Below are 72,089 nucleotides of genomic sequence, written 5' to 3'. Positions count from 1 at the left end.
AAATTGAATTTTTCAAACGTCTAACGGTATATCGACCTGGGGCTGGCATTGTAAACGCCTATCTTTCTTACAGCATTCTCCCAAACCAAAGTTTCTTAAAAGTCTTTAAGTAATAGCGCATGGCACTCAATTGGTTTCATTCGTACTGTTGGTGGTGGTGGTGTGTGTGTGTGTGTGTGTGTGTGTTTGTGTGTGTGTGAGAGAGAGAGAGAGAGAGAGAGAGAGAGAGAGAGAGAGAGAGAGAGAGAGAGAGAGAGAGAGAGAGAGAGAGAGTGTGTGTGTGTGTGTGTGTGTGTGTGTGTTAACGCAGAAAGGGTAAGTGTCTACCGCAGTAATCATATATACTTTCAATGTCACCCCCCTGTATGGGACAAATACTATTAGTCGTATAACAACACATTTATGATTTGACAGTCCAGAAGTGTAGTCCTCCACACTAGCACCTGTGCTATGGAGACTGTTGTTGACTAGTCACCATTAATCTATCTTTGTTTAGTTGTACATTTTTATGTTGATATTGTGCCAAGTTCATGGTAAGTCCTGGTGGTATATGTGTTATGCAAGTACCTGTTAATTTTGACTTGCACATCTAATTGCAATTCGAAACAGGTTTAAACATGTTTAATTTCTTAACATGTTTAGATAATGGGGATGTTGTGTTTAGGTGATGCTTACGTTATGAGACGATATCAATTTTCCTGTGCTTAGACCCTTAACGTGTTTAGATAGAGTGAGTGAGTTGGGTTTAACGCCGCTTTTAACAGTATTCCAGTCAAATCACGGCGTGTCAGTGTGAGTGAGTGAGTATGGTTTTACGCCGCTTTTAGCAATATTCCAGCAACATCACAGCGGGGGACACCAGAAATGGGCTTCACACATATTACCCATGTCGGGAATCGAACCCGGGTCTTCAGCGTGACGAGCGAACGCTTTAACCACTAGGCTACCCGACCGCCCCACGGCGTGTCAGCTCAATGTGGGAGGAAAGCCCCAAGTGATGCAGGTCTTTGACGTTTACCACTTCGGTGAAACCCATGAGCACGGGTATGGTGCTGACAAACCTAGAAACATAATCGGGGCGAACCGGGATTCGAACCCACAATTATAGGTTTCTGGCATGCCCAAGGGACGCAACTCTGCACAGCGAATTGAGGCGCCTGTGACGACTGGGCCACCCGTGCCCCCCTGTTTAGATAGAACTCATCAAATGTGTATTCCGTTTAGGATTTAAACACATCCCTAAACATACTTAGATCTAAACATGTCTTGAATGTGTTAACATTCTAAACACATTTGTTACAGTGTACCACCTGATATGGTTGTACACGTCCTTGGCCGGACAGCTTTCATTTGTTTCTTTTTTTTGTTATCGCACTGTTCAAGCTATATGATGGCAGCCTGTAATAATCGAGTCTGGACAAGACAATCCAAAGATTGATATTTGCATCTTACGACTAGTATAGCTCTATTCTAAACCGGCATAAGAAGGTGCATTACTAAATTGGTTAATTAAAATAATTCGACAAGCATTTTTCTCATTTCCTTTGTGTCATAGTAGTTAACAACTGATACTGTCCATTTTAATTGAACTTAATTTTCTTAATTCACATGAAAGAGATGCAAATCCCAAAGGGATTTGAAATTTAATGTTATTTTTCCGATATAATTGTTTTCAGTTAGCGCGCCAAGACATGCGTTTTTTTCTCAGCAAAGAGGAAGAAAAGATTTTTCAGGGACCCATATATTTCGTTTGTGTCGCAGTTACTGTGACTCCATAATAATTAAAATTAAAAAGTGAGTTGTTTTTGACGCAGTATTTTAGTAATCCCCTGCAATATGAAGGTGCGAGACACAATAATACGTCTCACACATTCTCCTCAAGTGGAGAATCGAACCAGGTGTTCGACGAGATGAGCAAACACTTTAACCACTGTGCTACCTTTCTGATGCTGTTCCACATATACCCTGTGGGAGTGTTGTCTGATTAGAGACGTGTGTATTCAGAGTCACGGCGGTGATGCTGGAGTTGCCTTCATCTCATTACCCGCTGGATGCACCAGGGAGGTCGGAAGATTCAATATCACCTTCTCAAACAAACGTATATTTGAAGTATCGGAGATAACTATCGAGCGATAATGAAACTCGTGACAGTAAATGTGTAAACTCCTACTTAGAACCTTGGTCTCATCGACTCCTGGCGAGTCAATAAATATATATATATATCAATTATGAATTTTCGTGACAATACATGCTACTCGCCGTCTAAGAACTTTTGTCTCATCGTTTCTTAGCGAGGAGATTAAAAACCCTTGATAATATCAATTTATACATGTTTACAATAACAACATCGGTGTTCATTGGCAATGTATTGATAGGAATCTGGAATTCTGTACTAAAAAAGATGTTGTTGCGAAATGTCGTGTTATTAAGAGAGAAAAACCCATTGTGTTTTCAATGTAGACCTTTGGTTACCTGTCGATTTATCTGCGCAAAATTGAAATTGAAATCGAACTCCAAATCTACCATGACAAACCAATTCATCACACTCTTTGGTAATATTGACTGAAGCGGTGTTTTGAGTTGGTTGTCGATATTAAATATGGAAACATTGATAATATACTAAAGTAAGAAGGTTTTTTTGTTTTTGTTTGTTTGTTGTTTAACGCCGCACTCGGTAATATTCCAGCTACGTGACAGCGGACTGTAATTAATCGAGTCTGGATCAGACAATCCAGTGATTGACATCATGAGCATCGATGCACACAATTGGGATACGATGAGATGCATCAACCAAGTCAGCGAGCCTGACCATCCATGACGTCTTTCTGACTGATACACAGCTGCAAGATCAATTAATAATTCATTTTCACTTTGTGTGAGTTTATTGGAGTGTGAACCTTCATACGAGTGAGGGCAAAACTGTATGAACGTCGGAGCTGTTGAAATTACTCAAACAAATAACTTTCAAATGAGGTGTCCAAATCAATGAATTTGAAAAAAAGGTCTAAACACTTAGGACTGCCTCACAGCTACAACCTGTCATTTTATTAGTCAGTGGGTGAGTGAGTATGGTTTTACACCGCTTGTAGCAATATTCCAGCAATATCACGGCGGGACACAAGAAATGAGCTTCACATTGTCCCCATGTTGGTAATCGAACCCGGGCCTTCGTCGTGCCGCGCTAACGCTTTAACCTCTAGGCTACCCCACCACCACTCATCATTTTAAAATATAAGAATTTATCAGCAAACGTTTCAATGTAGCTCGAATAAAACTGTCATGCAATCGTTAGGAATAAAGCGACAAAATGACTCATCGTTCAAATTATTAATACTCATTTTCTATCAATCCGTGTAGCTGTGTGAGGAGAATGTATCATACTGTTGGTGGACTTTTGAGATTTGAGCATATCCAGTCAGATATACGCGATAGGCAAAAGCCCCCTTGTTAGGCGATGGTCGTGACGGCAAGATTAGAGCCCTACCATGTTCTGTGGTCAATATAGGTCAGTGAAATTGTACTGATTCACCGTTTACTGAGAAAAAATAGCGAAGTGACTGAATATTTCCAAGTTTGATAGCGACAAATTAGCTCTTACCCCTTCAATACTAGTTAAAATAACTTTAAAGTGGCTCTTGGATTGCCCTACTTGATATGCCTAGTGTTTTTGAGGTGAGGTGAGGTGAAATGGAGTTTATAGTCGCGCGTCCAAAATTATTGCATTTATATAGCGACGCGTGCGTGCGTGCGTGCGTGCGTGCGTGTGTGTGTGTGTGTGTGTGTGTGTGTGTGTGTGTGTGTGTGTGTGTGTGTTAAGCAAAGGACAATAGATTTATATACTCAAATGTGGCGAACCAGGTGATGTTTCTCAGTAAAACTAGATTATATTTGAATATTAAACATTTCCTTACTATTAAAATATTTAACATTAATTGATGTCTCCAAAGAAACTCGGTTCAGAATGGTTCTCATTATTTAATGTTTGAAAAGCGTAGATGGGCAAATTCTCAGTTAGTTTTCTGTATTAATGAATTGGAAGATGAGGTGAGGTGAAATGGGGTTTAACGTCGCGTCCAAGATTATTGCACTTATATAGCGACGCGCATGCACGTACGTGTCTTTGTATGGCTGCTTGTACTAGCCCGGACTGATGCCGATTTATAGTGCTAGCTCACTAAAATACCATGCCGCGGTTTAACAAGAATACCCCACTCAGACACAGTATACTGACTCCGAGCCGACCAGTCCTTGTTTTAGCCCATTAATGCCGAGCGCCATACAGGGTAACAACAAGTTCCATCTTTTAACGTCTTTTGGTATGACGTGGCCGGGAATCGAACACCGGACCTTCCGCTCTCACGGAGGCGGTCCAGTGTTTTGGATGAATAAACTATTAATATAATAATAAATAATTAAACTATAATGTGGACAATCTATGGGATTATCTTTGAGACACAAACACACAGAGAATTAAGTTAATTTTTCATTTGAAATACAAACAAACACGGGAGTCAAAACGGGGAATTGCATTGGACATCATTTTGGGCACTGATGCGTCCAATTTGGAAATATATCTTCGATTTTGTAAATCTTTATCTAAGGCTTTTGAATGTTGTTACCTTGTCCAAACAACTTCTTGGCAGGAGTCGTATGACGCTCTTTCAAATCTTGGTAGATAGAGCATGCTCGATTGTACCTCAGAATTGTGAAAGGTAAGGCTGGAGCTGCTGGAATATTGCTCGACATAAAGGGTAAGTTGATTATTGGAAAGTTGAAGTCATCCCTCTTGCCATACAGTCTTTTGGAGAGTGGTTTGTCACCAGAAGACATTCATACACTTTACTCCAATATGTGAAAATGTTTAAGTGGCGCCGTAGTTTCTCCGATCTTCATAAGATTCGGCTAAAACTTAGCATGAATATTTGACCCTTACACTCCTGATCACACATCAGCGATCAGCCTGCCTAATCGAACATCTCCCACCAAACATGATGTAGACTACACTGACCCTCACAGGAATATCAACAGTGAAATTGCCAGCTTAAAATGTGATAAGATTCTCTCACATCATCTGTCTGTCGTCTTTGAAGCTGGAACAGAATCTATGTGCGGTCATGATGCTGGGTCCCTGGTGGTTTCCAGCTTACACCGAGGACTTGTCAAACTAGATTTCTATCTAAACCGCGCACTTGATCTTAAAGTTGTCTCCAAGCCACTGACGCGGCAAACTTGGTCTCAGACACTGAAGTGCTTCAGAGAAAACTATTTCCTGTACTCGGGCGGTCGTATAATGTTCTTCAACTCAAAGTCACCTGACCTTCACTCACAACGTGTGTTGATTGTAGGAAGGACATGCGCACCCGTCTCCTGAACACATGGTGACGTCACTGTAGGTTAACAATGATATGGTTGCTGTGGTATTGTTGGTTCCATTTTTATTCTTAACTCACGTGAAAGAGATGAATATCCAAAGGCATTTGGAATTGATCATTTTTTAGATATAATATTATTGAGCAGTCAGCACTCCAAGACATACGATTTTTTCTCAGCAAAGAGCAACCAAACAATCTTCAGGGACCCATAATGTCCCCCCGACCACCCACATAACCCTATATACTATGGAATTGTTGCTTCCAGTTTTATTCTTAACTCATGTTCAAGAGATGAATATAGAGATTTGAAATTTATTGTTATTCTTTAGATATAAAATTAGTCAGTCAGAGCTCCAAAACATACGATTTTTTCTCAGCAAAGAGGAATCAAACAATCTTCAGGGACCCATAATGATAATGCCCCCCACCCCTACCCCCCACCCACACACACACGCCACTAGAACGTCCATAACGCTTAGGAAAACTCGAAAAATGCCTCTCTCCTGCTTGCGCATTCATATTACAAGAACTCAAAGATTATGATTTTACATATCTTGATTTCCAAAATGTCGAGACATGGAATCCAAGCTGTGGAACTGTTTTAAGAGGGTTTGTTCTTCCTATCCAATGTAAGTCTAGATGTCCTGAAAAGAGCCTTGTCAGAGCTTGGGACATATAATGTTCATTTTACGATGATAAACACCCTGGACCACCATAGCCTCGTTTAGAGTCCGATTCGAATAGCACGATGCTAAATATAACCGCCCAATGAAATTCTTGTCACGAGCGAAATGTTAAGAGTCAGGAGCGATGGAGGTGGTGACGTCATTTTGGAAAGAAAGCTCTGGTGCACATGGGTCCAGTATGGAATACTGTAAGGGACATTCTCGCGATCTCGACCTTTGGAAACGAGCTAAATATGGCCAAAAAACGAGAATGCGAGATCGCGAGAATGTCCCTTATAGTATTCCATAGTCCAGACTATGTATCATAATAAAATGGAGATATAATACCCTGGATAATCAAGCATTAAGCAAAATTTACTTATTTTCAGGCTGACGTCAATTTGGAAGCGTTTAGCCTAATAAGCCAAAGGCGATATAACCTTCTAATGCCACTCGATAGCCTGGAGCCATAAACATATTCATGAAGCTGGTCATTGATGAAGTAAATGAAATTGGGATTTTTTTTATCACGATGTCAGTAGATCTAATTCACTGACGGCAGCGTCTAGTTTTGACGTTTTTGGCCTGACGCACGCGTTGGGAGCGACAACACTATTGTAATGTTCCCCTAACAACACACAACTAATGTTCTTTAGACAACATAAATCTAATAAATCTAACATACCCGATTCGATACTGGTACGTCATGTTCTTAAAAGGGAGCTGACAAAGGATGGTTATTCATACACATTGAACGTATACGGTGTCATTTCTACGTGTAGTTGACGTCGCCCACTCATTCTGGCTGATTACAGAGGGGTCGATAGGTGGGGAGAGGTTTGAAGGGGAGGTGTGTGTGTGTGTTGCCGAGCGTCACCGATTAAGGACGTTATTATGCATATATATATAAAAAAGTATGACAGCATATAAAATTGTATTTTTCAAACGTCTAACGGTATATCGACCTGGGGCTGGCATTGTAAACGCCTATCTTTCTTACAACATTCTCCCAAACCAAAGTTCTTATAAGTCTTCAAGTAATAGCGCATGGCACTCAATGGGTTTCATTCGTACTGAAAAAACTTCCACTGGGCTTTGCAGGTTATTTACCACTCAGGACTTCATTTAAAACCAATCTGAAAATGAAACGAGAAAGAAGCTGTGCAACTCACCATATTTCGTGTAGAGGAGTGAGGCTAGGGCGTAACGGTACATGGGCACACGTGGAGGATGTGGAAGGGGTGGTCTTGCGTTGACGTCCCGAGACAACCGTAACATATAAGAAATGGTTTTACAGAAAAAGGGGAATTAAATACGTTTCATAGTGGCGTTAAGCACAGTCCGCGAACACATCGGGTAATTTAAAAAAGGGGCGCTTTCTATGTTTTTTTTGCGTTTAATAGGGATACAGAATTGTGCCGATGTTGTTGATGTTGTTGTTGGTGGTGGTGTGTGTGTGTGTGTGTGTGTGTGTTTTCGTGTGTGTGTGTGTGTGTTTTCGTGTGTGTGTGTGTGTTTTCGTGTGTGTGTGTGTGTGTGTGTGTGTGTGTGTTTTCGTGTGTGTTTTCGTGTGTGTGTGTTTTCGTGTGTGTGTTTTCGTGTGTGTGTGTGTGTGTGTGTGTGTGTGTGTGTGTGTGTGTGTGTGTGTGTGTGTGTGTGTGTTAACGCAGAAAGGGTAAGTGTCTACCGCAGAAATCTTATATACTTTCAATGTGTGTGTGTGTGTGTGTGTTTTCGTGTGTGTGTGTGTGTGTGTTTTCGTGTGTGTGTGTGTGTGTTTTCGTGTGTGTGTGTGTGTGTTTTCGTGTGTGTTTTCGTGTGTGTGTGTGTGTGTGTGTGTGTGTGTGTGTGTGTGTGTGTGTGTGTGTGTGTGTGTGTGTGTGTGTGTGTGTGTGTGTGTGTGTGTGTAATCTAGCTTTGTTTAGTTGTACATTTTTATGTTGATATTGTACCAAGTTCATGGTAAGTCCTGGTGGTATTTGTGTTATGCAAGTACCTGTGAATTTTGACTTGCAAGTCTTAATGCAATTCGCAACAGGTTTAAACATGTTTAATTTCTAAACATGTTTAGATAATGGGGATGTTGTGTTTAGGTGATGCTTACGTTATGAGACGATATCAATTTTCCTGTGCTTACACCCTAAACGTGTTTAGATAGAACACATCAAATTTGTATTCCGTTTAGGATTTAAACACATCCCTAAACATGCTTAGATCTAAACATGTCTTGAATGTTTTTACATTCTAAACACATTTGTTACAGTGTACCACCTGATATGGTTGTACACGTCCTTGGCCGGACAGCTTTCATTTGTTTCTTTTGTTTGTTATCGCACTGTTCAAGCTATGTGATGGCAGCCTGTAATAATCGAATCTGGACAAGACAATCCAATGATTGATATTTGCATCTTACGACTAATATAGCCCTATTGTAACCCGGCATAATCAAGTGCATTACTAGATTGGTGAATTAAAATAATTCGTCAAGCATTTTTCTCATTTCTTTTGTGTCATAGTAGGTTCTACTACACCAAATCAGAACCAGTTGGGACTGTGCGGTTTTCGTAGGGATATCTGCAGGCTGTGATTGGAGGATATTCTGTAAGATTTTTATGTCTTTTAAATATACATCCATCCAGTTATTAAAACTGAACATTTTGTTTTTCTATATTTAGTACTGTCTTTTTTAACATGATGACTTATGCTGAATGTGACCACAGCTATTTTCATGTAGGTGACATTTAGTGCGAAACTGGGGGTGGTGTGTTTAGCGTCCTATACTCGGAAAAGGAGCTGGCTAAGCTAGTCATTTTTTAAGTTTTTATTGCTGCTCTAAGGCCAAACTGTGCACACATGTACAGGTCATAGCTGTTGAATGCTTAGTTATTTAAAAAATATATATAACGTTACTATAGAAATCTATGGGAAAACATTTGGTTGTGTGTAACCTGTAGTTAACAACTTATACTATCCATTTTAATTGGACTTAATTTTCTTAATTAACATGAAAGAGATGAATATCCCAAAGGGATTTGAAATTTAATGTTATTTTTCAGACATAATTCTTTCAGTTAGCGCGCCAAGACATACGATTTTTTCTCAGCAAAGAGGAACCAAACAATCTTCAGGGACCCATAAATTTCGTTTGTGTCGCAGTTACTGTGACTACATAATAATTCAAATTAAAAAGTGTGTTGTTTTTTTACGCAGTATTTTAGTAATCCCCTGCAATATGAAGGTGCGAGACACAATAATACGTCCCACACATTCTCCTCAAGTGGAGAATCGAACCAGGTGTTCGACGAGATGAGCAAACACTTTAACCACTGTGCTACCTTTCTGATGCTGTTCCACATATACCCTGTGGGAGTGTTGTCTGATTAGAGACGTGTGGATTCAGAGTCACGGCGGTGATGCTGGAGTTGCCTTCATCTCATTACCCGCTGGATGCACCAGGGAGGTCGGAAGATTCAATATCACCTTCTCAAACAAACGTATATTTGAAGTATCGGAGATAACTATCGAGCGATAATGAAACTCGTGACAGTAAATGTGTAAACTCCCCCTTAGAACCTTGGTCTCATCGACTCCTCGCGAGTTAATAAATATATATATATCAATTTATGAATTTTCGTGACAATACATGCTACTCGCCGTCTAAGAACTTTTGTCTCATCGTTTCTGGGCGAGGAGATTAAAAAAACCTTGATAATATCAATTTATACATGTTTACAATAACAACATCGGTGTTCATTGACAATGTATTGATAGGAATCTGGAATTCTGTACTAAAAAAGATGTTGTTGCGAAATGTCGTGTTATTAAGAGAGAAAAAACCTATGTGTTTTCAATGTAGACCTTTGGTTACCTGTCGATTTATCTGCAAAAAATTGAAATTGAAATCGAACTCCAAATCTACCATGACAAACCAATTCATCACACTCTTTGGTAATATTGACTGAAGCGGTGTTTTGAGTTGGTTGTCGATATTAGATATGGAAACTTTGATAATATACTAAAGTAAGAAGGTTTTTTTTGTTTTTGTTTGTTTGTTGTTTAACGCCGCACTCGGTAATATTCCAGCTACGTGACAGCGGACTGTAATTAATCGAGTCTGGATCAGACAATCCAGTGATTGACATCATGAGCATCGATGCACACAATTGGGATACGATGAGATGCATCAACCAAGTAGGCGAGCCTGACCATCCATGACGTCTTTCTGACTGATACACAGCTGCAAGATCAATTAATAATTCATTTTCACTTTGTGTGAGTTTATTGGAGTGTGAACCTTCATACGAGTGAGGGCAAAACTGTATGAACGTCGGAGCTGTTGAAATTACTCAAACAAATAACTTTCAAATGAGGTGTCCAAATCAATGAATTTGAAAAAAGGTCTAAACACTTAGGACTGCTTCATAGCTACAACCTGTCATTTTATTAGTGAGTGAGTGAGTATGGTTTTACACCGCTTGTAGCAATATTCCAGCAATATCACGGCGGGACACAAGAAATGAGCTTTACATTGTCCCCATGTGGGGAATCGAACCCGGGCCTTCGTCGTGCCGCCCTAACGCTTTAACCACTAGGCTACCCCACCGCAACTCATCATTTTAAAATATAAGAATTTATCAGCAAACGTTTCAATGTAGCTCGAAAAAAACTGTCATGCAATCGTAAGGTATAAAGCGACAAAATGACTCATCGTTCAAATTATTAAAACTCATTTTCTATAATACCGTGTAGCTGTGTGAGGAGAATGTATCATACTGTTGGTGGCCTTTGAGATGTGAGCATATCCAGTCAGATATACGCGATAGGCAAAAGCCCCCTTGTTAGGTGATTGTCGTGACGGCAAGATTAGAGCCCCTACCATGTTCTGTGGTCAATATAGGTCAGTGAAATTGTACTGATTCCCCGTTTAATGAGAAATATATCTCTTAGGGAAAAAATAGCGAAGTGACTGCAGTAGATTTCCAAGCTTGATAGCAACAAATTAGCTCTTACCCCGTCAATACTAGTTAAAATAACCTTCAAGTGGGTCTTGGATCGGGCTACTTGGTATGCCCAGTGTTTTGGAGGTGAGGTGAGGTAAGGTGAGGTGAGGTGAGGTGAGGTGAAATGGGGTTTAACGTCGCGTCCAAGATTATTGCACTTATATAGCGAGGTGCATGCACGTGCGTGTGTGTGTGTGGCTGCTTGTACTTGTCCGGACTGATGCCGATTTATAGTACTAGCTCACTGAGATACCATGCCGCAGTTTAACATGAATACCCCACTCAGACACAGTATGCTGACTCCGAACCGACAAGTCCTTGTTTTAGCCCCTTAATGCCGAGCGCAAGACAGGGTAACAACAAGTACCATTTTGTAACGTCTTTTGGTATGACGCGGCCGCGGATCGAACCCCGGACCTTCCGCTCTCTGGGCGGACGCTCTACCACTAGACCATGGAGGAGGTCCAGTGTTTTGGATGATTAAACTATTTAAAAATGTGGACAATGTATGGGATTATCTTTGAGACAGGATATTTGTCGGCCACTGCTTTAAAGTTTCAATTATAGATATATTTTTAAAAACTCATAAAAACCTGAGGTACTATTATTTATCCTTGAATAAACTACTGGGTGTGTGGGTGATGCGGTAAATGAGTCAAAACTTGTGTATTTTACAATATCCACAAATACTATGTGTTTTGAGGATTGTGGTTCTTATTGAGTATTCGATGCCCGGAAATTGTGTACAATGCAGTGGCTTAAAAATGAAATTTCCGGTCTTCAAATACCCAATAACACCCGCAGATTAGAAAACACACACTGTTTAACTCCTAACTGCCACAGTCATGACAATCTTGCACGTCAAACAATCATGTACTGTCCTGTCCATCCGTTCATGTCACACAGCATGCTCATGACCAATAACCATGGTCAAAGCTAACACTGTGTGGTCAGTGAAGGGGCCATGATTCAATCCCGCCATGTTGGGCGAGGATGGCCGCCCACAGAGTTTAGCTTGTTACCGTAATGAACCAGATAAACACATTCGTCTGGGGATACCAGTAGTGACGAGGCAATTGTCATGACACAGCCGCGGCTTAAGGCGCCGCATCGGGTCTATAAGACGTTATTAGTGTTGGGAGGTCAAAAGTACAACGTCTGATACAGTATAAAATCTTCATATCAGAAAGTTTACCCAAAGTATTTATTCTCACGAGATGGACATGTTGACTTTTTTAATATTATCGATCAACTGGTTTTTAACAACCATATTCCATATATCCGTCAAGTTTCCATAACGAAAATCTATATTTAATAAATAATTAAAGGACAAGGACGATGGAATAGCCCAGTGGTTAAAGCGGCCGCTTATCACGCAGAAGGCTTGGGTTCGATTCCACTATGGGAAGAAGCCTATTTCTGGTGTCACTCGCTGTTATGTCACTGGAATATATTGCTAAAAGTGGCGTAAAACTAAAAGCACTCTCACTAGATAAATAAGTGAGTGTCACTCACTCACTCCTTTATTGAGCAACAGTGATTTGGTTTTAACGCCGCTTTGAACATTTTTCCAGTTATATCACGGCGTGTCAGATTAATGTGGGAGGAAAGCCCGAAGTGATGCATGTTTCAGACGTTCTCAGCTTGTGGAAACCCACAAGCACGGGTACGGTGCCTAGTAACATGATCGGGTTGAATCGGGATTCGAACCCACAGCCATAGATTTCAGACGTGCCTAAGAGACGCAACTATGCACAGCGAACTGCGGAGCCTTAGACGACTGGGCCACCCGTGCCCCTACTAAAAAAATATCTGAAAGTATAGCCATGTCAATGTATGAAGGTACATGGAGGTATCGAACCTCAGCCGGAACACTTTTATTGGAGTGGGTGTAGCCATGTAATAGTTCAGTTAAATCACAACTTGGGCTGTAATCCGTATATCCGTAGACGATCATCACCTTTATGTAGCCTGCAAGTAGGGGTATGCATGGTGCGGATAAACCTACATTGATAATCTATGCGAATCTTAAAATCAAACAAACGATCAGCGGATCAAGGCGTAAACAAGGGAGGCTACTCTGCGCAGAAAAAAGCCCTGCTTTAGACCACTGTATCGGTTTTTGTATCTGGGAACCAGCGAAAGATGTCTTCCGATGTATGTATTGCTTCCATATTTGAACTCTGATGAATATCCCAGGCATAGATATACTACTCATAAGAAGTTAAGGATCACCCGATTCTTTCATATTGCTAAAGATAATCTGGCATGCCATGATCTTAAATACAACCCGATTCTTTCATATTACTACAGTTAATCTGGCATGCCATGATCTTAAATACAACCCGATTCTTTCATATTACTATAGTTGATATGTTATACCATTATCTTAAATGCAACCCGATTCTTTCATATTACTATAGTTAATCTGGCATGCCATGATCTTAAATGCAACCCGATTCTTTCATATTACTATAGTTGATATGTTATACCATGATCTTAAATGCAACCCGATTCTTTCATATTACTATAGTTAATCTGGCATGCCATGATCTTAAATACAACCCGATTCTTTCATATTACTATAGTTGATATGTTATACCATGATCTAAATTCAACCCGATTCTTTCATATTACTATAGTTAATCTGGCATGCCATGATCTTAAATACACCTCGATTCTTTCATATTACTATAGTTGATATGTTATACCGTGATCTAAATTCAACCCGATTCTTTCATATTACCATAGTTAATCTGGCATGCCATGATCTTAAATGCAACCCGATTCTTTCATATTACTATAGTTAATCTGGCATGCCATGATCTTAAATACACCCCGATTCTTTCATATTACTATAGTTGATATGTTATACCATGATCTAAATTCAACCCGATTCTTTCATATTACTATAGTTAATCTGGCATGCCATGATCTTAAATACAACCCGATTCTTACATATTACTATAGTTGATATGTTATACCATGATCTAAATTCAACCCGATTCTTTCATATTACTATAGTTAATCTGGCATGCCATGATCTTAAATACAACCCGATTCTTACATATTACTATAGTTGATATGTTATACCATGATCTAAATTCAACCCGATTCTTTCATATTACTATAGTTAATCTGGCATGCCATGATCTTAAATACAACCCGATTCTTACATATTACTAAAGTTGATATGTTATACCATGATCTAAATTCAACCCGATTCTTTCATATTACTATAGTTAATCTGGCATGCCATGATCTTAAATACAACCCGATTCTTACATATTACTAAAGTTGATATGTTATACCATGATCTAAATTCAACCCGATTCTTTCATATTACTATAGTTAATCTGGCATGCCATGATCTTAAATGCAACCCGATTCTTTCATATTACTATAGTTAATCTGGCATGCCATGATCTTAAATACAACCCGATTCTTACATATTACTATAGTTGATATGTTATACCATGATCTAAATTCAACCCGATTCTTTCATATTACTATAGTTAATCTGGCATGCCATGATCTTAAATACAACCCGATTCTTTCATATTACTATAGTTAATCTGGCATGCCATGATCTTAAATACACCCCGATTCTTTCATTTTTCTATAGTTAATCTATCATGCCATAACAGATTAACTGTAGTAATCTGAAAGAATCGGATGGTCCTTAACTTCTGTTGAGTAGCATTCATTCAGCTGTGTGTTTCCCAGCCACAGTATGTACGCAGGAACTGTTTGCCTCGGGAATTGTTAGCCCTCTTCTGCAAGATTATTCATATGGATTAATTTGATTTGACAATTTTGTCTTCTGCATATTTGAACCTATTTTCCATTTCTCCGTTTCCCTGAAGACTGCATCCATTTGACCAAAATCAAAGTGGTACAGATTGCATGTTTTTCATAAAGTCATCGACTTTACAATCGGTTTGGGAGTTTCCCAAACTATGTCAAGGTCAATGCTTTTGGGACCACGTTCACTAATCCCGCTGCCATTCAGCGGCCACAGTCAACTAGCCTCTTGTGTAACCCCTTTCAAGATGCCCCTGTTATAGCAAACTCACTTAAAAAGGGCTTAGTGTATGGAAGCACAGTATGAACTGTCGCCAAATGCTGGCCGCTGGCGGGTATTAACAGTGAGTTAGTGGAAGCAGTCAGTGTAATGTTTAATGATATGAAAGCCCCCTGTGTGTTTACTGTCGACAAGCAGTGTTTAGTCCATCAAACTTTGAACGTCAGTCCTGGAGTAATTACATTATAGTACTAATCGCATCACAGTTTGGATTTATGAAAAACTATATCGGATAGAAGATAGATGCTTCCGTGTAATCACTTCTATCTGTGTCGGTGGGTGCTAGCGTAGCACAGCAGGTGGTGCGTTCAGCTGAGACGCGGAGTTCGAATCTATGTATACAGTTGTGTTAATCAATATGGCAGCAGTGCTGGGCAGGTTGAAGAGGTGTTCTCAAATTGTGTTGGTTGAGTGGAACACCTTTCTCACAAAGTCGGTCAAGGTGTACGTGTTTTTCGCACTATGTCGATCAAGGTGTACAAGCTTCTCGCTCAAGGTGTACACGTTTCTCACACTGTGTCGGTCAAGGTGTGCAAGTTCTCACTCTGTGTCGGTCAAGGTATACACGTTTCTCACTCTGTGTCGGTCAAGGTGTACAAGTTTCTCATTCTGTGTCGGTCAACGTGTACAAGTTTCTCACACTGTGTCGGTCAAGGTGTACAAGTTTCTCGCTCTATGTCGGTCAAGGTGTACAAGTTTCTCACTCTGTGTCGGTCAAGGTGTACAAGTGTTTCGCTCTATGTCGGTCAAGGTGTACAAGTTTCTCACTATGTGTCGGTCAAGGTGTACAAGTTTCTCGCTCTATGTCGGTCAAGGTGTACAAGTTTCTCACTCTGTGTCGTTCAAGGTGTACAAGTTTCTGACGCTGTGTCGGTCCATGTGTACAAGATTCTCACACTGTGTCGGTCAAGGTGTACAAGTTTCTCGCTCTATATCGGTCAAGGTGTACAAGATTCTCGCTCCATGTCGATCAAGGTGTACAAGTTTCTCGCTCCATGTCGGTCACGGTGTACAAGTTTCTCGCTCTATGTCGGTCAAGGTGTACAAGATTCTCGCTCCATGTCGGTCAATGTGTACAAGTTTCACTTACAGTGTCGGTCAAGGTGTACAAGTTTCTCGCTCCATGTCGATCAAGGTGTACAAGTTTCTCGCTTCATGTCGGTCAAGGTGTACAAGTTTCACTTAATGTATCATTCAAGGAGTACAAATTTCTCACTCTGTGTCGGTGAAGGTGTACAAGTTTCTCATACTGTCGTTCAAGGGGTACATTTTTCTCACTCTGTTTCGGTCAAGCTGTACTGGTTTCTCGCACGTGACGCTTCTAAATTCAGTATAACACTGTCAAATCTACAGATAACGTAAGCTAACATTGAAAACACAGGATGTTAATCTCCTAACCATACACAGGTTTACAAGTACTCTGAAACGTGTGGGTGCTGCTGAATGTCGACCTATTCCTGACCTGCCCATTATATGGAGAGTAAAAAATGATAAGTTCCTCCTTAATGACGTACATATACATTTGTTTACACCATGTTATATCACCATACTCCACACGCAACAAAGGCAAGCATTTGTTCAATGAGGTCTTCTCAAGGTTATATGATTATCAAAAAATGCGGTCTTGTCACTGATAGGTTTGCCGTATCATAAAGATGTTGGAAATGTTGTTTTTCACACGGATGTAGCAATATATTTCACAAGGATGATGTTCGTAACAGCACTTGACCCGTCAACGTGATCGGTTGCATCGTTATCGGCACTAATTATGTTAAGAAAACATCCAGATAGTGTGTTGACGAGTCGGCACAGATGGTGGTAGTGGGGTTGGGGGTTGGTGTAAAATAAAATAAAATAAAATAAAATATACTGGCCAAAATAAGAAACGCATAGCTGAAATCTGTTTTTAAAACTTGACTGCTATTAAAGATGAAGGCTTGAACTCAATATAAATGTCATTTCTAACTGTGAATATTGACCTTACACTAATTTATTGCACCCGAACACAACATTTGGTGACTTGTCGCCAAAATACAGCATCTTGAAACCAAACTGGGAGAAATTGCATGGAGAAAAAGCTGTAAGCATACTGCACGTGCAAATACGGCTACTTAACCTTTATACCGATGGGTATAAAAATTTGGCAGTCCTGCTGCGAATCACTCTCCGACGTTCTGTATACATGTACGTGACTCTCATGATACCAAGACTAAATGAAGACTGTAGAAACAGAGCCATTGGACGTCTGGAAGCTGGCGAAAGTCAGACATCAGTAGCCAGGCACTTTAACGTGAGGCAGAGTACCATTTCTCGTCTGTGGCAGCGCTACAGACTCCACAACTCTACAAGAGATCGACCGAGAAGTGGAAGACCCAGGGTCACAACTGCGGCGCAGGACCGCTTCATCCGGGTGTTGCATCTTCGCAACCGGACAATCAGTGCAGCATACACAGCTAACAATGTTCCTGGTCTTCGTAGAGTCTCAGCGCAAACCATCAGAAATCGCCTAAGACCGCATGGGATGCGGCCAATGAGACCATATACAGCGCCCGTTCTGCGGCAACATCATAGTCGTGCACGTCTGCAATGGAGCAGAAATGTTCGACCATGCATGGACCCTAGTGCACTGGAGAAGGATATGGTTCATTGATGAGTCGCGGTTCATGCTGTATCGCCATGATGGTAGGATGCGTGTCTACAGACGGAGAAATGAACGCTACACTCGATACTGTATTCATGAAGTCGACGGATACGGCGGTGGAAGTGTCATGATGTGGGCAGGCATATCCGTGAATGGTAGGACAGATCTGGTGCACGTGCAGGGAAATTTAACTGCTGTACGCTACCGTGATGAAATCCTTCAACGTCACCTTATTCCCGCCATTGACGTCAGAAAAAAGATTTTCCAGCAAGACAACGCAAGACCGCATACTGCACGTGTTACCATGGATTATCTTGCCCACAACAACGTTACTGTGCTGCCATGGCCCTTCAAATCGCCTGATCTAAACCCCATTGAACATTTGTGGGATCTGCTAGACAGAGGTGTATGACGCCGACAGCCTCAACCACAGACGCTTCAACAGCTGAACCATGCATTGCAGGATGAGTGGAGAAGGATTCCACAACGCCAGACTCATACAGTCCATGCCCAGGCGGTGCAGAGCTGTGATCGATGCTCGTGGTGGTAACACCCGGTACTGGCTTTGGCACAGTGCCATCACAGACACAGACGTCCCTTAGAACATTAAAAGACTGTTTGTAGTGTAAGAAACATGTGCCTCATCCTGTGTAAAATTTGGTTCTTGTATCTTCATTATTTATTGTGTAATCCTATTTCATTAAACAATGTAATGAAACACTGATTATCCTGTTATGCGTTTCTTTTTTTGGCCAGTGTAGTAAAAATAAAATAAAATAAAAGAGTAAAGAATAAATTAATACAAATATCCTGTATCTAACAAACATTACTAACCAGTGTTAGTCCAATAGAATCTTGGTCTGCATTGATTAGTTCCATTATATGTTCGTTATATGAAATTTGTACGGCGGGGTTTATCTTTTCACGGAATACAGGGAAATGCAATATCACTACTCCATTGCTTACCGAGGTATAGCTATTGGAAGCGGAATAAACCGAGTGGTACCGAGTGGCGAGAAATATGGGCTCCACTGTACCGTATCTGTTTATAGGTCCGGTCTAGATCGGTTTCAAGCCGGAATGTGCTTGGGAAGCATGGGGTGAGACTTGTGGCTCATATTAGGCCAATGGTATTACTGACCAAAGGACGAGGGTTTATTGATAATTTCTTAGCCTCACATAGGATCACAACACGTCTCATGATAATCTAGCTCTGTTCGAAGCTGATCCGGAAAGGTTTTTGCAACGATTTGTGACTATGGTTGAAACATGCGTTCACAACTTCCAGCTTGATTCCAAACAACGATTAAAAAGTGGAAGCATTTGTCATCGCCGCCGCCAAAGAAGGCAAACACTGCCCCATCAGCTGGAAAGGTTATGACCTCAGTGGTCTGGGATGCCGAGGCTGCCATCATGGTGGCCCTGACTATCTTCAAAAAGGCCAAACAATACACAGAGCATAGTATGTTGGAATAGTGAGGCGATTATGGGATGAAATGAAGACTAAGAGAAGCGGATGCTGAAAAAGGGTTTGTTTGTCCATCAGGGTAAAGCGCAAGTGTGGTTCCTTCAGCACCCATCTTATGCTCCTGGTCTGATTTATTGAATAACAGTAATTGTTTGTGATATTTGATGTGAACTACATGTATATACAGTTTCACAGATTGATTAATCTTCCTAATTATTTTTGTGTGTACTCAACAATACAGTTGTCGACTGGGGCTGCTTTGTTAGTTTGTTTGTTGTTTAACGCCGCACTCAGCAATATTCCAGCTATATGACGGCGGTCTGTAAATAATCGAGTCTGGACCAGACAACCCAGTAATTGACACCATGAACATCGATCCACGCAAATTGGATACGATGACATGCATCAACCAAGTCAGCTAAGCCGACCACCCGATCCCGTTAGTCGCCTCTTACGACAAGCATAGTCGCCAGGGGAAGTGATAGCATTTTAATACGTACTGGGGACAAAAAGAAATTAACACTTGAAACTTTCTTTCACGTTCACTGTCACTTTCCTCTTTTATGAAGAATGAATATAGTATATATTGCGCGTTGCACCTTATCTTGTGAAAAGAAAAGTAATTAAAAAAGAAAGAGAGTGATATCGGTTTTAATTCGCCAACTGTTAAAACTGTTACGGATGTTTTTTAGACTGTACATTTAGTTTTCAAGCGCAAAAACTTGTAAAATCAGGAAAACTGGTTAACATATGTTTAACATGTCGAAACGATTTAAAACATCATGGAGAAGCAAAGTTGAAATGTGCCTGTAAGTTCAATGTAGACAAAATCCTGTTATCGTCCATCCCTAAAAAGGAGTGAGTGAGTGAGTGAGTGAGTGAGTGAGTGAGTGAGTGAGTGAGTGAGTGAGTGAGTGTGGTTTTACGCCGCTTTTAGCAATATTCCAGCAATATCACGGCGGGGACACCAGAAATGGGCTTCACACATTGTACCCAAATGTATTGATATTCTCATACAAGATGATAAAAAGAAATGGAAAATGACATTTGGGATGATAGAAATACCATAAATGGCAATAAGTTAAGAACATACAGGCTTTTTAAATCGGACTTGACTGTTGAAAGTTATGTTTTTAAGCTTAGATATAAGGACCAACGTCGTGTTTTAGCTTTGTTTCGATGTGGAAATTTACCCCTTGCTAGAGAAACTAGACGCGTTTCTAAACCACCAACCCTACTATGTGATAGAATTTGTAAGTACTGTTTTAGTACTTTAAATATCCGTACTGTTGAAGATTAAAAGCATTTTCTTATATGTTGTCCTTTTTTATGAAGATTTATGATATGAATTATTTTATGAAGCTTCAAATGTATCGCAGAGTTTTTATACCCTTGATGATATGCAAAAGTTAAGTTTTATATTGAAATCGGACGACTTACAATATTGTTTATCTAAGAGCCTTTTAGTAATGTATAAACGATTATTATAATTTATATGAATTGTTTTGAACACTACTTATATAGTGCTGAAATTGTTATAGCTTCATACTTTTTATGAATTATATGTTTTCATCGTGTCTCATAAGCCCTATGGCTTGGGGTTACATAATATGTATTGAGGTTGTTTATTATAAATCTTTAACATTATAACGCATGACACACAAATAAACTACTCTCTCTTTCTCTCTCTCTTTCTTTCCCTCTCTTTCTCTCTCTCTCCCTCTCTCTTTCATTCTCTCTCTCCCTCTCTCTCAGTAATTCAATGGGCAAAATGTGAACTTAACATCTAAAGAACGTCTCGAGTCCACTTATAGCTTGTGAAAAGAACAAGAAAATTGCTTGGTGACATGTGAAACGTGTTAATAAATAACTATTTTGATAGTCTTAAGTTCACGTAAACGCATGTCCTCTTTGAAGGAAGTGGATTTAAGTTACATAATGTTGTACTGGCATAAGAAATGATCACACATATTTCATCTTATCTTGGGGAAACTGGATAGGACTTGTGTTGAAACTAGAGCTGCATGTACTTCAAAAAATCCTGCGTGGGCGTTAGCAAACATGTAGATCATTCAGTGAGAACCTTTCGCGGGTGACAAATATCATATACAAATTGTCTGGATGACCCCGAGATTGTAGACATCCTTCTGGTGTCACTTGGCCTCTGTGATCAGCTTGACCACAAATCAGTTGACCAAAGATCAGGAGGTCAACGTCTGGCGCAACATAAAACCAAACCATCCCTGAAAAACCAATAAGTGACAAAATATTCATGGATGCAAATGAATTTACATGGGAGCTTGATACGTGCGTGGAATATAAACTGCGTGATCAACTGATCCAAATGGGCAGATCTATAGATACAATACTGCTTGGCCAGCCAGTTGCTGGTCAGCTGTCTTGCACACTACGGCCCGATCGGTGTATTCCGTTACCTACATAATACCTTGGTCAGCATGGTGTAGTGTTTGTTTGTTGTTTAACGCCGCACTCAGCAATAATCCAGCTATATGAAGGCGGTCTGTAAATCATCGAGTCTGGGCCAGACATTGATTGACATCATGAGCATTGATCAACGCAATTGGGATCGATGACATGTATCAACCAAGTCAGCGAGCCTGACCACCCAATCCCATTAGTCGCCTCTTACGACAAGCATAGTCGCCTTTGTCGGTAAGCATGCGTTGCTGAAGACCTATTCCATCCCGGTTCTTCACCGGTCGCATGGTGTAGTGATATTAATTGTAAACCGCATGTCAGTCCCTCCGCATGTTCGTACAACATGGCGGTCGATTTGAGAAAAGTACCGGAATTAGGTATACACGTTGTAAGAGAGAATCATTTATATAAAGGTCCCGACTGTCACCAGACATTTTGGGTAATTTGATAGTCACGTGAACAAGTGAAACTAGTGAATCCTGATTCAATATGGATTCCTCCAAATTCCGGACGAGATGACCCACAGGATAAGGTGGGCCGGGCGCTGTCCAGCACTGGCTGAATCATTTGGTTTGTACTCCTGGTGATGGAGGTTCAGTGACTTCTTAGAGACAGAGTGAGTGTGTGGGTGAGTTGGGTTGAACACCGCTTTTAACGGTATTCCAGTTATATTTATATCACGGCGTGTCAGCTTAATGTGGGAGGAAAGCCCGAAGTGATGCAGGTCACAGACGTTTACCACTTCGGTGAAACCCAAGAACACAGGTATAGTGCTGACAAACCTAGAAACATAATCGGGGCGAACCGGGATTCGAACCCACAATCATAGGTTTCTTGCGTGCCCGAGGGACGCAACTCTACACAGCGAATCGCGGCGCTTTAGACGACTGGGCCACCCGAGCCCCCGCTTAGAGACAGAACAGAGATCCCATTTCTTTTGAGATATTCACTTTTAGGGATATTCTTGAGCGTTCCATTATGAAGAATTTGAATAAAAAATTCAATTCAGAATGTTAAAAATACAAAATACAAGATACAAGATAATACAAAATAATATACACGGGAATTTTAAACTGCATATTTTGTAGATGGTCATTTCTTTAGGTTCAAAATAGTACATTTATCAGTGATGTGTTTTGCATCCGCACAATTGTGACAAACGCGAAAACAAATGAATAGCAAATATAATAATTTCAGGAAAATCCTTTTTGTTCTTCTAATGTTCCAGGGCAATTTTTGGTAAAAGGTTCACGTACCAAATCTACACCTTAAAGATGTCCTTGTTTGCTTATGATAAATTAGAAACATGTAGGTTGTGAAACTAGTGGCAGAATGACATATCTCCGAATGTACAAGTTTACAACGTAATGAGATAGCTCTGTTCTCACTCATAGCTAGAGGTGTATCGTTTTGACCAAAGAAAATGTCAGCGGCAAAATAAAATATCTACATTTTTACAATTAATTACCCTTTCTGTTGCGCTAATGTTCAAAGATTTCCTTTACATACTAACAAATATCATATGCTACACGTGCATCAATAAAATATAACGGTATATCATAGGTTGGTTTTTATTTTCTTTGGAAAAAGATCCACCTTTATTTCTGGAAAACATGTAAATTAGAGATATCTTGTTTTGCTTGTACGAGTGTGTGAATCAGTGTGGTTTTACGTCGATTTTAGCAATATTTAAGCAATATCACGGCGGTAGACACTAGATATGGCCATGGGCTTCACACATTGTACCCATGTCGGGAATCGAACCCGAGTCTTCGGCGTGACGAGCGAACGCTTTAACCACTAGGCTACCCGAACGCTTGCTTGTGAGTCCTGGCGCAGTATAATAAACTTAAAACAGTTTGAAACTTTCAATAGATATACAAAAGGTTAAGAAAACAAAGTTACGCACAAAGTTCTATATATAAATAAATCCCAAACTTCCAAGTATCATTTGGATATATGGACTTTGGACATTATATCTAGGTCTAGGATAACACCGATACCTGGTGAGAAGAAAGGTTGGTACTATATTACGATAGCTTTGGATCAGTGACAACACATGGCAACAGCTAATCGATTTGGGCTACCGATTCCAATATGTGTATGCCACTCTGTAACATAAACATATATTTTTGGCTAGTGCATATTGCAAGATACTATTTTAAAGCATGTCCATTTTAAATAGAAATATACGGTAAGTGGTGCTAAATGATTTCCCTGGATGTATATATCGTCCGTTCTTATTTATGAGATTCAGCATCGCAAGGGCTTTTTGTAAACCTCGATGCTCCAAACATTTTAAATAATATTTTCACTTTAATAAATTGAATTTCAGTAACTTTTGACAAAGGTGTCAGATGTGCCTCGATAACCTTTGACGACACAATGTCAGTTGCTCCAGTCGTAACCCTGGAGGACAATATGTAGTGTCAGATACGTCCTTGGTGACACATGTACAGCGTCCAAGGAATATTCCGTAACCTTCTGATAAGACAGTGTCAGATACGCTCTTCGTTACCCTTGGCAACAAAGTTTCAGATACGCCAGCAACAAATCTCGGAAACAACATTCAAACAATCTCAACCGATTGCAGATTTCAGTGTTCAGTTCATGTGTTCACCGTTCACATGCACACAGTGGATATCTAGTGTTTGTTAATATCCCAACGTCAACCGTCTGATAGGTGTATCATTATTTCCTGCAGTTTAGGATTGAGCTGAATCGATGTCAACGAGCTAAAGGAACCGTTCTGCGTCAAATCTCTAGAATGAGACCAAGATCTTTTTTCAAAACTCGCCAATTCCTAAACGTACCGACCCAACCTTCTTAGAAGCGACTTATGCAAGGACCTACAGTCAGGAATTACAGTAAGGTTACCGTTTGAAACAACGTTTACTTGATTCCTACATCCAAAAAATGGAGAGAAAATTTATGTCGTAATAGTAACTTGTATTAAAAAAGTATTTGGTACTTGTACATTGAAAAAGTGTTGAACCTCCATACTCTATACCTTGTATAATAAGACGAGGGGCTCTGCCTATGTCTTCTAATGAATAAACCTAATGTCATGTTCTGTTCAATGAAATGGCTTTAAACACGATACGTGTTATCTGCTTTAAATTCGCCGTTACAGTTTACGTTTCCCCAAGGTGATGACAAGTTTGTCAGTAATTATTACGATATCATCCATTCCCTTCTCGGATTCACGATTTCAAGTGACTTCACAGTGTCAAGTACTCGCTAGGTTTGGTTAAGATTAACTGGAACTTGTCGATCTGTTAATCACGCGGACGGCAGCTGCGACAGCGCCGACTTCTGCATTATCCCATTTATTCCGAGAAGTATATCACCACCTCCCCGATCCAGTGTGAGGCATCCCTTGATGCCTTGCCTACTCCACACTGTCACATCATCTTTGGGCAATGGGCTCAGCTGGTAGGCGTGTATGTCCAGATGCTCACTCATTAAATTGTACAGTTATTTGAGTGGAATCAGAGAATCACTAATCGCCTTATATGATTCAATGTTTTTAGTTTTGTTTGTTACTTAACGCCGCACTCAGCAATATTCCAGCTATATGACGGCGGTCTGTAAATAATCGAATCTGGACCAGACGATCCAGTGATTGAGACCATGAACATCGATCCACGCAATTGGTATACGATGACATGCATCAACCAAGTGAGCGACTCAGACCACCCGATCCCGTAAGTCGCCTCTTACGACACGCATAGTCGTCTTTTACGGCAAGCAAATTAGGGATTGCAAGCCCCCACTTTTCGACTTTACATGGAATCTGTTGTTGATTGTTGATGTGGGTATATACTCCCATATTTACAATAAAGGTTAGACGCGTCTCCATTGTGCCGAGGGGAAGTATGTCTTGATCTAATTAGTATTCGTTGTTGGGACCGAGATGAGTCTATAACGAGATGGACGAAGTAACACTGCCATTCAGCCCTGTCAGTGACCATGGGGGTCAGCGAGTGCGTCGTTTTAACGTCCATTTGAACTGTATTCAGTTGTTATGGCGTGTTGGATTAGTGTTCCGGAGATTGAATTTGGTTTAACGCCGCTGTGAACAGTATTCACTTATGTTATGGCGTGTTGGCTCACTGTTAGGGAGTGAGTTTAACGCCGCTTTGGACAAATATTTGAGTTATGTGTTTGTTTGTTTGTTTTACGCCTCATCAGAGATCATCCAGCTACTTGACGGTGGACTGTGGATGACCAGATTTGAACCAGACAACCCAGTGATCGATATTGTGAGCAACGATCTACCCCAGCCATTCAGTCACCTCTTCGGAGCAGCATAGCTTGCTGGTGACCAATTCTACCCCGAATCTCCATGGGGATATTTCAGTTCAATACGAATACTAATAATAATACGTCAGTTAATAACACGTCATTCCTTTCAGCAAGTGGATACTTGGGGCGGTACATTATCATTACCTCAGTCATTGGATCAGTGTGCACTAAAATGTCACTCTCAGCTCGGGGGCAAGGGTGGCCCAGTCGTCTAAGGCGCCGCAATTCGCTGTGCAGAGTTGCGTCCCTTGGGCACGCCAGAAACCTATGACTGTGGGTTTGAATCCCGGTTCACCCCGATTATGTTTCTAGGTTTGTCAGCACCATACCCGTGCTCGTTGGTTTCACCGAAGTGGTAAACGTCTGAGACCTGCACCACTTCGGGCTTTCCTCCCACATTAAGCTGACACACCGTGATATAACTGGAATACTGTTAAGAGACGCGTTAAACCCAACTCACTCACTCACTCTCAGTTCGCTCAGATCACCATCTCATCCTACAGTGTACTACATGTCGAACATTCTCTTACTATAGAAGACGCCACATGTAATATGTGAACGGCCAAACGGTGTGTCACCTATATGAGAGGAGAGCCCGAAGTGATACAGGTCTGACGTTCACACCTTTGATGAAACCCACAAGCAGGGGTATGGTGCTGTCAAACCTAAAACGAAATTCAAGACGGACCGGAATTCGAACCCATACACAGGTTTCTGTGCGAAAGAAGCCTACGAGACTCAACTCTGCACTGAGAACTGCGACGCTTTGGACGACACAGCCTCCACTTGAGTGAGTGAGTGAGTGAGTTTGGTTTAACGCCGCTTTTAACAGTATTCCAGTTATATCACGGCGTGTCAGCTTAATGTGGGAGGAAAGCCCGAAGTGATGCAGGTCTCAGACGTTTGACAAACCTAGAAACATAACCGGGGCGAATCTGGATTCGAACCCACAATCATAGGTTTCTGGCGTGCCCAAGGGACGCAACTCTGCACAGCGAATCACGGCACCTCAGATGACTTGGCAACCCGCGCACACTTCCAGTCCTATCAAGGCGTGTGAGTTAATGTGTGAGGAAAGTCCGAAATGATGCAGGTGAGACCGGATTCATAATCAGAGTTAAACTGGTTCCATTGTTTGTACGCTACGCAAGTTTACCGCTTTTAGTTTAAGTAGACAGGAGCCCAGTGTAAATCAGAGCGAACGGTTTCTGGCACGAGTTTGCAACCGGCCAGATGCGAAAAACATTACATCGTGACACTTCAGATTTACACGCGTCCCTGTTTGTAGTGAGCAAAATGCATTAATTCTGTTGTCACTGCTGGACGTGGAAGTATCAAATTACATGTATTATTGCATTGAATTCACGAAAAGGCTGCATAACCTCTTCGTCATCACAAGCTGACACAGCTCCGGTGTTCCAACACATGTGGTAATTACAGATCGTGAAACATCGCACATCAAAACACTCGCTCTGTTATATGTTTATTAAAAAGATGAATAATTACAAGATGTCTTGTCTGATGATGCAAGAGATGCTGCCAGGGAGGAAGGTGGCGTCTGGTGCAGCCAGATCAATGTTGAACGCCCCAGCGCGGCAACGTTCCAGCTATATCAAAATTCATTCAAATCTAAATGTCCTTATATGCACATAGTTTTGTTCTGTATCAAAACATTCCTTAGAGTACTCTACCAGTATAACTAACAATTGGCGAAACGTTTGTTTGTTGTTTAAGGCTGCACTGCAATATTCTAGCCATATGACGATCGCCGTCTGTGAATAGTGAGTGAGTGAGTTGGATTTAACACCGTTTTTAACAGTATTCCAGTTATATCGCGGCGTGTCAGCTTAATGTGGGAGGAAAGCCCAAGTGATGCAGGTCGCAGACGTTTACCACTTCGGTGAAACCCACGAGCACGGTTATGGTGTTGACAAACCTAGAAACATAATCAGGGCGAACTGGGATTCGAACCCACAATCATACTATAAGGTTTCTGGTGTAGCCAAGGGACGTTACTCTGCACAGCGAATTAGACGACTAGGCCACCCGTGCCCCTTCTACCACTAGACCATGGATGCGTTCTTAATATTCGAACAAATCATCACATATATTGGGCATACATGGTTCAAACAATGTGATAAATACAACAGTGATTTATTGATTAACAATAATTGCTTGTGATATTTGAAAGGAACAACACCCCTGAAGATTCCGGTTTAGAAATGGTCTTCAGCAACCCATGCTTGTCGTAAGAGGCGACTAACGGGATTGGGTGGTCAGGCTCACTGACTTGGTTGAACCAAGTCATCGTATCCCAATTGGTTAGATAGATGCTCATGATGTCAAAGACTGGATTATTTGGTCCAGATTCGATTATTTACAGACCGCCGTCATATAGCTGGAATATTGCTGAGTGTGACGTTAAACAACAAATGAACAAAACAAATGATGTGAACTATATATACAGTTTCACAAATTGATTAATTTTCTAAGTTATCTTTCTGTGTGGCAAAAAGTATCAAGAATCTACGAATATGTGTATGAATCTACCTTCCTTGTCAGTGCTGAGTTATGATGTGGCTAACTCCTAAATAGAGAATCTCATCCGAGTGTCTTTTGATATCACATATATCAACATGAGTTGATAAAAGAGGAAAAACTCCAATTCTTCCAACTTTTTCTGTTTGTAGACAATTAAGCAGTGTTTTAAGTGTAAAAAGTACTGCTAACAGCTTCAGTAGCAGAGCCATTAGTGATGTCATTTGATTGTGACATCATGGTAACCAATGACATCATAAAGGTCTGCAAAGCATTGTGATGCAATTTCATTGCAGCGATATCCACAATGTAGATATCGCTTCCGCTTCATCTCACCCGAGCCATATCGCCTGTGAGTCAGTTTTGGATGATAAAGTAATTTTTCATTATATTAGGCTGAAGACTGATTGTAACCTTCATTCAGGTTTTACAGGACACAGAAATGTACATCAAACTACACACAAATGTATGGGGCAGACGCCAACAAAAAATAATATTCAAAGTCAAAATAGTCAAATTCTTGACAAGAAATATAGATGTACTGTAATTAAGATAATAATCAAATCTCACAGTACAGTACAGTATCTACACCATTTCATTACTGAACAGGACCCTCATATCATCTGTCAGAACCTTTGAAATTAATTATCCCCGGGCTTGGACCCCCACTTTGGTAAGTCAAAGCAAACCATTTTATCATTTCCATCTTTATATCAGTTGGAATTAAATTCACTAAGCAATATGGAGGAGCGAGTGAATATATTACACTGCTTTTTGCACTATTCCATCAATAACAAAGTGGGAACAGTTTGTCTGGCAAATAAGATAAGTAAATAAGAAACATACACCTTTATGGATAACAACTAGCGATGTGTCCATGTAGATTCTTACACTCCTATCAAGCTGGACTGACCACAACCTAGTGATGTGCTGCCTGGAATCTTGTACTTGTTGTTAATGTTATCTGCTGCTTATCACGACATATCCATCTTCCTGAGGCAAGAGAGTTAACTGACTTTGAAAGTCCAGTTTCCACCCTTGCCGAACTAGGCTGGAATTCCTGGGCTCGATCGTAGCGCCACCAGTGGCTATTACCAGTTATGTCACTTCTAAGCCTCTCCTATTGACCAATCAGATTCCACCTCTTGCATTACTTGCATTTGCTTCAAACAAAATGGTGGCGCCCAGTCAGGACGGTCTGATCAATAATCAAGATCTATATTGTGATAAAACAAGTCTTATATCGCGAAATGCATCAAATCACGTGAGCACCTTGATTAAAAACATGAAAAGATTTAGAAAATATCTGCTGACAACGAGTTGGTGGTGCACATGGTTTGCGAATCCTGCAATCAACCAAAATCTGCATGAAATTTACGAACCAGATTTCGATTTCATTGCGCGATCTTGATTGGACTATGCAAAGACTCGTTAGTCCAGCCAAAATGTAACACCATAATACCAGCCAAGTTCGGCAATGGTGGAAACTGGACTTTTATAGTCAGTTAACTCCCTTGCCTCGGGAAGACGCAACATATCATGCAATGTCCGAAACTCAGCAGAGTAAACACAGAGCCTTAAGGGCCAGCACATTTAATAAAGCTGTAGGCCCAGTGGAAAAACTGTAGGCCCAGTGGAAAAACTGTAGGCCCAAACATTTTAGCTGAAGCAGGGAGACATACTCTTGAAATATAGATTACAAAACACAACCCGTCAACCAGAAGCTTTTACTGCCATCACACTGAGTTCCCAGAGACTGTTGTGATAGACGAAGCCTACATTTATCAGGAAATTATCAGCTTACAAACATTTTGCAACTACATGTCATACACCATTTGAAAAATCAAATCCTACTGATTATAAATATGAAAGTTATGTTTATCACATTACTTAAATAATGATTAATCAATAATTACTTTAATAAACTGCAGGCCATAAGGGCCTGCTGAAATTTAAAAGTATCAGCCCAAAAACAAATATGTCGCCCTCGGACCTACTGGCCAATATCTATTTCGAACACTGATATCATGAAAATTGACCTCTCCTTATATGGTTGCAGTCACTCCAGCTTGATAATGGTGAACAAATCTATATTGAAGTTGGTAAATGCAATAAACAAGAAATTGTTATCAATAAAGTCGTATGTTTCTTAAACACAGTGGGAGACACCAAAAATGGGATTACCCACTGTATCCAACACCACCTTCCTCCTGACCATCGGATGTTCAAACCAGTGGGCTACCCCAGCGTCCCTCAATATGGAGGACGACCCAGATGTTGTGTTTCAAACCTTTCATTAAACCCCCCAAACAGGGTCGATGTTAATGCATCCTAAATGGCTAATCAATGTTGGAGGACATACGACTAGACGTTGATGAAATGGATTAATTGGAACACCATTAGTGCTGCTCCTGAAATCTTCACTCCTGCCATCTGGCGGCAGCACAGGGGAGATAACTCCAAGTTACTTGGATACTCTTATTTTCACAAAACCACCACTTGTCTCCCTGTGACATTCTGAAGTCTCCAGCCACAAAGGTCGTAAAAACACAGCAAGTAACTGCCAAGAATTTAAAGGCAGTGATTTCATGAAATATACATATATACACTCTATTCAAACTTGGGACAATTGTTGCAGAATCCAGATTGGTTGTGATGTCACCAAATCACAGCGCTTCACTGTTCAGACACGAGGGTTACAACATTGCCACAGTTGTGCTTTTCACCATGCTTCATCAACAATCCTTTCCAGTCCTTTTTCATGATATCTTCTTTTTCTGTAAAATGAAAAAGATCAACATTTGTACTAGCAGCATATTTCCATACGTGTCCTATACTGCCCTACTGTTTGTAGATGCAACAAGCTCTGAAAGGCACTGCTTCCAAGAATTTCATCGAGATTTTGTGTCTAGTTTCTTTACAGATGGTAGATCTATTGTGAACATTCATATCTTATATTATAAAGGTCAATACAGACTCCCTTCCACCCTAAACCTATGACAATCATATTTCAGTAAGAAGGAAAGACCCACTTCTGGATAGGCTGGTGTCCTTGTCATGGGGAATGAATTTGTTTGTTTGTTTGTTTGTTGTTTAACGCTGCACTCAGCAATATTCCAGCTATATGACAGCGGTCTGTAAAATAATTGACTCTTGACCAGACAATCCAGTGACTGACATCATGAGCATCGATCCATGCAATTGGGATCCATGACATGTATCAACCAAGTCAACGAGCCTGACCACCCGATCCCGTTAGTCGCCTTTTAAGACAAGCATAGTCTCCGGCACGTATGGGTTGCTGAAGACCTATTCTACCCCGGAATCTTCACTGGTCCATGGGGAATGAACCTGTCTGATAGAGGTAGTATCTTTATAATAAAACCAGCACCTTTCTCATAGGGATTGTAACTCTCTCACGGGGATGGTTCAGTTTTGATAGGGTCTGTACCTTTCTGATAGAATTGGTACCTTTCTTTTGGGAATTATAACTTTCTGATAGGGCTAGTACCTTCAGATAGAGAAGATACTTTTCTGATAGGTTGGTAAAAGTCTATTATGGCCTTCCTGGCAACGTTTTTACTGGAATAATTTGGTGTTCTTTCTAGAAGATTTAACAGCATCACACAGGCTGATGCATTACAGAGAGAAAGCGTCCTCAATCAATGAAGAGTTACTTCCCTTAGATGTACTTTCCAACTCATGAGGAATCTTTATTAAAAAACACATGTCAATTTCGATATTCTTTAACTCTTGTCAAATTCTCTATAAAATACAGCAAGTGTCACTTGAAATTAAACAAAGAGGGCACTACAAGAATCAACTTGATGAAAGCTGACTTGCTACTGATTAGTGTCCACTTCTTCCTGAACTGAGAAAAATTATCCCATCCATTATATATATTGTCCTTTTTACTATGTGCTTTGGATATCACACCGGGAAGTTTATAGTGTGGAAAAGATAAACTACTGTAACTTTCTAAAACAATAATTCGGATAGACAGGCAGAGTTTGACATTTGAGATTATAAATGTTGATATTACTCATATTCCCAAAGGGTATGTCGTTCATGATAAATATTTGAAAAAATTGGAAAATGCAAAGGACAGACCTGAGCTTTCTTTATCTTCCTCTTGAGTGCTGCAATGTCCACATCAGCTGAAACACATCATCGTTGGAAATTGTAAATTTGGATTAATTGAATTGGACTAAAGTCTGGTTTGAACATTGATTCTTTAATGTCACAGTATGTCAGCTTGATGTAGGGAGAAAGCCCTGAGAGCTTGCAGACATTTCCCACTTTCACGAAACTTACAAGCAAGGGAGCTGCTGACAGACCAAGGATTTAGCGTGAGTGAGTGAGTTGGGTTTAATGCGGCTTTTAACAGTATTCCAGTTATATCGCGGCGTGTCAGCTTAATGTGGGAGGAAAGCCCGAAGTGATGCAGGTCTCTGACGTTTATCACTTCGGTGAAACCCACGAGCACGGGTATGGTGCTGACAAACCTTGAAACATAATCGGGGCCAACCGGGATTCGAACCCACAATCATAGGTTTCTGGCGTGCCCAAGGGACACTACTCTGCACAGGGAATCACGGCGCCTTAGATGACTGGGCCACCCGTGCCCCCCCTGCAAGGATTTAGAAACAATGCTGCCTAGAATTTGTTTTTACATGTCACCGACCCTTTTTATACATTAATCCAAATTGTTTCCATGGAAACGGAAAAAATTAAAAAAATTATATATTGAAAAAATGAAAGGCAATATTTCAGCATGTGGTCATTGCACATGCATATTTTCATGCATAAATATTTATTGGTTATGAAGTTATGGCTTGGACATGATGCCTAGAGATGTTTGAGACTAAGCCCAAATTGTTTCCATGGAAATGTAACAAAATAAAATTTCGAAAAATCTCAAAGTAGAAAACGGCACCAGTTAAGCTGATGATCAATGTTCTGCCAAGTTTTGTTGAAAAACAGGGTTTTCAAGATATGGCTCTTAACTGGATGGGAACACCAATGCAGACGCCAACGCCAATGGGAAGCAACCAAAAACAAAAAAAACTCCATTTCGGGGAGACATAATCAGGAGTGCAACGACTAGCAGATTCCACAGCAAAGTACATAACATTACACAAGTGGGAAAATCATTCAATATTTCAGAGAGAGTGATTCAAACAGTATTTCTGTTATATCACAGCGTCCACTTTAATGTTAGAGGAAACCCAAAGTGATGCATGTCTTAGACCCTTATTACTTCCTGTTACATGCATGATGCTGACAAGCCAAGGATCATAATCAAGATGAATGTGGGGTTTGATTCCAAATTCATAGGATCATGGCACACCTAAGGGACATAACTCTGTACTGTGGCATATCATAGAACTGGCAAAATTGCCAAAATATGGGAAACAAGACATGAATTATGTCAACTATCTGAAACGTCCGAGTCTGTATCTACCTGACTTGTCCGGTGTGTCCTTCTTGACCACCTTCCTGACAGGCTCCTCTGGAGCAATGAATGCCTTGGCCCTCTTGGCTATTTGTCTCTCCTTGCCTGACTGAGCACTAGCCCTCTGGAATACACAGAATTATTTCATTGACTTTCCACAAGGAATTTGATGCATACAGTTGTCGCTCCTTGTGCAAATGAGCACTATCCCTCTTGAAAACATAGGACTTAAAATAGTAACTTTACTTTGTTTACAAACAGTGAGTGAGTTGGGTTTAACGCCGCCGAATAACAGTATTCCAGGTATAATTGTGAGATGAAAGCACGAAGTGATGCAGGTCTCAGATGTTTTCCACTTCGGTGAAACCCACGAGCATGAGTATGGTGCTGACAAACCTAGAAACATAATCGGGGTGAACCAGGATTTCGAACCCACAATCATAGGTTTCTGCAGTGCCCAAGGGACACAACTCTGCACAGTGAATCGTGGTGCCTTATACAACTGGGCCACCTGTGCCCCCGTAATAAAACAGTGTATCTCTGCTTGTAAACTTTAAAACAGGAATACAAGGAAAACAATTGTTTATCCTCACACAACAGAGCACTAGCTCTTTGGACTATCCAGTGATATATGATGACCAATGACCCATGTCGTAAGGGTACGCTGACATGCCATCTACCAAGTCACTGAGGCTGATCTCCCGATCCATTGCCCCTCATGACCAGAACAGGTTGCTGGGGGCAGATTCCAATACTGAATTCATGCAGGTTCTTAATTTAGGAATGCCTTATATGCCTAGCAGTGGGGTGCTGGAGCACATTCTGACCTGGGTGCCGTTGTACAAAACAACCTTAGCGCTACGACTGTCGTAAGTCTATGTTAAGGTATGGCAGTTACGATCACCTTAGCGCTAAGATCGCTTTGTACAACGGCACCCAGGAACCCCGACAAGGAGGTATAACAAAACTGACCTTCCTCTCCATGGCCTTCTTCATCTTCCTCTCATCCTCCTTGAGGAAATACTCTCCGCTAGCCAGCTCCTTGTCCATCTGCAACACACAGCCAGACATGATGAACATGATGAACATGATGAAATGTACAATGTTACCTCGCTCTCTGGTTGTGGAGGAGGGAATGTACAGTGTTACCTTGCTCTCTGGTTGTGGAGGAGGGGATGTACAGTGTTACCTCGCTCTCTGGTTGTGGAGGAGGGAATGTACAATGTTACCTCGCTCTCTGGTTGTGGAGGAGGGGATGTACAGTGTTACCTTGCTCTCTGGTTGTAGAGGAGGGAATGTACAATGTTACCTCGCTCTCTGGTTGTGGAGGAGGGAATGTACAATGTTACCTTGCTCTCTGGTTGTGGAGGAGGGAATGGTGTGTATTCTGCCTTTGTCCGGACTTTCTTCGGCTTCTTCCTCTTCACATTCTTCTTTTTGAACTTTGGCAGGAATCGGTCCCAACTCTCGTTTTTAAGGGCTGGATCTTTTGCAAGCTCTCTCTTTATCATTAGTGTCTGCAGTAACATAAATGTATGCAAATGTTTGTTTCTTGTTTAATGCCACTTCCAGACAATTGAGTGACTGAGAAGAGCATACATCACCTCTAACTACAAACACTAGGATGCTGGAGACCTACTTTAACTTTGGTCCTGATGCAGTTTTTATCACATCATTTTGAACATCCTTGCTTGTCCAGGGAATTACATCTATATATTTTTAACCTATGAAGACCCGGGTTAGAATAGGTCTTCAGCAACCCATGCTTGCCGTAAGAAGTGACTATGCTTGTCGTAAGAGGTGACTAACGGGATCGGGCGGTCAGGCGCGCTGGTTGATGCATGTTATTATATCCCAATCACTGGATAGTCTGGTCCAGATTCGATTATTTACAGACCGCCGTTACATAACTGGAATTTTGCTGAGTGTGGCATTAAAAAACAAACAAACAAAACATCTATATTTTGTTATGATAAATACATTTACCCATTCGCTACCACAGCTGTGTTTTGATTTGAATGACATGATAATAAAAATAACCATCCAATCAAGTCACACTTACGTGCAAGAGAAAATCCATTGCAACAACAATGTTACAGATTGATGTGTTTGATGCATGTCATTGTATCCCATATGCGTGGATCAATGTTCATGATGTCAATCACTGGATTGTCTGGTCCAGACTTGATTATTTACAGACTGCCGTCATATAGCTGGAATATTGCTGAGTGCGGCGTTAAACAACAAACAAACAAACAAAAAACAGATTGATGTGGTGATGCCACTTCCCAAAAGAAATAATGATATTGAAAAATAATATGAAACACATACGAAAACAGAATGACAATAGGTTGCACAATGTGAAACACAATACCTATTGGCTGATATCCTGCAGGGTCTGTGCAACACAATGCATTAAGTATATCAATTTACAGTAAAAAATTAAGGTATTTAACAAGAAAATTAAGATAGCTACATGAAAAATCGCAAAGAAAAATGAAGGACGAAGCATGGTTTATTTCAAGATACACCATTGTTCTATCATGATGTCATTTCTGGAGATTTGAAAACATCATGTGCTCACACCTTGATAACGTCATAAATTGGATGACATTATTTTTGAGAGGGAAGTGTCTAGTGAGTTGTTCCCCACAGATGCAGCTGTGCAACGTAAATAAATTCAATGGGCGAACAATCGCACCCAAAGTGGGAGAGATATGGCAATTGGCATAAGGAGAAAAGGTACAGATACTCCACGTGAAAATTGTGAGAATACCAAACATATCCCCATTATTCATTTAATAGCCTTGTCCTCCAAAGCCGAGGTCAGATTGTATTCAGGGAGTCATCCTTATTTAAATGCGGGTAAATATATTTGAAGCCTGACCATTATATTAACATTATTTTCACATTATTTGTCCTTTTGAATTCGTTATAACGGTAGTTGACTGTACATGTATACATCTGTAGCGTACCCACCTTTATATTGTAGATTGGGTGAATGTTTTTCATTGTGTCCTCTACAATTTTTCTCACCTGAAATACAAATACAGTGTGTTGGGTTAAGTATATCAGGTACATCACGTTGTGTCAGCATGGGGGAAGAAAGCCTGTGCTGATGCAGGTCTTAGATGTGAAACCTATGAGTATAATTATGATACTGGGTCCCGTTCCACAAAGCGACCTTAGCGCTAAGACCATCGCAAGCCTATGTTAAAGTGTAATAGCACAGGGCCATGTAACTAACAATAACAACAAACAAACTCGCCTTCGGCATCATTTATGATTTTTTGTGAGTTTGTTTATTATCATTATTACTTACATGATCCTGTGGTAATAGTTATTATCCCCTGAGTGCTATGATCGCTTTGTGGAACAAAGCCATGACAAATACAGAATCATAATCAGCATGATCAGGGCAGATCTATGACTTGAGTAAGTGAGTGAGTTGGGTTTAACGCCGCTTTTAACAGTATTCCAGTTATATCACAGCGTGTCAGCTTAAGTAGGAGGAAAGCCCGAAGTGATGCAGGTGTCAGACGTCGGTGAAACCCACAAGCACGGGTATGGTGCTGACAAACCTAGAAAGATAATTCCAACCCACAATCATAGGTTTGTGGCATGCCCAAGGGAGGGAACTCTGCACAGCGAATCGTGGCGCTTTAGACGACTGGGCCACCGTGCCATCATCTGTGACTTGAAGCCACAAGCGTAGGATCCAGGCATGTTCCGAGCCGACTATTACTTTGTTTGGTGTTTAACACTGCACTCAGCAATATTCCAGCTATATGAGGGCAGTCTGTAAATAATCAAGTCAGGCCCACACAATCTAGTGATTGACGTCATGAGCATCGATCCATGCAATTGAGATGGATGACATGCATCAACCAAGTCAGTGAGTCTGACCACCTGATCCTGGGACTATTACTTGTTTTATCCCTTTCGAGATCAAGCACCAGGCAGGGTAATAACAAGATAATCTTTAAACATTTTTTTAGCATGACAAGCCCATGGATCGAACTACTGACCTTCCACCCTCTGGACAGACGCTCTATCCAGTAGACCACACAGGTGTCAATTCTGATTTTGACCAGCCATTACAATAATACAATGTAGGGACCAAAAATAATTTACGAGGCCAATGAAGGGATGAGAGTAGCTGGACATTTTGTCCAAAGAGGTTAACCCCATCAGTATCATGGAGCCAGATTCCAGCATGAGTTACCTCCCTTGATAACAAATCAGATGTGACAGGCCAGGACAGTGTGTTGATTCTGATCAAAGCTTGGTCAAAAACATTGTCAATGCACCTGGTGAGTAAATAATCCAGCGATGCATGCAAGATGTGATATGTACAGCGTGGGATGTGTTATTCAGTCAACCAAGATTTGGGACTGTCAAATCACAGAATAGGAAGCACCAGTTGTGTATGTTTTACACTGTATCTGATTTCTTTGATTAATTTACAGTCATTACAAACAATCCTTCCAATACAACTTCAGTAACATTATACTGCCTGTCATTTTTCTGTGTTGTCTTGAATGTGGAGGTATCCTGACTGTCTTTGGTTTATAGAAGGCCACATCCTGGAATACCTTTGAGTAACCATGGTAACTCAAGTCCATAACATCACCACACTAAATGTCAGACCTGGGTCAGAGTCAATATGCATTTCATTCATTTACTGTGACCGCTTCTAAACCAATCAAAATGGTGAAGGTCTAGGATTCTAAAGTCTTGGTATTAGTGAACGAAGGATTCACACCAGCATCTCTTATTTCTGTATCTTGAAACAAAGTTAAGCGGCCAATTCCAAATGTAAATGATAAAGGCTGTACATTATATTACTGTGTATTTTGTATACACCTTGCTTGAGTGCGAAGGCATTTACACCAAAAGAAGAGTACCATCAAGGGTATATTTGTTCTGTGGCATTCTCGTGGTTAAAACTATGGCAAAGAAATAAAATCTGCTTGGCTCAAGAAATCATATCCTTCAATTAGATTCAGCAGTGAAAGTTCACTCAGTATTCACTCAGACCTTCTATGTCCACAGATCCACTCGTAGAGAGGTATTGTATCGGAGTAAAAGATCTGTTTTCAATGAGCTTATCCCCACTTACCTCCCTTAGACCCTTGTGTGGCCCCAGGGCGGACACAGTGTTTCCCTGCACCAGGACATAGCAGTTGGTCAGTAGCTCGATAGCCTGCAACATACAGCACATGACACAAACATGACACAAACATGACAATCCTGACATAGCCATAACACGAAAACGACAATACTGACATAGCCATGACACGAACAATACTGACATAGCCATGACACGAACAATACTGACATAGCCATGACACGAACAATACTGACATAGCCATGACATGACAATCCTGACATAGCCATAACATGAGCACGACAATCCTGACATAGCCATAACACGAACACTACAATCCTGACATAGCCATAACACGAACACGACAATACTGACATAGCCATAACACGAACATGACAATCCTGACATAGCCATAACACGAACACGACAATCCTGACATAGCCATAACACGAACATGACAATCCTGACATAGCCATAACACGAACACGACAATCCTGACATAGCCATGACACGAACACGACAATCCTGACATAGCCATAACACAAACACGACAATCCTGACATAGCCATAACACGAACACGACAATACTGACATTGCCATAACACGAACATGACAATCCTGACATAGCCATAACACGAACACGACAATACTGACATAGCCATAACACGAACACGACAATACTGACATAGCCATAACACAAACACGACAATACTGAAATAGCCATGACACGAACACGACAATACTGACATAGCCATGACACGAACAAGACAATCCTGACATAGCCATGACACAAACACGACAATACTGACATAGCCATGACACAAACACGACAATACTGACATAGCCATGACACAAACACGACAATCCTGACATAGCCATGACTCGAAACATGACAAGGCAATCTTGACAGCCATGATGCGAACATGACACAAAAATACTGACATAGCCATGACACGAACATCACATAGTCTAGGCATTCATCTAGGATTCTAAACCAAGTGCTCTTATCATGCAAATTGGGAAAACATTTACTTTGTTCAAAATACTATTTGCATTCATAATACACATTGCATGTTAAAAGCACTTCTACTTGTTAAAAAAGCTGTATCCGTACTGAAATCTCACGAGCTTGGTTACGGTACTGACAAAGTAAACCGTGCCAACAAAGGATCTGATTCTGTGATGCAACGCCCCCTGTCATCCATGCCCAACTAAGGTAGGCAACTCTATGCAGCAAAATGAAGCACCACAAATGACTTGGTTTTCAATGTCAACAGCAAACCTGACACAAACTTGACAATAACACAATAATGATGATGCATATATTCACATTATATTATAATGGGTGGGTTTCTCGGCAGGATAACGCCAAAGGAAAAAAACGATATCCGTTGTGGTCATATGCGGATAGAGATGCAAATATCAAAGGTCAGGTATAGGGACTACTTTCAGTGTTTATAATCAAACATTGCATTGCCCTTGTCATTCAGCGATCAAGTCAGAAGTAGCCATCGGGAATCTGGAGAAACTACTGGGATAATTGCTATCATTATCAAAAGAACAGTCTAATATACTGAAAATCAGTGTCTAACTGTGACGTAGCTAAGGCATTTTACAAGTTTTGGCAACTTCGGAGATATAAATTGCGAAAATCAATAAATTGCACTGGGCCTAGCCAAGCGGGATCTTTAGCCATATCTGTGCTTGTAGACTTCTGCGGCTTGGAATCTTTTCCACAAATATAAATAGTTGGATTTGGCTGAAATATGTGCAAATTGTTACCTTTTTTCGTTTTGTTGCTGTGTGTACACCTGACTGCACTTCTTAACGCTATGACAGGACAGACTGTCAACAACGTCTGACCGTGGCCGTGATGTCTCATAGACTAGGGTTAGAATAGCTTCCCTTTGACAAAGGGCAGTTTCTCTAGCGGACAGACTGATGGATTGCGGCTCGCTAAATACAATGTTTATTCCTAATACAGGATATCTCTACCTTTAGTGTGGAGCCATCGGGGCCAACAAGTCTTTGTCGTCTCTTTATAAACCTCTCCTTGTTCTGGACAAACGATGAGATCTTGATAATGTCACAGAACGTGTCATCCTCAAGAACACGGAGCGCCTACAACATACAAAGTGTAAGTCTTCATGGCTATGGTAGCACAATGGCAACATAGACATAGAAACATGGTTATAATTATCAGCATATTTATAATGTGTCAAATCCACACTCTACAGCATGCTCAAAGCGCTACATTATTACCAAGGTCAATGGATCTGTGTGCACTTGATATTCTCAGCTCCCTGGGGTGTATACAACCCAAACTGCTTGTGTGGCGATACAACGCTAACAGTCAAATAACCATCTTATTTACCGGGTACCCATTCAGTGCTGCCCGGGTTCGATTCCTGACATGGGTACATTGTGTGAAGCCCATTTCTGGTGTCCCCCGTCGTGATATTGCTGGAATATTGCTCAAAGCGACGAAAAACAATACTCACTCACCCATTCACTGCTGGGTGAGCAGCGGCATATTTCCAACCAAGTCACTTCCCTAACAAGGAGACACCACATGTGTTACAAGAGCTTCGGTATAGGCCTGGAACAAAGCCCTAGAAACTCCAAGGAGTCAAGCTGCCAAACACGGCCACCTATCCAACTGTTCTCCACAACCAATGTCGCTTAACTTCATTTGATTTGTGACTTGTGTACACCGGCCACAGTCAGAAATGTGTGATCCTATCATGGTGCATTTCTGACACTAATTGATCTTGAAATATTTATGCAACATCACAAGGATGATGATGATAACTTGATCCAGGTGAGCCAGAGCAGACCACAAACAGTAATGTATGACTATGTATCATGTTTCCTACCTGTTCATAGGGAACACTTCTACAGAGGAGTTTGATGAGGTCGCGGGCCTTGACAATCATGTTTCCTACCTGTTCATACGGAACACTTCTACAGAGGAGTTTGATGAGGTCGCAGGCCTTGACAATCATGTTTCCTACCTGTTCATACGGAACACTTCTACAGAGGAGTTTGATGAGGTCACGGGCCTTGACAATCATGTTTCCTACCTGTTCATAGGGAACACTTCTACAGAGAAGTTTGATGAGGTCGCGGGCCTTGACAATCATGTTTCTTACCTGTTCATACGGAACACTTCTACAGAGGAGTTTGATGAGGTCGCGGGCCTTGACAATCATGTTTCCTACCTGTTCATACGGAACACTTCTACAGAGGAGTTTGATGAGGTCGCGGGCCTTGACAATCATGAAGGGGTCCCACATCTTGCGAGTGGTCCTGACACTCATGCTTCCCTCAACCACATCCAGCTCTGCCTTGATGTTCTGGAGACAGGACAGTCAACAATAGAACAGTCAACAACAGGACAGTCAACAATAGAAGAGACAACAACAGATCAGTCAACAACAGAACATCAACACTAGAACAGTCAACACTAGGAGAGACAACAATATAACAGTCAACAATAGAACAATTAACAATAGAAGAGACAACAATAGAACAGTCAACAATAGAACAGTCAACAACAGAACATCAACACTAGAACAGTCAACACTAGAACAGTCAACAATAGAACAGTCAACAATAGAACAGTCAACAACAGAACAGTCAAAATAGAACAATCAACAACAGAACAATCAACAATAGAAGAGACAACAATAGAACAGTCAACAATAGAACAGTCAACAACAGAACAATCAACAATAGAACAGTCAACAATAGAACAGTCAACAACAGAACAGTCAACAACAAAACATCAACACTAGAACAGTCAACAACAGAACAGTCAACAACAAAACAATCAACAACAGAACATCAACACTAGAACAGTCAACACTAGAACAGTCAATAACAGAACAATCAGCAACAGAACAATCAACAACAGAACAGTCAACAACAGAATATCAACACTAGAACAGTCAACAACAGAACAGTCAACAATAGAAGAGTCAACAACAGGACAGTCAACAACAGAACAGTCAACAATAGAACAGTCAACAACAGAACATTAACACTAGAACAGTCAACAACAGAACAGTCAACAATAGAAGAGTTAACAACAGGACAGTCAACAATAGAACAGTCAACAACAGAAGAGTCAACAATAGAAGAGTCAACAACAGAACATTAACACTAGAACAGTCAACAACAGGACAGTCAACAATAGAAGAGTTAACAACAGAACAGTCAACAATAGAAGAGTCAACAATAGAAGAGTAGACAACAGAGCAATCAACAACAGAAGAGTCCACAACAGAACAGTCAACAGATATGTTTATGCATAGATAAAGAATTTATTATTTTCTGCAAATACGTTTTGAATTTTCTCAAAAAAAGGTTAAGGCCAGCACTTAACACTGGAAATAGTCTGTCAACTGGAGTGTAGTACACCATGTACACCAGATAGCCCTGTTGATTCATCGGTGCAACGAAAGTTTTCATGCAATGGAACAATACACAATATGTTTTTTTCTGTATTGATACAAGACGATACACTACCGAAACACGTAAAACATATTACTTATCACTCATTCAATGATACCCCAACCCCGCAATTTTCGTCAGTCGAAATATCCAAAATATGTTGTAATTGGCATCAAAAGTTCACTACTAAAAATAGCCGCTACAAACATGTGTCTACAGCTAGCTTCTCCATATGCACTTGCTCTGAAATATGAAGTTTCCATGTGATTTAGCGTTAACTAAATATGTGTATCGCGTATACTGTGTATACTTATGGAATCGTGGCCTATGTATTGTGACCTTGCTGCATAGTCTCACCCTTACTGCTATTGCACTATTTTGTAATAAAACATAGTGAGGGAGTGAGTTGGGTTTAACGCTGCTTTTAACAGTATTCCAGTTATATCACAGCATGTCAGCTTAATGTGGGAGGAAAGCCCAAAGTGATGGAGGTCTCATACGTTTACCACTTCGGTGAAACTCACCAGCACGGGTATGGTGCTGACAAACCTAGAAACATAATCAGGTCGAACTGGGATTCGAACCCACAATCATAGGTTTCTGGCGTGCCCATTGGACGCAACTCTGCACATCGAATCGCGGCGCCTTAGACGCGGCGCCACCCGTGCCCCCGTTATAAAACATAAATAGTATATTTCAGCTCGTAAACTTTAAACCATTTCATTAATTTTTTATCCATTACTGCACTGCTACACTATAGTGAAATGTCCCAAGTTGTCCCCGGGTACAAAACATGACAAAAGTAGGAACATAAAAATGAAAACTCCGTACATAGTTTGACAGCGTCTTCTTCACCAGCGGCCAGCACTCCCTGATGTACTTCTCCCTGTACTTGGGAAAGAGAGTTGCGAAGGAGCTCTCTGCCAGGACACCGTGTGGGTTGTCCTCCTGCTGGAACTTGGGCTCTTTCCATCCTTCAGGCACCTCCAGCAAGTCCTCACCACTCTTCTTCTTCTTCCCCTTCGCACCTGAGGAGAGAAGTGTTTGTTTCTGAAAACACCCACACAGCAGTATTCCAGCTACATGACAGCAGCCTGTAATTTATGTAATATGGGTGGCCTGGGTGGCTCAGTTGTCAACACGACGCAATTTGCAGTGCAGAGTTGCGTCCCTTGCACCACAAACCTATGGCATAACCATCGGTGCCTAAACCTAAGGATCCTGAATTGATAGGTTTGATTTGTTTGTTGTTTAACGCGGCACTTTGCAATATCCCAGCTAGATGATGGCGGTTTGTAAGTAATCATGTCTGGACTGGACAATCCAGTGATTGACATCATGAGTATCGATCCATGCAACTGGGAAATCAGTGAGCCTGACCACCCAATCCCGTTCGTCGCCTGTTACAACAAGCATAGTCGCCTTTTATGGCAAGCATGGGTTGCTGAAGACCTAAGGATCCTGAAATGGTGTTTGACTGGAAAGGGGTACCTAACCCACACTCCGGCGCAGTGGTGACTCAGCATAACACCACTGCCATAGGCTAATTTGCATATCACGTGACTGGACTTTTCTCTTGTTTGTAAACAAACTCGCTTTTTCAGAAATCAGTATAGAACGGACTAATGCAAGTATTTGTGGGCGCTTTACATATTGTTTTGCATAATAATATAGATATGCTACTACAACTGCGACGGTAAGTTGCATGACAATATATATTTATACATCAAAGTGACCGTATCGCTAGTTCTCCGTTGGGCTTCTATGACAGCACGTGGAGCCGTACAAACCAATGTAAACAAAGGATAACTACACAAAAACAAGTAGATTTTCACGTAAGGGATACTTTCTTAATGAACCGTAACCATTCTTTGACATCTGTTTATGAAAATGTGCAGACTTGCGGTCCTATGAAGTGAGAGCCACACTGGCCCCCAGCCAGCACCCTGAGCTAATAAGTGCTATATAACCAACACCCGGTACACTGCATTGTTGCCTAACAGTTACAAATAATAAGCATCATTGGTGCTCGTTTACCATTTGATCAGCACCATATTGTTTACCTTTATTGTTTACGTGCATGAGCAGGAGCCATTTCCTCCGCAAAATTCGAAACTGGATTAAAATTGTTATCATTTTATCGAATTACATTGGATTGTTTAGGGGATGTTTCATTGGTAAGTGGAACCAAACTCTCAGGATCATGTGGGGTGCTTCATCATGTCAATCAGGGGGATCCATGGGCTAGGTTCAGAGATTGGGGTAAATTTAACCTACTCTAACACAACTAACCCTAAGGATCAACGAGGCATGCGAGATCGGTGAAGGGAGACCCACAGCTGGCAGCTGGAGCCAGTTAGTGCTATAAGCCAAGCCTGGTAAAATGCAATCTTGTCAAAAGATCCATCATTTGATTTCAACATATTTTATTGCGGAAAATCAAATGAATTAGCAGCGACTGATCGGTATATGGTCTCTGGAATTAGGCACAATTTAAGTGACACACTTACGTTGCCTTCTCCTTCATTTTAACTTATTAAGTGTGACTGAGTTCTTAGTCAGGGATATCACGGAGCCCACATTGTTAACATATGAGTTGTCAACGTTTTAATGGGTGATCTATGTGCATGACTAAGAGTTTATTGTGGTTGTTGCAACGAAACAATAATATGGTGGTCGAAAATAGGACGATGCAGATCGACTGCCTGACAACACGATACACCGCAGCTGATTGTCCTGATCTCCTCACAGAATATCTCCTCCTCGAAAATAACATATTCTGTCCTGATTCAAGAACCTATAACTAAATACATACGTATTTTGCCACGGCTTTCGCTTGTTGATGTTTCTTCGTCGCTCTCCATGCTGCCGGAAGTGACCGGAAGTACTCTCTGAGGGAGAAATCATTGCTTATGTAATAAATGCTTGTATACATTTAAACTTCTTCCACAGTAGCTCCTCGCAACAAACTAAGCACCCTTAACCGTTTTAATTCATAGTAAATGCAAACAATGCTCATCGTCCCTACCTCTAATGCAATACAAAAACAAGATTGAAAAACAGTTTTCTGAAAACAAAGTTCGCCAGACTTGTCGAAGCGTCAATTTATACTCAATTTGGAACTGAAACAAAACGGCAAGAAATAAATGTACGTGACAATCTATATTCGCAAATGACCTAAACGTGTTTTATACTCGATTTGACAATGCTGATCTTTTCAAATCCCTTCCAGATTGTGTTCCTATTGATGTTACAGAAGCAGATGTTGTGTTAGATGTTAAATGAAGCGCACATAAAAGACACCAAGTTTTGTCGCCGTACAAATACTGGTTTCCCAGTCCAATTAAGATCAGATCTTCCACACCAACGCGAGATTACTGTAGAGATGTATCGTTTCGGAGTGAAAGATCTCATTGTAATGAGATTGCTGGCATCCTAAACCAAACGCACCCACTCACATTCATGCATTTAAAATGGTGTTCATTGCTGTAACCATCCTATTTCAGTATTTAAATCACACAATTTCAAACTGATTCTCATAACAACCAAATATGTACATACGTCTTTGTACCAACTTAATGCTCGATGAAATTAGATTTCTGAAAAATTATGATCAATCATGTAGGAAACTCCAACAGGCAAGGGTGCTGAGTGTTGCCCATGGATATATCACGGAAATGGAGGCTTCGGTATATATAGTGTGGTTATATTCCTCGACATTGCATGCCCTGGGTGCTTTGACGTGACCATGGTGTACGACTTCAGGGTTAACATGTGGGTAGAGCAAAGTTTATTAGATTTTAACATTGCACATTTAAGACTAAGTTAACCTGTGTGTTATTGGAGATGGGTTTATAATCAAATTGAAATAATTGGTTCCGTAAATTAAAAAAAATCAGGGCCCTGCTCACGGGCTGTTCCACCTAATTGTCTGCACCCCTGCATTAAGAGACACAGTACGATTTAAATTTAACATAAATAACACCCTTAAAAATGATAGTTTATGCTTAAGTAAGTTACTTTTTTTGTAACCGTTCATAATGTGATCATCAAAAATCCCATGCAGCAATAAGTTGGATTTAAATATACGTTTTTATATTAGGTTCAGTTTAATCCTGAGACATACATTCCACAAGTACATTGTGTAACACATAGTCAACAGTATGTGTCGCTGGTGATTGTGAATTGTAGCAACTGAAAGCAACACTATAACGTTGATCCAGAGGATCAACACGGCACGAAAACATTTTGTAGCATACCTTCCTCTTGATGAAAGTACCTACACTGCCATAAGGCGCACAAATGTAACCCAGAAGGTGAAACAAATTATAATTTGCATGTGGTACCTCGATCCTTCAGAATCAGGAATGAGAACACGACACATTTCATTTAAAATACATATGGAATATAAAAATAGTAACCAAACATATCATAAAAAACAAAACTAGTAATATGTTTTCACAAAGACTTCCTAACGGGCAAGTTAAGTCTACGCAGCAACTTTGCAGATTTTAATACTTTAGGGTATACTTAATCACAAATGCTTGACCAAAATTAAATTTGAAAAAGTGAAATAGCGTAAAAAGGGCGATTAAAAAGTCAATATCAGCCAATGAAAACACATTTGTCATGCACGACTTCACCCTCAGGTTTTAAGTTTTAGGCCACGCCTCCAAATTGTTTTATTTAGGAATCCGATCACCAATCGTGTGATTTCAGCACTTTCGTTTGGACATTGAAAGACTTTCTACGAATGTTATGACATTTTTTTCTATCGGGAATTGGCTTAATATATAGAGGAAAATTAATATTCACACGAAAAATCGCAATCATTGTTTTCAGTTGACTTGCCCTTTAAACACTTGCTATTTATTTCAAGGAGGTTTGTTTGTTGTTTAACGCCGCACTCAGCAATATTCCAGCTTTATGACGGCGGTCTGTAAATAATCGAGTCTGGACCAGACAACCCAGTAATTGGTATCATGAGCATCGATCTGCACAATTTGGAAATGATGACATGCATCAACCAAGTCAGCAAGCCTGACCACGCGATCCCATCAGTTGCCTCTTACGACAAGCACAGTCGCCTTTTACGGCAAGCATGGGTTGCTGAAGACCTATTCAACCCCGGATCTTCAGGAACAAAACGTATTAAGTTGACACAATCATAGTGGTGTACATGATAAATGTTTGAAATTTTAACTGAATGGCATGGTATAAAAACTCTTTTGTTGGCACATCATATGTTAACATGTTGAATTGTCCAGAATTGACAATTATGGCGGTGGTTGTTTGCCTCCCTTTGATCATTGTGCCGACTAACACAGTTAAGTTAAGAATGATTTAAAAATATTTTCATAAATACTTATCCACTTCGTATGTACACATATCATTATACATGTACGAGATTGGGATAAGGTTTCCTTTAAAAGTTTGCTGACATCTTTCCAACCATGACTCATCCCCATGTAGCTTGCTCATTGGCGCCGTGCAACGAAATGAAGTGCTTACCGAGTTAGTTTCAGTCCATGATACCATCTTCCCGAGGCAAGGAAGTTAACTGACTTTAAAAGTCCAGTTTCAAAACTTGCCGAACTAGGCTGGAATTCCTGGGCTCGATCGTAGCGCCACCTGTGGTTATTACCAGTTATGTCAATTGTAGGCCTCCCCTATGGACCAATCAGATTCCACCTCTAGTATCACTTGCATTTGTTTCAAACACAATGGCGGCGCCCAGTCAAGACGATCTGATCGATAATCAAGAATCTATATTGTGATAAAACGGGTCTTACATCGCGAAGTGCATCACGTGAGCACCTTCATCAAAAACACGAAAAGACTTGGAAAATATCTGTTGACAACGAGTTGTCAGTGCACATGCTTTGTAAATCCTGCAATCGACCGAAATCTCCACGACAGTTTACTAACCGGATTTCGATTTCGTTGCGCGAATTTGATTGGACTATGCATAGACTCGTTAGTCCAGCCCAAATGTAACTCCGTAATACCAGCCTAGTTCGGCAAGGGTGGAAACTGGACTTTTACATTCAGTTAACTCTCTTGCCTCGGGAAGATGCCGGCAACGTGAATCGACGGCGTGGGGCGTGAAATGGCGTCGCCGTGGGACGAACAAGGCGGAAGATGAGCAATTGAACTGCAGTCATTTTGTTTGACTACAGTATGTTGCTGAATACCCTACGCTGAGCAACATGTCTACTGGTGGTTACAGTTATGGAACTGTGGACACCAATGGCCACCTCGTGGCTGCTGTGTCACGGACGCCGTTGTTTAAAAACGTTTGAGATAACCCCGCAGCATGGGAGATGGTTGACATCACCCTGACATCATTCTTCCCAGGGAATAATGTTCAGTTATTCAAGTTTCTCCGTTAAAGAAACTATTTTACTGTTCGATAATATCGATGTGGATATGCGCCATCTTGACTGACAGGAATGAGAGAACAATGTTACCAAGGACACGTTAGATCATGAGGGGAGGTAATTTGAAACGCCTGATCACGTCAGCCTATTATGACATAACTCAGAAACTGTACTTTATGTTAGGATAAAGTACTGTCGGACTTTTTGATCAAACAGCAAGTCATCCTTGAATAGTATACATTGCTGGTTCAAGTAAATTAGAGTGAGATTTTTAAAAACAATGCATGACCACGCGTGCTCATGTGCTTAGGGGAGCGGTTGGGTAAGCCTAGTTGTTAAAGTGTTCGCTCGTCGCGCCGAAGACCCGGGTTCGATTCCCCACATGGGTACAATTTGTGAAGCCTATTTCTGGTGTCCCCCGCCGTGATATTGCTGGAATACTTCTAAAAGCGGCGTAAAACAATACTCACTCACTCATGTGCCTAGGGCAAAATATTACATTGGTTTGTCAAAATGACGAAAAATATGTTTCAGCATTCCTGGCATCCAGCCTACATGCCACTGCGACATCTTGAAAGGGCTTGGCGTACCGAAAGTGGGGTGGCTCCCTCACACAGTACTCGGTGCTTGGTTAGTAAATCTCTCTACTTTTAGGCTTTTTAAAATGCATTATTTGGTCCTCATGCCCGCTCGGCCCCACTAAAAACTGAACATTGCCCATTATCATAAATTTGTTTTTATTGATAAACCTTTCTAAGAAACTACTTTTCAACTTAAATTTCGCTTTTGCACCGGATTCCAAATTGCACGCTCAAATTGAGACTTAAATACATATGTTATGTGTGAGAATGGGGGCAAGGTAGAGTGAAATTCCAATCATTTTGTTTAAGAATTCTCTGAAACCCAGTGATAATTCGGTACGTGAACCACTGACGGTAGAGGAGAACGTTGGCACTCACTATGCATCGGGTGGCTTCAGTATCAGTGAGTGAGTGAGTATGGTTTGACGCCGATTTTAGCAGTATTCCAGCAATATCACGGCGGGGGACACCAGAAATGGGCTTCACACATTGTACCCATATCGGGAATCGAACCCGGGTCTTCGGCGTGACGAGCGAACGCTTTAACCACTAGGCTACCCGCCTGCCCCGGCTTCAGTATCAGAGTACAGGACAACTATAAACCTCTGAGAATTAACCAGTGAAATCCAAAACGTGTGTTACAGCATTGTTGCTAATTTTTTCACGACCTGGATTACACATGCAGTAAAATACATAATTATTATGTGTAAATATATATTTCAACAACCTCAGCCAGGAGCAAAATTTCCTACTGTGTATGAGCGTTCTCATAACAAGTTTAAATACGTGTGCAGATTTTACATACACATGTAATATTACACTGGCGTGTAAACATGTGCATGAGAATATGAATCTTTGATAAATTCCTTGCAGCAATAATGGACTTTCTTTCGTCGTACTCTCCTTGGGACATGCGCCTTGTAACACAAAGAGTAACGGAGGGGCAAGGAAGAGTACAGTGGAATTGTACGTGCATTAACTGATTGAAAATAGCCACACGAGACTACGTTTGCTTCACTGATAACAATATTATATATTAGTCCCAGGCAATTTGTTAAGCATGTAATGAAGCATGGCAATAGATAGACCTATTACCAGATGAGACACAGATCTCCAGACAGGCCTGTCCCTACTGACGTCTATCAGTCATCTGTCTAACGACTTGGTCTTGAGAAATTGGAAAATGCTATTTGTTGGTGATATCTCAGTATATTCAAGCATAAAAAGAAGTAATCGATTGTCTTGTCACCGAGTAGGAAGATAGATAACAAGGGCGCTTTTTTGTTTGTGTTTTCTCGACTCCGCAACAACTTAATACATTTTTCCGATATTAAGTGAAGAAAAACAAGTTTTATGTTTGTTGGTTTGTTGTTTTACGCCACAGTGTAAAAAGTTTTTTCCCTGACAGCCTGTAAATAATAGTGTCTGGACCAGACAAATCATTCGTGACATACTCGTGCCATTCCGGGACAATCCATATGGAGATCTTGAAGGTTACGGAAACATGCGAGGGATGGTGAATGCTGCTTGATGAAGGAATAAAACCAGTCGGGACAAATGCTGTTTGTAGGTTATGGAAGATACGAATAGTGACAAATGCAGACAATCCAGTGGTTTAACAGTCTGAGCAACGCCCTACGCCGCTGGACCCGTGAAGATCCGGGGTAGAATAGGTCTTCAGCAACCCATGCTTGCCGTAAAAGGCGACTATGCTTGTAGTAAGAGGCGTTTAACGGGATCGGTTGGTCAGGTTCGCTAACTTGGTTTGATGCATGTCATCGATCCCAAATGCGTGGATCGATGCTCATGATATTAATCACTGGATTGTCTGGTCCGGACTCGATTATTTACAGACTGCCGTCATATAGCTCGAATATTGCTGAGTGCGGCGTAAAACAACCAACCAACCTATGCCGTTGGAGCACGATGGCATACCTTCAACCAAATCACCAAGTCTGACCTCCCTACGACATGCATTCGAGTGCTGGGAGCCGTTTCTATCCCGGGGTCACTAATCTGAAATCAACGGCACCGTTCCCAATGAAATCCTTTCATTAATTCATTCACTCATCTAGACCCAGTTTATGTACTGATTCAAACTAATATTTTAAGCAACGTGGGTAAGTGGATGTTGTTTACCACATACTCGGCAAGATTCTTGCCGTATAACGGCTCTCTGTAATATGAGACCGCCTCCGTGGTCTAGTGGGTAGAGTGGAAGGTCCGGGGTTCGATCCCCGGCCACGTCATACCAAAAGATGTTAAAAGATGGTACTTGTTGTTACCCTGTCTGGTGCTCGGCATTAACGGGCGAAAACAAGGACTGGTCGGTTCGGAGCCAGTATACTGTTTCTGAGTGGGGTATTCATGTTAAACTGCAGCATGGTATCTCAGTGGGCGAGGGCTATAAATCGGCATCAGTCCGAACCAGTACAAGCAGCCACACACACACGTACCTGCACGTCGCTATATAAGTGCAATAATCTTGGACGCGACGTGAAACCCCAGTTCACCTCACCTGTACTATGAGGGCCTCTAGCAGGCAAATCAGTGACTAAAAACGCGAGAAAAGAGTCACCCAATCGCGGCACGTGCACAGTGACGTCGAATCACTGCACCTGACCACATGGGGTCAATTCGGAGACAGAATCTACATGGGTAATCTTATGCATGATATATATGCAGATGGCAGCAACTGAACCTGTACATGTTTGACGTATTTAACGATCGTGTTCGCTCGTGAATGCGTGCAGTATTTTAGCATTTTGCGTGCGAGCGAGCAGTATTTTAGTATTTCGTCACCTTTTGCTAAGGACCGCCTAAAAAGATCGTGCCAAGTCGGATTGTGTGTGTTCGTATGTCAACCAATGTATGGATTGATTTAGGCCCGCGTGGTTCCTGGAATGTTGCTGACTGCAGAGTCAAGTAACTATCATGTGTCTCTCCTTCCTCAGACTGCTGGCTTTGTAAACAGTTTCTGGTGAGTGAGTTTAGTTTAACGCTGCTTTGATATGAGTTTTGATACTGATAGTGATTCAAAACATATGCTCGTTATAAAGTCCGAATCGTAAAACTGACTCTGCTTTTGGCGGATATTTCTTATAATATGTAAAAGGTTTTGTTGCTTTAATTCAAGTTATATCAAGTTATATCGACCCGTGAAGATCCGGGGTAGAATTATAGGTCTTCAGCAACACATGCTTGCCGTAAAAGGCGACAATACATGTCGTAAGAGACGACTAACGGGATCGGGTGGTCAGGCTCACTGACTTGGTTGATGCATGTCATCGACCCCAATTGCGTGGATGGATGCTCATGATATCAATCACTGGATTGTCAGGTCCAGACTCGATTATTTACAGACCGCCGTCAAATAGCTGGAATATTGCTGAGTGCGGCGTTAAACAACAAACCAACCAACCAATCAAGTTATATCCGCTTGATGTACGGGGCTGACAGACCAAGAAACAGAATTGGTTCGAATACGGGGTTCGAAACCATGGGCGTGGGTTTCTGGCATTGCCGAGAGACAGAACTCGGCACAAGGAATGGCGGCGACAGAGGCCAATGGGCCATGGGCCACCCGTGCAGTTTTAAATTGCCATCCCCCGGGGGAAGATGAAAGGCCATGAGAAACAAGAATACTTTTAACTGGCCTAAATTCCATTTAGCTTTGTCTTCTGATGTACCACGTTATGTAGTCGACATCCTCCAAACTCCGTGCCTTGCAATCTCCAATAACCTTGATAACCTTGTCCTAAAAATCCCAATTTTGCCAACATTTTTGGAAACATCAAATATACGTTTTGACAATGCAACACTGCAGGCTTCCTCAAAACAAATTTGGATCCTGCTTCGTCAAACTAAAACTGACAGCCTGCTGATGACTAACACAATTGCACAGACGCAATCAAACCAATAACGAAATATCGATCTTCCTTTACGATAGTCACAGATTACACAGGTCAGTTTGACCACAACACATAATTATAAAAGGGCAAATAACATTTGAATATCTCTTAGCATTTTGAACGAAAGCCAACATAATGTTAGTGAGTGAGTGAATGTGTGGCCCAGCGATCCAATATATTCAAAATGTGAGACCCATCAAAAGAAAAAGGACATTATGGGTGTGAGGATGCTCTGACGTCATAAAGTTTGTCTGTTTGTTTGTTGTTTAACGCCACACTCAACAATATTCCAGCTATATGACGGCGGTCTGTAAATAATCGAGTCTGGACCAGACAATCTAGTGATTGACATCATGAGCATCTAAATTGGGATACGATGACACGCATCAACCAAGTCAGCGAGCCTAGCCACCCTATCCCGTTAGTCACCCCTTACGACAAGCATATTTGCCTTTTACGGCAAGCATGGTTTGCTGAACACCTAACCCTGATCGCCACAGGTCATCATGAATTAAAACGTTTGATGTCAACTTCAGTTAATATTGCCATGTGTGCGGACTGCACAAAAATATCATATTTATCTGTCGATAGTTCGTAATGCAAAGACCTACTTTCAAAACATTTCAGCATACATGTCTACTTTCGATCAATTAATCAGACATTATATCTAGAAACTGCAATTATTACATAAACAGTTACAGATCTGAAAATATGACTTTGAAGAAGGTGAGTCCAAATGAACGATGCAACGTATCTCTGTAATAAATATGAATTGAAGGTTATAACTTGTATATGTGTGGTCCTAAAATACTGTGGTTTATTTTGAAATATAATAAGAAGTCAAAAATGTGATTTTTCACCCATAAGGTCCCTTATCTCATAGTTGGTCACTTATATCAACCGCCTCTAACGATCAACAACTTTAGGCGTCAATTGCCTCTGGCCGGACGAGTCAGATATCGACAGAGGCGAGTAAATGCTACCGTGGTTAGACTCGGTGACATGGCTGAGTGCGTTTCATCATACCCCTGTTAAAGGCCACATTCAACAGCAGTCCTGCTACATGACGTCGGCATGTATAGATATTTGAGTCTGGACCAGACGTACTGGTGATTATGAGCAACGTCCCATGCTGAAATACCAGAGAAACGTAATATTAGCAACCAATATCAAATTGCACTGATTTTTAAAAAAAGACCGATTATTGTAGAATGTCACAAATTGAATAAGCTCAGCTGATGAAACTGCGTGGAATCAATATCTTTTCTAAACTTTGAATATCATTTGAAAAATAATTATTATATATAAGGCGAATGAAATTCACAGACATATGGACTTTCGTAAAGAAATCGATTTGCAGAGAAAGACATTAAGATAACCAACTAGATCAGTCCAGACTCTGGAATTGCTTCTGGACACGTGTAAGTTCAAGAAGGTTTTGCCTTATAGCAAAGGACATCCAACCCCTACATTCATACCGTCGCTAGTCTGGGGAGAGATTTGTACAAGTGAGACACACGCGACTATCTACAGAGCATTAGAGCAGATTACTGTCGATGTGGTAGGAAATGAGATGCATTACTGCAGCTGTAAATTGGCAATGCCGCTCATGCTAGTCCTTGAGTTATATTGGATCAATTAACCTTAGTACTTAAAGCTGAAGGCTTCGTATGATCGTCTAAGCACTACGACGCCAGAACATCGGAATGATTGTGTTGGAATCGCCGGCGGAAAGAAAGGGTCAGATTGTGAGCATCTGTAAGATGATGATTGTCTGAACAAATGATAACATCCTTAAATAGGTGACATTTGATGGTGATGATAACCTTTTTGGGAATTCGGAATGTTGACGGTTTCAGGGATTGCAATATTACTCCACTCGGGAGAAGAATATCTGATTTCGTCTAGTTTTCTATGATCAAGTTCTAAAACCTTTGTCGAAAACAATGCATGAAATCAGAGACAGGGATATATTTCACTTTCAAGATTTAATCGTTAAATGGATTGGAATGAGTTGCGCTCTTCAGATAAATTTAGGTTGGCCGTCAAACAGAACAGTGAAATGAGAAAGTTGATTGCAATAAGGGCAGAATGACCCTACTTTGAACTTAATTTTCCAAAATCAGAGTTCGTTTTCCTGGCAAGTTAATCTGTTCGTAAAATCAACCTTTGTCGTGACGGTTATATTGATATATATATTCAATATGCAGTAGAAATAGGAACTTACTATAATACTCAAGCTACAGGTCTATATAACTGAAAACATTTAGCTACACTGGAAAAATATGTGATTCGAATGTAAATACAGACAAGACATGTTTAGATGTAAAAATGAAAAGGAATGTGTTTAAATCCAAAACGGAATACACATTTGGAGTGTTCTATCTAAACACGTTTAGGTCTAAACACATGAAATGAGCGATTTTCAGGATGTCGGTACAGGAAATCACTACAACGCTTCAGCTGGATGTCCATACAGGAAATCACTACAACGCTTTACCTGGATATCGATACAGGATATCACTACTATGCTTCAGCTGGATGTCGGTACAGGAAATCACTACAACGCTTCAGCTGGATGTCGATACAGGAAATCACTACAACGCTTCAGCTGGATATCGATACAGGATATCACTACAATGCTTCAGCTGGATGTCGATACAGGATATCACTACAATGCTTCAGCTGGATGTCGATACAGGAAATCACTACAACGCTTCAGCTGGATATCGATACAGGATATCACTACTATGCTTCAGCTGGATGTCGATACAGGAAATCACTACAACGCTTCAGCTGGATATCGATACAGGATATCACTACAATGCTTCAGCTGGATGTCGATACAGGATATCACTACAATGCTTCAGCTGGATGGCGATACAGGAAATCACTACAACGCTTCAGCTGGATGTCGATACAGGAAATCACTACAACTCTTTACCTGGATGTCGATACAGGATATCACTACAACGCTTCAGCTGGATATCGATACAGGATATCACTACAATGCTTCAGCTGGATGTCGATACAGGAAATCACTACAACGCTTCAGCTGGATATCGATACAGGAAATCACTTCAACGCTTCAGCTGGATATCGATACAGGATATCACTACAATGCTTCAGCTGGATGTCGATACAGGAAATCACTACAACGCTTCAGCTGGATGTCGATCCAGGAAATCACTACAATGCTTCAGCTGGATGTCGATACAGGAAATCACTACAACGCTTCAGCTGGATGTCGATACAGGAAATCACTACAACACTTCAGCTGGATGTCGATACAGGAAATCACTACAACGCTTCAGCTGGATGTCGATCCAGGAAATCACTACAATGCTTCAGCTGGATGTCGATACAGGAAATCACTTCAACGCTCTACCTGAATGTCGATACAGGAAATCACTTCAACGCTTCTATGCCTCTCCTATCGACCAATCAGATTTTGCCTCTTGTATCACTTGCATTTGCTTCAAACAAAATGGCGGCGCCCAGTCAAGATGATCTGATCAATATTCAAGATCTGTATTGTGATAAAACGGGTCTTACAGCGCAAAGTCCATCAAATCACGTGAGCACGTGATTAAAAACATGAAAAGATGAGTCAGCGGTGCACGTGCTTTGCAAATCTTGCAATCGATCGACATCTGCACGACAGTTTACGAACCGCATTTCGATTTCGCGATTTTGATTGGACTACGCATAGACTCGTTAGTCCAGCCAAACTATAACTCCATAATACCAGCCTAGTTCGGCAAGCGTGGAGACTGAACTTTTATAGTCCACTAACTCGGGAAGATGATTGCTGATGGAAACAATCACTGAGGGTTTGCAAACAGTATACAGTAAAGATTTAGAATGGCATGACAGATAAGAAGCAAGTTTGTTTGAAGATGCATATACCACTTAGAAGCATTGGAACAAAATCTGTCTTGGACAATATATCTGTGTTCAGCCTGTGAATAATTCCATGTAAATGCAGATATGGGGACTGATTGCACAAATTTAATGTCATCAATTTCCAAGCAAGAACTTGTGTAGAGGGACATGCACCCTACCGCCAGCCATTTCAACACATGCCGGAAGGCATGGTAAGTCCTGATTATAACGGTACAGAGTATAACTGTCCGCAGCTGTCGTCCAACTGGGATCACATAGCAGAAAAACGCAAGCATAATCTAATGCTAAGAGAGTGGATGTTAGCTTGCTTTGATTACCATTAATTCATCGTGAAGTATGATAGAGCGCTGATAAGTCGTGGTAAACCGTTTCCCAACTGGTCTTTGATGGGAATTAACACACGTTGCATGTATATTAGAATGTGATAAAGTCCTTGATACTGGCTGATGAGAAGCTTATTGTGTTATTAACACAAGGCAGTTAGATCATGGAAGTAATTTCACTCATAGTTTGGTTCAGAAAATGAAGAGCTTTCTTGAATAAAAAAGTGCTATTAAACTGGTTCAAATTGTGTGTAGATTGTGAAACATTTGAAGTTTCAATCTTCTCATGATCAGCAAGTGCAAATAAATAATTGATTGAGGATGTTTCACAAATGAGGCTATTACGGTAATTTTACTTCCTTTTTCAATTAAATTTATTGGGATTGTGTGTTGGGCTTTTGTACTCTTTCGAATGAAACAATGTATGCTGATGGCACACCCTTATATGTACGTAACACTTATATGTATATTGTTATACTACAAGGTTTATATATCTCTCACGTCATCGAAAAGCAGTTGTGGCAAATCAACTAATCAGCGTGTTTGACGCAATATTTGCTGTTTTACAAGAGACCTGGATTAGCATCACTTTATGGAAAACCATGTTTTGTACAGTATATTGACTTGGGGTGAGTGAGTTAGGTTTAACGCCGCTTTTAACAGTAGTCCAGTTATATCACGGCCTGTCAGCTTAATGTGGGAGGAAAGCTCGAAGTGATGCAGGTCTCAGAAGTTTACCACTTCGGTGAAACCCACGAGCACGGGTATGGTGCTGACAAACCTAGAAACATAATCGGGGCGAACCGGGATTCGAACCCAGAATTATAGGTTTCTGGCGTTCCCAAGGGACGCAACTCTGCACCGTGAATCGCGGCGACTGGGCCCCCCGTGCCCCCGTAGTGACTTGGAAGAGATTGTACACTTAGATGACAGGTAAACTATGTATGTACAGGTACGATTACCGGTATATGTACATCCCAAGTTATTGTTAATCATTCACCTGCTGGGGTTAAGGTAAGAATTGGCCCAAAGACACTCTTTGTGGTTAGGCTTTATGATTCGGCTTGTTGCACCTGTCATTGCACCTCAGCGCATATGATGTTGCTCATTATAAGATGAAGCGAGAAGATAGGACCACGAGTAGGGCACATGCACTTTGCTGTTCTGCAGGCGGGCGGTCGGGTAGCCTAGTGGTTAAAGCGTTCGCTCGTCACGCCGAAGACCCGGGTTCGATTCCCGACATGGGTACTATGTGTGAAGCCCATTTCTGGTGTCCCCCGTCGTGATATTGCTGGAATATTGCTAAAATCGGCGTAAAACCATACTTACTCACTCACTCACTGTTCTGCAGGCGAACACCAATCAAAGTCAAATGGGGTCAAAAAGCAAAGATGGGAATATTTTCTTGATAATCCTCACATGAATACCTAAAAAGAAAGACGGATTGATGTAAAAGTAACAGATTGCTGAGAAGTTCACTTTGCAGCAGCGTGGCAATATCTTTATCCCTTGATGGAAACGATCTGACAAACGTGTAGGAAGACACTGGATCCATCTAAGCTACCTGTCCAGGAAGGCCCCGATGGGTGCATTACCGGCAAGTATTTATAACAGTAAGCGACAACGTGTCCAAAAACCACAGGCTTTTACAGATTAATCACACAGATAATTTGCTATAGGTATCGCTGTGGCTTGGTTTACGTTAACACGGTGACCTTGTTGGTCGTGATTGATAACATTAATTACCGTATTTACACATCCATGTATAAAAACACTAAAAGGCTGTCTTCACATGCACATGTTTGTTTGTTGTTTAACGCCACACTTAATCAATATTCCAGCTTTAATTTCCGGCATGTAAATAAACGAATCTGGACCAGATAATCCAGTGATTATTGATCATGAGCATTGATCTACGCAATTGGGATGGAATAACATGCATCAACCAAGTCAGCGATCCAGTTAGTCGCCTCTTACAAGCATAGTCGCCTCTAACGGCGGATCTTCACGGGTCACATGAACATGAAAAAAACACTGCTAAACAACTGATGCTTCAGGTTATGTAGAGACTTGACGTGATGGTCTGTGGTGTTACTAGCGATCAACATTCAATGACATCAACGGATTCCCTATATTTACCAGCTTTATGATTTTGTCGGAACTAGACCGCCTTCATATTTATTAGAATATTGTCGTTAGAGATTATTCTTTCAAGGATTTCCCCCAAAGCGCCAAGGGAAATAACGTCATATAATGGTCAAAGGTCAAAGTCACACAAAGTGTGGTTACTCCTTCTCCAAATGTTTTAAAGGATGCATCATTAACTTGGTACACGTTATCTTGGTTTGGGCCCTGCTTCGAAAATGTTGGGGTCATCTTGATGTCAATGGTAGGGTAAAACATGGTTATGGTATGGCCATACTCTGAGGCATGCTATACATCTACACGAATCTGTTCAAATTCTACCACATCAAATGTCACTTGCAATTATGACAAAAGTCAAGGTCAGCTTTGAGGTGATTGTGGAAAATATTATAATTGTAATCTCTTTAATATGGCCTCATCACAGAGGTGGGAGTCCAAACAACAATGTGTAACTGTGTCCTTGTAGTAACTGTAATGCCGTCCCAGATCATTATGGAAACATAATCATATCAATAATGCACCGCTGCAGCAAAATTCTGAATACGTCAATGGCGCCGTTGTCAACACGCCCCCTCAAGCTGGTGACCTTGCTACCATCGAGTTCAACGATGGAGTGGAACTAGTGTAGACGAATTGCTGGACGTCGTGAACAAATACCATTAGAACGTGACCTGTTTCGTATTGTAACCAATGTTTATGTGAGCTTTTTTAGCATTAAATTGCCCATCCCTTAAAACTTGGTATGCAGAACAAGTTCAGCATGTTCCAAGCTATGACCTTAGGTCCACCAGATCGTTGAACTTATGCAACATTTCAAGGGGTTTCTTCACATACTGTTTCCATTAATAACGTCAACAATGTTATCATCCTGTTATCTTGACGACTGTTTTTTGTTTATTTTTATTTCAAGTTTTGAACAGGTAGGCAAACTCAACCACTCAAAACCTTCATTAGTTGGCTATATATATATATATATATATATATATATATATATATATATATATCTGAACATATTATCTTGGCACGTCAACAAAATAACAAATTAGGATCTATGAAAACAGAAGAACAATATTTTGTTCAAATTGATAATTACAAAATCATTTCCATGCTACAACTGACAAAATAAAACAACATCAATTAGAAATGCGACATGATTACAGTGAACAAAAGTGCAAAAAATACCATTTTGTTCTTGTTTGTAACCTTGTAAAACAAAGCAGGCAAACTTGGCAGGTTGTTCAAACACGCTACTGCTAGCTTTACATAACCGTGGCACATAAATATATGCAGGGCATTATATCACATTTACTGCTGAAAGCACTATTTCTCATGCTATACTGGCAACAATGTCGTACAATGACATCTGACTACAAATTTGGCTCTGGGATGTTTTTACCCTTTTAAAACAGAACAGCCAGGCCTGACTGGTTCCTCAAGCGCCAGCTTTTTATAACTGTAGCACAAAACTGTCCGCAGGGCATAATATTAGATAACAGTCGATGTGTAGTGCAGTGCACCAGCTGTAAATAGGCACAATTGTTCAGACTGTTCTAGCTTAAAGCTGGATCAATCAGTTGACCTGGCCTGAAGGTTTCTTATTGTCGATGTTTTGTGACGCTACAATATTGGGATCGTTTGGTTTTTTTTAAAGATAATAGATGTCTGAACCAACGAAAACGCCAAAGAAAAAACCCCAGCTTCTCCGGAATTACCTCAGAGGTCCTGGCCCCTACAGCATAAATATTCTGGAGAGACAAAGTGTCGTGTTTCTTGCATTTCAAATTCTAGTGTTTAAAAGCATAAAGTGACTGGGCGGTGTAGACGAATCAATATCTCTCACAAGTTTTGCACAATTAATGTATTGAGCTTGTGATACGCACTTTTCAGACGTTTTCAAGATCGGTTTCATAATTCAACAGAACGCCGCGGCGCCAGATATCCGTCACATCAAACTCAGGAATAGTATCTTTTATGTTTGGAGAATAAAAACAATGTTTTCTTTTCAGTTCTGTTCAATGGTAACAGGGATCATACAGACCATAGAATAGGTAGAGAATCGAACACAATATTTGGACTGCCTAGTCACGACCCTTGGGATAGTTTCGCGAACACCTGGTTTCATCACTGATTTTCAGTGGTCCATTCATATAATTGTCACAGTTTTTTTTGCCCTTTATGCCAAATGGATCTGTTTTGAAGGATAATCTAGACTGGTTATTCTCATGCAGTTGCAATTGATATTTACAACTCATTTTGCAGAATTCAAAATAGGACAAACTAGCACAATTAGACACAAAGGTATAGCCATCATCCATTGGACACACATTTTTTCGGGACCGGGGTCTTTGGCGTGACGAACGAACATTCCAACCACTCATTTAACTCCTCTAACTCCTGTGAGTGAGTCAGGCAATATCCTACCTGCATCATCCTATGTCGAGACATATCTTGAGATGGGGGCATTGATATTTCATCTTACATCAATAAAAGCCACAAAACAGTTCTATAATAATAAGAAATTAAATCTCTTCCGACTAAATCATAAGCATATGTTTATGAATCACAACCTGTTAGTGATGATACCAGGGCCAACTTGCACAAAGCGATCTTAGTGCTAAGATGATCGTAACACCCATACTTTAACATAGGCTTACAATAGCCGTAGTGCTAAGATCGCTTTGTGCAAGTGGGCCCTGGTGTTTGCAAAAAGGCGGGCGTATCCAGGCCCACCGGTGGCACAAACACGTGTAAAGGCAAGTCAAGTCAAGTCAACAAACAAAGAAACTTATAGTGCAAGTCAAAAAAGGGAATTGCATCCGACATTAATGTGGCCATAGAAGCGTCAAAAGTTGAAATGTCCTAAACAGTCTGCCATAAATGCCGTGCTAAGGCCTTCAATGCTGTAATCCTGTTGAAACAACTATTGAGCGAGAGTAGTATGGCGCTCTTTGAAATCGTAACAGAAAGGGCTCATTCGATTGTACCTTAAAAGTTGTGAAATGTGAAATTTTCATTGGCCAATTGAGGTCATCATCTTTGTTATATAGACTCGTGGAGAGATTTTGACACCCTGAATCGTTATGCAAGAACTAAACATGAAACAGGCTGAGGGGAACTGGCTATTCGACGATTGTTGAACGAAGTCAGATCATTGATATATCTGAAGCTTATTAACTTTTGGGGCAAATTCCCGTGTTTTGATTTTGCCAATCCGGGCAGAAATTCCGATTCATATGCATAAAGAAACAGTCCAGCAAGAAGGGATCAGTTGTGGATGCATGTTATTAGCTTTATGCAGGTGGCAGTTGTGGTCAATGGACGTTTGATGAATTTATGAAGTGATTATGAAGTCCATGTGAGTTACTGAAGGTACAAGGAAACCACGATTGCTTGAAATATAACTGTTTTCCTCATTCGTATATATAATATACATATTGTTTTGTTTTGTTCCTGTTTAAACACAATACATTCGGTAAAAAAATCTTCCGCTTGTTTCATAATAGGATACTGATTGTGTGGAGTTAACATAACTAAGAAAGTCACCGGCCTGAAGAGCCAACACAAATTAGTAACCGCTTAGGACAATCAACAGAATGCCAGGAACTATATACTAATCTGTGTCTGGCTTACATTCACAAGATAACAGTCAAAGATGATTAGCTGCACTGCAAAGATTGACTTAAGATATGTCGTTAGAGCATTGTGTTACAGGACAGTTCGATATGTGCAGTGGACAACAGGTACCAAACATGGAATTAACTGTTCAAATATAAAAGGATATGTAATTTGATCTTTTCAAGCATGTGTTGCCTGCTGAAGTTCTACAGGCTGATACTTCTCCAAATGATTTTACCCGAAAAAACCTCCATTCCACGTGACGTTATAGTAGCATTCCACGTGTCAGTCCACTCACGTTTTGACACATTTTGATGAGGTGGGCGGATGTTTAATGATCGTCGAAACTGGTGTCTCGTTTTCAACATTGTGTCTTTTCACTTGGCAGATATTAACCTACAACATAAGTTCTACATTATAGATAAATAGATAATCTCACCCGAGTGTCTTTTGATACCAAATATATAGAAGAGTTGATAAAAGTTTTCCACTTTTATCAACAAGTGTTGATATATTTGCTATCAAAAGACTCGAGGGTGAGATTTTATTTATCATCCAACATCAGTCTTCCTACTTTTTCAGTTTGTAGCCAGTAATAAGCAGTGCCTTATGTGTAAAAAGTACTGCTAACAGCTTCAGTAGCAGAGCTATTACTGATGTCATTTGATTGTGACGTCATGGTAACAATGACCTCACAATGGTCTGCAAAGCATTGTGATGCAATTTCATTGCAGCGATATCTACAACGTAGATATCGCTTGATCTCACACAAGCGATATCTATTGTGGGAGTCAGTTTTGGATGATAATAGTTTTTATCATATAATGGGTAGGTTTCTCGGCAGGATAAAGCCAACGGATAAAAACGATATCCGTTGGGGTCATATGCGGATAGAGATGCAAATATCAAAGGTCAAGTAGGGACTACTTTCAGTGTTAATAAACAAACATGGCGTCGCCCTTGTCATTCGGCGATCGAGTCAGAATTAACCATCGGGAATCTGGTTCAACTAAAGGGATAATTCTATCATTATCAAAAGAACAGTCTAATAAACTGAAAATCAGTGTCTAACTGTGACGTAGCTAAGGCATTTTATAAGTTTGGGCAACTTTGGAGACATAAATTTCGAAACAATTTTGCGAGGGCACTAGGCATAGCCAAGCGGGATCAGTAGCCATATCTGTGCTTGTCGACCTCTGCGGCTTGAAACCTTTTCCACAAATTAAAATAGTTGGATTTCGCCGAAATATGTTTGAATTGTTACCTTGTTTCGTTTTGTCGCTGTGTGTACATCTGACTGCACTTAACGTTATGACAGGACAGACCGACTGTCAACAACGTCTGAACGTGGCCGTGGCGTCTCATAGACTAGGGTTAGAGTAGCTTCCCTTTGACAAAGGGCAGCTACTCTAGCGGACAGACCGATGGATTGCCGCGAAAGGCAAGTAAAACAATTGTTGTTTTGCGTATATGTTGCTTAGCCACTGTATAAGAAACAGATTTTAGTTGGAACTATATTGGCTACTGTCACTGTCCCGCTGACACATCACTTTCCCTGTGACGTAATAAATATTAATGCGCGCATTCCAGGAAAACTCGCAATGTTTCGGTAATGTTTGTGAGAGAGCGAAAGCGATTTTCAAGCAGAGAATTAAAGAATGACATTATATGACAAAGAGGTTATCACACAAGTGTGTTCGGGGATGGTAAATATCCTGCGTGACAACCTCTATTTATCTTACTGTACATGTACATCAGGCTTAATATTTTATTATGCATGTAATATATTTCACTTGTATGGACGGAAAGTAACTTAAGGTAATGATGGTAAGTTTTATCTCTTCAGATTCGTGTAGCAAAACAAGAATTCTTATCCCACTAAATCTTTACGACTCATGCATGCATTCTGTTTTACAGAGTCAGCTGGAACAGAACTATCTACCCTCATCAAACACAAGTTGAATATCAGAAGATGCTGTTCACTGATTATGAAAAATAACCAAACAAACAATATTTTAACTAATCTTTGAAGCTTCGCTTCTGATTGATAAAGCACAAGTAAATGCGGGTTTTAGTATTATCGAATCCATGCTTGATGAACCTGGTGGAACATATCTCTGTAACATGAGTGTTTTCTAACATGAGAAATGTTATCGGCACTTAATATCTTACTCCAGCTGCACACAGGTTTATGGATTTAATATCAAAATCTTGATGGATCATACACATCAATCTCGCTCCACAATAATCAAGTACTCGAAATAACAGAGTCTGGGCCACACAAACAAGTGGGTGATATTACGAACAACTGGGTGGTAACAGTGATGCTGGCCTACTATGGTCCAGACCCCCGAGGGTGTCCTGAGGCTTTAGGATGTCCACTGATCTAGAACTGATCTCAAAACAAACCAGGCTATACTCTGTAGGTTGTAATCTTCTCGAGGCAAGGGTCTTAACACGTTATAAAATCAAGTTTCCACCCTTGCCGAACTGGGTTGGAATTTCGAAATTCTAATTTTGGCTGGACTAACAGGTCTATGCAAAGTCCAATCAAAATCGCGTAACACAATCAACATCCGGTTCGTAAATTGCTGATATAGTGCAGATATAGGTCGATTGCAGGATTGCTGAGCATGTGGACCGTCCACTCGGCATTGACAGATATTTTCCAAATTTTTTCGCGTTCCTTATCAAGGTGCCCAAGTAATTTGATGCGCTGATAACTCTTAGGGCCTAACAAGTAACCATAAGATGAAAGATGATGAAATTATAAATAATATATGCGTACATGCAAAAGCCCACAGCAGTAAATATAAGTATAAATAGGAACCTACACCACAGGCCAATAATGCTACTGGGAGGGTGGATTGGATTTAAGTTATTTAAACAAACGGCTTGAGGCTATGCTGGAAGCGTGAAAAGCGCCACCAAGTAACACCAAAGGCAAGGGAGGCTATAACTAATTTAAGCTAACGACTGAAATATCACTTTAAACTTCGATATACTGATAAGCAAGAAGCGATATGAGGTTTGGCACAAATGCAATACAAGAGGAAGGCTTGAAATATTTTAGTACACATGCTTGGGGTATGATATAAAAGTCAACATGCGGTGACCGTACAAATTAGGAACCCCATGAAGACACCCCCAGCCAGGCAAAAGGATCTACTTCAGTAGGAGGCCAATGATGTAAAGCTAGAAGCTTTTGAGAGCCACATATCTCCACATATCGTAGACCTGCGCTGCTTATGGTATTGGATTACTTCCCCTGGTAAACCCATTTCAAAAGGCCAACAGACCCCACCCCCACCCCCACCCCCAACGCAACATGTAAAAAGCCCAGCCAGACATGCAACACAGACTGACATGCCAAACATGCGTGTCTTATCCAACTGTTTGTAAAGTGCCTACGAATGTGAAGGGATGATCGGCGTAGCTGCATGTTGAGGTCACCTTGCAGTAAGTGTGTCACTTGCCAATCTGAAAGCTGATCTTGCAATTTATTGGTTTTGTGCAAGTTGGGTCACAGCACACAAGTACTGCCGCACAGTAGGATATCAAATTTATTTAAGTCCGCTATGTACGCCACATGCAGATTCAGCATGCCACTCATTTAAGGGAGCTCTGTCACAAAAATCCATATCACAGCGAAACTGACATCTGTAAGTTGACTTCGTAGACTCTGCCAAGCCTTTGCCAACCAAGTTCTTGCTGTGTCTTGTAACTGTTGCTATAGCATTGAGATATAGGGGGCACGGGTGGCTCAGTCGTCTAAGGCACCGCGAGAAACCTATGATTGTGGGTTCGAAGCCCGGTTCGCCCCGATCATGTTTCTAGGTTTGTCAGCACCATACCCGTGCTCGTGGGTTTCACCGAAGTGGTAAACGTCTGCATCACTTCGGACTTTCCTCCCACATTAAGCTGACACGTCGTGATATAACTGGACTACTGTAAAAAACGGCGTTAAACCCAACTAACTCACTCACTCACTCGAGATATAGCGTCATCTATATTGTTTTCCGCCCCAGAGACACACTCTGCTCGTGATGTTATGTATAGCCTGCAGCCAAAATAACGCCCTTAGATAAGGTGCTTGTTAGACATCGCCCATGACCATCTGATCATGGCAAGTATAATCGCAATAGTTTCATTCCCATTAATATGCAGATATCTGCAGGATATCACATACAATTAACGTTCAAAGAATCCCCGTTGTAATATGCTCCGGCACCCATCTCACAAGCATCTGTGCGCAGTGAATGTACTCAACATCTAATTTGAAATCGGCATCTAATAACGCTTTGTCATGTGACACACAGAGGCATTTTTTGGTGTCAATCACACGCCTTAAGAATGTCCTCCTCCCCCTCCTCATTGCCCTCAAACCGCAAACATAATTTTGTCAGGTCATAATTGTTTGGGTGCACATAACGATAAGCATGTTTCAAATCGATCTTTGCAAGGTAATTGCCAAGATCTACTGCATGACGAAGGGCCGTATATGAGCATTGGCAGTTCACCATATAACTATTTATACCATGCTTCGGGGGTAAACTGCCATCATGGATTTGCCTCACCTCCGAGTCATATTTTGGAATCAGCCCCAAATGGGCTCACATTTTTGGGCTTTTTATCAGTCACAATATAGTTGCCACATAATCTCTCCTGTAATTTGTTTTTCAGATCGCAGTTTATCCTCATATGCTGATCTATTGTTCTTTGTCTGTACATCGACCATCTCACCAATGTCCTCCACAAACATAAACTCGTTTTCACACCATTCAAAATATATTGTGTATCAGGATCATCATGGGAAAGCAGTGATTCCCAAACGACATAATTTAGGATGTTGTGGATGGTGCTGCTGTTGACTGTCGTATTTTTACTCATTTTTCTGCGGCATACTTTGGCTTTGCACGCTGTTGTTATGCTGTAATGGAATATGGTAGCCGCCCCATGACCGCGTCGACCACGAACTGCACACACATGAACAAACCAACCTTGATCCTCCCGCCTAAATGTTCCACTAAAATATTACATTATTAATCAGATCGTCTTGACTGCTCGCCGCCATTTTGTTTGAAACAAATGCAAGTGAGTGAGTGAGTGAGTGAGTGAGTGAGTTATGATTTTACATCGCATCGGCAATATTGCAGCCATATCGCGATGAGAACACGTTTATTATTATAAAAATACCTGTCGACAAAGGACAGTAATACAGTAAGGTCATTATCACAGTGTAGACATAAAACTTACCTGAGCAATATTAAAACAAAGAAGTTTTCAGTGTATTAGTTATTAGAAAGTAAAACCAGGCTATAGACCACTAGTAACCAAAGCTAGACCACCTAACTGGGGACTTACAGTACTTTTGCTTCCTGCATGATTCCCAGCAGGATTTATGTCATCACTTTGGTCACGAGTGGTTGTATGAAATATTAACCAATATTAAAAAATCAAAACACAATCAAGGAATTAAAACACTAGTTGATATTAATTACTTCAATATAGATGGAATTATGTGCCACAGTCAGGGGGACAATAATTTTACACTACTTTAACCCCCTGAGTGGCACCGCCTTCATACATTTCAGTTGACAAGAATATACAACTATTCTAAAACAATTCAAAATTTATCAAATAATAGTATTTCTTTTAAAAATCCGAGTATTAAATGAGGACTGGTATTATAAAAAAGATCCTTCAAAGACGTTGAATGATAATAGTTGTCCCTTATGAGAGAAAAATCAACACAGTCAAGCAAAACATGCTTGACTGTGATTCTCTCATCACAAGGGACACAAAATGGAGGATCCTCACCTTTTAAAAGATACTCGTGTGAACATCGACTGTGTCCAATACGACATCGTTGCAAAACAACTTCGTCAGAAACAAATGCAAGTAATATGATGGGTGGAATCTGATTGGTCACATGAGGGACATGATTCTTAATAGCCACTGGTGGTGCTACGGTCGAGCCACGAAATTCAGCCTTGCCTTAGGAAGCTGTCCGTTGTTTACGACTACACTTCCCGTCTGTTTTCCTCTCATAAATATTTCCAGTTGAGAGACAATAAATATGCCTAGATCATGCTCTTAAAACCACAACACATCAGCGGTCGTCAGAAATTCTGATTAAAATACCATATTAGAAATGATGTATAGTACTTTTAGGATAAATTCTACGTCGACGTTGTAGATATAAAACCAGCCTCGATCATCGGCCGAAACACATTGAGTTGGGCGTAAAAGGTAAACAAATGGTCAAAGTTTTAGATCACTGAAAATCAGTGATGACACCATGTGTTCCCAAAATGGGTAAGAATGACCTGCCCCATCGACAGCTTCTGCCACTCACACAATTTGCTAGAAAAGTAAGTATGTGTTGCCTTACAAACACGAATAAGCTTTATTTGTTTAATGATGCACCATTAAAAAACAAAACATTGGGAACATAAAGTAAACTACGGTTATAACAAACTCACTGGGACCACTAATTTTAGTTCGTTATAACCGTATTTCGATATAAGCATATATACAGCATATATGCAGTAAATGCCCGGGACCAAAAACAGTACGTTATATCCGTCAGTTCGTTATAAGCGTGTTCGTTGTAAACGTAGTTTACTGTACATACTTCTGTCTGGGCCAGTGTGTACTATAATATATTAAATTGTTATATAATCATAAACAAATATTATATTGTCTTCTCTGAATCACATAGTATTGCGTGCGCAAAGTATAAGTTTAATTCCAAAATGACCACCACATCATGCTATCATGCAACGGCACCTGTCACGTTTTTGACATGGTTATGTAAATGTAAAACGATTTTCTCAACTTCATAAGTCCTGATGGCAGTCGTACCCTTTGACCGCTTGTGATAAAGATGGAACAACTCCCGAAAGATGCACTCAAAGGAATGCATGCGCATGGAAATATTAATCAAAGGCGACGTGGCCTTTTAAGGCTACATGTGAATTCGAAAAGGAAATATGGGAACACATTCTTGAATAGCTGTCACCTCTCCCTGAATGCATAGACGGATTGGTGTGAAGTTTGACAGATGGTTGGGACTGGCGAGGCAGGCTAGATGTGGAATCGAAAAGAAAATATGGGAATAGTTTCTTGAATAATCGTCACTTCTCTTTGGGGCTGCAAAGACGGATTGGTGTGAAAGGTGATACATCAAGGATGAGAACGTTGATGTGCAGTTGGGATATACGCAGGAAGTAATGGCAGGTATTCGATCCCATCATTGAAAACGGTCTGCCAAACTTACAGGAAGATTCATTACCTCTTAAAATACCATTCGAAGCAAAGGCCGGACATGGTACACTTGTAGTCGTAGGAAGATGCACTTGCGCCACCTTACCTATTAGCCTCGGAAGGCCTCAAGGGATTCGCCAGTGATACGTCTAACCTTAAGATGTCGATTTCGTCACGCGATTTTGATTGGACTTTGCATGGACTCGTTAATCCAGCCAAAATATAACTCCATAATTCAAGGCTAGTTCGGCAAGGGTGGAAACTGGACTTTTACAGTCAGCTGACTCCCCTGCCTCGGGAAGATGGGTCCGAGCGTTTAGGGTTCACAATTCACAGTGCAGAATCAGATGATCGTGGGTTCGTATCCAAGATTTTTCTCGACTATGATTCTTCGTTTGTCAACATTATGGATTTCGTCAGAACT

The 72,089-nt window shown here is 40.8% G+C and overlaps 1 protein-coding gene across 2 annotated transcripts; it reads right to left on the bottom strand.

Moving 5' to 3' along the window:
* Positions 1-30,228: 30,228 nt before the first annotated feature.
* On the bottom strand, positions 30,229-46,421 carry LOC124148516 (KRR1 small subunit processome component homolog). 2 transcript variants are annotated; one of them, XM_048386351.1, is made up of 12 exons: positions 46,351-46,421; positions 44,367-44,563; positions 42,350-42,436; positions 42,233-42,280; positions 41,076-41,201; positions 39,093-39,176; positions 36,950-37,006; positions 35,320-35,487; positions 34,943-35,020; positions 33,980-34,094; positions 32,626-32,672; positions 30,229-31,292 (listed from the first exon to the last, which is right to left on the bottom strand). In XM_048386351.1, exons 1-12 carry the CDS (start codon positions 46,397-46,399, stop codon positions 31,275-31,277), a joined length of 1,074 nt encoding a protein of 357 aa, XP_048242308.1. In that variant the 5' UTR covers positions 46,400-46,421; the 3' UTR covers positions 30,229-31,274. The 2 variants fall into 2 exon arrangements, with proteins under 2 accessions (XP_048242308.1, XP_046375578.2); XM_046519622.2 differs by lacking the exon at positions 42,233-42,280 and having other exon boundaries at positions 42,302-42,436.
* Positions 46,422-72,089: the final 25,668 nt, after the last annotated feature.

Source organism: Haliotis rufescens, unplaced genomic scaffold (genome assembly GCF_023055435.1).
Source record: "Haliotis rufescens isolate VD_foot unplaced genomic scaffold, xgHalRufe1.0.p SCAF_6, whole genome shotgun sequence".
NCBI classification, from domain to species: Eukaryota; Metazoa; Mollusca; class Gastropoda; order Lepetellida; family Haliotidae; genus Haliotis; species Haliotis rufescens.
This window is presented reverse-complemented; position numbering and strand designations above follow the sequence as displayed.

Bases quoted from the DNA above. Each gene is read 5' to 3' on its own strand.
- LOC124148516 (XM_046519622.2), bottom strand. From the start codon at position 46,399: ATGGAGAGCGACGAAGAAACATCAACAAGCGAAAGCCGTGGCAAAATA. The intron at 44,564-46,350 runs GTATGTATTTAG...TTCTCTCCTCAG, and splicing joins CGAAAGCCGTGGCAAAATAC to GTGCGAAGGGGAAGAAGAAG. The intron at 35,021-35,319 runs GTAACATTGTAC...TGTGTGTTGCAG, and splicing joins CTCCACAACCAGAGAGCAAG to ATGGACAAGGAGCTGGCTAG.